This window comes from Callorhinchus milii, unplaced genomic scaffold (assembly GCF_018977255.1).
Source record: "Callorhinchus milii isolate IMCB2004 unplaced genomic scaffold, IMCB_Cmil_1.0 Scaffold6, whole genome shotgun sequence".
In the NCBI taxonomy this organism is placed as follows: Eukaryota; Metazoa; Chordata; class Chondrichthyes; order Chimaeriformes; family Callorhinchidae; genus Callorhinchus; species Callorhinchus milii.
Genome location: NW_024704747.1, coordinates 19,510,324 through 19,580,635, shown reverse-complemented (window position 1 = coordinate 19,580,635; position 70,312 = coordinate 19,510,324). Strand labels below are relative to the sequence as shown.

At 39.8% G+C, this 70,312-nt stretch overlaps 9 protein-coding genes and 1 pseudogene across 18 annotated transcripts; all 10 read left to right on the top strand.

The window, feature by feature from the left end:
• The first annotated feature begins 3,872 nt into the window (after positions 1 to 3,872).
• On the top strand, positions 3,873 to 5,553 carry LOC103182915 (gamma-crystallin S-1-like). Of its 2 annotated transcripts, none has more exons than XM_007900105.2 (3): positions 3,873 to 3,896; positions 3,991 to 4,233; positions 5,275 to 5,553. In XM_007900105.2, the coding sequence occupies exons 1-3, from the start codon at positions 3,888 to 3,890 to the stop codon at positions 5,551 to 5,553; spliced, it is 531 nt and encodes a 176-aa protein (XP_007898296.2). In that variant the 5' UTR covers positions 3,873 to 3,887. The 2 variants fall into 2 exon arrangements, with proteins under 2 accessions (XP_007898296.2, XP_042192113.1); XM_042336179.1 differs by having other exon boundaries at positions 3,888 to 3,896; positions 3,991 to 4,237; positions 5,282 to 5,553.
• Positions 5,554 to 13,260: 7,707 nt separating this feature from the next.
• LOC103182914 (gamma-crystallin S-1-like) lies at positions 13,261 to 15,508 on the top strand. The gene is made up of 3 exons (XM_007900104.1): positions 13,261 to 13,287; positions 13,358 to 13,600; positions 15,233 to 15,508. Exons 1-3 carry the CDS (start codon positions 13,261 to 13,263, stop codon positions 15,506 to 15,508), a joined length of 546 nt encoding a protein of 181 aa, XP_007898295.1.
• Positions 15,509 to 21,674: 6,166 nt separating this feature from the next.
• On the top strand, positions 21,675 to 22,984 carry LOC103182913 (gamma-crystallin S-1-like). The gene is made up of 3 exons (XM_007900103.2): positions 21,675 to 21,695; positions 21,773 to 22,015; positions 22,641 to 22,984. Exons 1-3 carry the CDS (start codon positions 21,687 to 21,689, stop codon positions 22,914 to 22,916), a joined length of 528 nt encoding a protein of 175 aa, XP_007898294.1. The 5' UTR covers positions 21,675 to 21,686; the 3' UTR covers positions 22,917 to 22,984.
• A 3,543-nt stretch (positions 22,985 to 26,527) lies between these two features.
• Positions 26,528 to 28,784, top strand: LOC103182912 (gamma-crystallin M2-like). Of its 2 annotated transcripts, none has more exons than XM_042336262.1 (3): positions 26,528 to 26,536; positions 26,628 to 26,870; positions 28,515 to 28,784. In XM_042336262.1, exons 1-3 carry the CDS (start codon positions 26,528 to 26,530, stop codon positions 28,782 to 28,784), a joined length of 522 nt encoding a protein of 173 aa, XP_042192196.1. The 2 variants fall into 2 exon arrangements, with proteins under 2 accessions (XP_042192196.1, XP_007898293.1); XM_007900102.1 differs by having other exon boundaries at positions 28,509 to 28,784.
• A 3,935-nt stretch (positions 28,785 to 32,719) lies between these two features.
• On the top strand, positions 32,720 to 33,849 carry LOC103182911 (gamma-crystallin M2-like). The gene is made up of 3 exons (XM_007900101.1): positions 32,720 to 32,738; positions 32,907 to 33,149; positions 33,563 to 33,849. Exons 1-3 carry the CDS (start codon positions 32,730 to 32,732, stop codon positions 33,836 to 33,838), a joined length of 528 nt encoding a protein of 175 aa, XP_007898292.1. The 5' UTR covers positions 32,720 to 32,729; the 3' UTR covers positions 33,839 to 33,849.
• Positions 33,850 to 40,185: 6,336 nt separating this feature from the next.
• On the top strand, positions 40,186 to 42,619 carry LOC103182954 (gamma-crystallin M2-like). The gene is made up of 3 exons (XM_042336234.1): positions 40,186 to 40,198; positions 40,766 to 41,082; positions 42,344 to 42,619. Exons 1-3 carry the CDS (start codon positions 40,186 to 40,188, stop codon positions 42,617 to 42,619), a joined length of 606 nt encoding a protein of 201 aa, XP_042192168.1.
• A 1,678-nt stretch (positions 42,620 to 44,297) lies between these two features.
• Positions 44,298 to 47,020, top strand: LOC103182953 (gamma-crystallin M2-like). 2 transcript variants are annotated; one of them, XM_042336198.1, is made up of 3 exons: positions 44,298 to 44,312; positions 45,928 to 46,174; positions 46,749 to 47,020. In XM_042336198.1, exons 1-3 carry the CDS (start codon positions 44,298 to 44,300, stop codon positions 47,018 to 47,020), a joined length of 534 nt encoding a protein of 177 aa, XP_042192132.1. The 2 variants fall into 2 exon arrangements, with proteins under 2 accessions (XP_042192132.1, XP_042192133.1); XM_042336199.1 differs by lacking the exon at positions 44,298 to 44,312 and adding an exon at positions 45,820 to 45,828.
• Positions 47,021 to 49,561: 2,541 nt separating this feature from the next.
• Positions 49,562 to 51,269, top strand: LOC103182952 (annotated as a pseudogene).
• Positions 51,270 to 53,736: 2,467 nt separating this feature from the next.
• LOC103182910 (gamma-crystallin M2-like) lies at positions 53,737 to 58,057 on the top strand. 7 transcript variants are annotated; one of them, XM_042336206.1, is made up of 4 exons: positions 53,737 to 53,789; positions 53,886 to 54,118; positions 54,225 to 54,239; positions 54,767 to 55,034. In XM_042336206.1, the coding sequence occupies exons 1-4, from the start codon at positions 53,781 to 53,783 to the stop codon at positions 55,032 to 55,034; spliced, it is 525 nt and encodes a 174-aa protein (XP_042192140.1). In that variant the 5' UTR covers positions 53,737 to 53,780. The 7 variants fall into 7 exon arrangements, with proteins under 7 accessions (XP_042192140.1, XP_007898291.1, XP_007898288.1 ...); XM_007900100.2 differs by lacking the exon at positions 54,225 to 54,239 and having other exon boundaries at positions 53,886 to 54,128; positions 54,759 to 55,034; XM_007900097.2 differs by lacking the exon at positions 54,225 to 54,239 and having other exon boundaries at positions 53,886 to 54,155; positions 54,759 to 55,034.
• A 1,219-nt stretch (positions 58,058 to 59,276) lies between these two features.
• Positions 59,277 to 63,365, top strand: LOC103182951 (gamma-crystallin S-1-like). Its single transcript, XM_007900152.1, has 3 exons — positions 59,277 to 59,313; positions 62,055 to 62,320; positions 63,040 to 63,365. The coding sequence occupies exons 1-3, from the start codon at positions 59,277 to 59,279 to the stop codon at positions 63,313 to 63,315; spliced, it is 579 nt and encodes a 192-aa protein (XP_007898343.1). The 3' UTR covers positions 63,316 to 63,365.
• The last annotated feature ends 6,947 nt before the right edge of the window (positions 63,366 to 70,312 follow it).

The window sequence follows — 70,312 nt, the reverse complement described above, 5'->3', positions numbered from 1 at the left end:
ATATATTTCTGAACCTAATAAAACTCCTTTGCTAGACTACTATCTTATAGGAGTCATTGATTTATTGGAATATTGCATTACATAACTTTTTATCATAAGTCACCTGATATAGTTGCGGTAAAATCATGTCTCCAATTTCATAGAAATTTTTGAAGAAACAACAGAATATTGTTCAAGGGAATAAAATAAATTTGGTGTTGATGATGGATTTTCAGAAGGGGTTTAATAAGCATTGTTAAAAACGTGAAAGCGGACACTATTGATGGAAACTTTGATAGAAAATTGACTAAAGGACAAAAAGCAGAGAGTGGGTGAGGTGGGTGTTGGGGAAGCTAAACAGTCATATCTTAGAAAAATCAGTGATTGACCATTCATCATTCATATAAATTGTCTGAACTCAGGTGTAGAGGGCATAATATCACAATTTGCAGATGACACAAAAATATGGAGTGTGGTAGATCGAAGGAGGGTGACATTTATTGCAGAGAAGTACAAGATGGTAAGATTTGGGGATAAAGAATAAGGAGAGGGGTGTACATTACACGTAAAATGTTAAAGTACTGAAAGAGTAGAGATATTCAGAGGTTAGTACCCATAAATCATTAAAGGTGATAGGAAAAGTTGACATAGGTATAAAATATGCTAATTGAATCCTTGGTTTTATGAACAGGAGCATAGAATATAAAAGCAAAGAGAAAATTGGAGTCACACTTACTCTCTCACTTTAGGATCTTTCCTGTGTTCAACAACAACAAAATTACATTTGTATAGCGCCATTCATATTGGAAGGATGTCCCAAGGCACTGGACAGTCAGGGTTTTGTCCCGAGCTGGGGATTGGGATCAGGGAGGGTGGAGGGCAGGCGGAGAAGGAGGGTAACCAAAGACACTGTCAAAGAGGAGGATTTTCAGACTTACATTGAGTTCATTAACGTAACCCAAAACTATTCTGTTCCTATTCATCCATTTTATTTTCTCTCCTTTGAGTGTACATGAAACATGCTCACAAGTTCGCATGATGAAAGTGCAACCCAAATAGTGTTTCCCCATCTGCAGAGATATCACAGTAAATGGGTTCCAGCAAGGACTTAAACAAAGATTTCAGGTTCCAAACACAGTGGTATTAGATGTGTAAGGAGAAGGTTAATATGATTCAGCTTTAAAGGTGAAAGAAGATTTATTTTTCTTGCACTTGATCGGGTCAAAACATCTTAAAGCACTTCAAAAGTCATTAATATTAAGCATAGTGACTATTTTTGTAGGCAAACTTTATTAGGAAGGGTTGTTGAGACCAGGATACTGCGCTAATTTATGAAAGAGCCTGATGCTGCGATGGGAGGAAGGTAAAATGGGTTTTCTGGATGAGATGAGATCAATGGGCCATCGTCATCCAAACCAATTTTGTATCAATACTGTGTAAACACATTTGCACCAGCAATGTCCCACAAATTACTATGAGAAATGTATTTGGGGATTCAAGTTGGGAGGAAAAAAAGGCATGAATAAGGCTATCAAAGGCAATTGATGTGAGAAAGGGGCAGAGGTGGGCAATATGGAGAAGGTAAAGAAAAACTGGGTCTGAGAGACCAAATGTAAGAAAGGGAGAGCTGAGGATCTCAAACATCAAGTTTGCATTCCGATTCAGTGAGTTTAAGAGAAAGCAAGAGATTAGATTCGATGAGACTGGCCCACAGCAGCAAGGTAAGACCTGACACAGAAAATATTGTGAATCCGAATTGGGAACAAATGGAGAAGCGAGTTATTAAGGCAATGAAGATTACGAAAAAGAGGCTTGTACTGAACTGTCACATTGTAAATAAAACTTTTTTTTACCAGAAACCAAACTATTGCTGTCTATTTTTGCTTCAGTTGAACCTACATTGCCTGAATGAACCTCGCATTGGTCTGTAATGATCTCATATGTTTCCAGTCATTACCACAAGTGAGATGTGGTAAGCAAGGGTTGTGGTCTGAGTCATCTCTCACACTTCATCTGTACGCAGTCAACAACATCCATGATCTCAATCTAGTCCTTTCACATTATGGTTACAGCAGGTGTTTGCTGACAGTTGGGACAAGGTGCAGTCATTTGATGTCAGGGTCTGGGCTGTAATATTTCTTGATGGGAGTTACTCACAAAGAATCAGAGTCACATAAACAAGGCAGTAGGAATGGTGGCAGACAGAAACTTTAACCATCTGCAGGCAGACTATGGTGCTAAAGTCAAAGGGGTGGGGTGGGGGTTAATGACATCTGAAATTAAAGATTGTTTTGGACGACAGTTGTTGGCTGTTCAATTTTTCACCTCCCAATGTTTGCAAAGGGTTTCACTGCTTAGTTTCTCCTCTCCTAGCCAAGGTTTTAGGTCTGAACAAATAAGTGAACAAACAAACAAACAAATACAAACAAAATACAAGCTTTTGAAACTGATGTTGAAATTGGAAATCTGGGCAAAGCTTTTCCTCCTTTTTTACACAAAATCCTTGGTAGACTTTTCTCTCAAGCATTGTCACCAGGAAATGTTAATATGTTTCAGATTTACTTTGATATTATTATTGTTATAATTATTGCATTTGATATCGCATGTTTTACCTCAGGAGGAGTTTCACAGGATTTACAGTATTGTAAAGTTTAGTGATTTTGTATTTCATGGATAAACGCAGCATTCAATTTGCACACAGCAATGTCCCGCAAACAGCCATGAAGAACTTACTAATAGTCACTTCCTCCCATCTGCTTATTGATATGGACAGAGTAGAGCAAAATAATAGTGCAAAATAATTCTTGCTAATAAAAATAATAATCCTTGCACTTGATATAGCGCTTTATCACGTCAGCTAGATGTCTCAATGCGCTTCACAAAATACACTGTAAAGTGAATCGACTGTATACTTTGTGGGTGAAACGCGGCAGCCATTTGCACACAGCAGTGTCCCACAAACAGTTGTAAATTGAGTGACCAAAGTATGATCATTAGCAGTATTTAAAAAATGTTTTTTTAAGAGATTATTACCCCCGGATAAGTGATCTACCGAATGACTAACAGCCAGGTTCCAACTTACTGCTTGGCAAACAGAGGAGTGTGGAGTAAGGAAACTAGCCTAAGGTTTTTGCCCTGCCAGGAATCGAACCCAGGTCCTCTCTCTGGCAAGGCGAGTGCTCTAAATTTAAAGGCCGCCAATAATGTTGCTGGCCCCTGTATTCATTGGACAATGAATGCAATTAAATTATTTTTAAAAGCGCATTGGTTATTGTATATTTCTCTTTGTTCAAGGCATTTCTCATACCTTACTTCTTTGACTATGCTTTCGGCCATTTCCCCCTCCCTTCCCCTAAAGCACCCTACCCGTACCCCATCCAGCATTGTCAAGTACACTATTGTGACGTGAAAGGCGTTGTGTAAAAGTAAGTTAAAATGAACTGTATCAAATCGATAAGACATCACATTGGTAGCAATAACTATCTGCAAAAATAAAAATGTCCTGAGTGTCATCTCGATTTATAGTCAATTTAAAAACAAATTAATTACAAAAATTACGTGAGTAACCAACACATTGACCAGAATCAGCATATTTGGAACCAATATGCTATGACACCAGCTGTCAGAAGTTCTGCGCACTTTGACATTTGTTTGTCCCATAACAATTGAAACAACATGAAAGCCAAATGAAAAGAGTCAGTGTCGCATCTGTAAACCTGAATGAGGGTCTTGTTTTCTCCATAATGCCTATAGAATGTTTTTAATCTCTTTTTGCTGATATACAGTCCTGCGTTCATTAGAATAACAAAAGTATTCCCTACAGAGGCCTTTCAGTTGAGCGTATAAATATCAAGCTGTATGAAGCAACGGTACATCCAGTCAGTTGCTTAACTAATTGTGAGATCAACATGGGAAAGGTAAGGCCAACATCTATTTTTAGATTGTTTTAATGATGTTTTACAAATTATCAACACAATTCAGACGAGATTAATTCATTTATTTTCTCTCTAGATCATCTTTTACGAGGACAGGAACTTCCAGGGACGGCACTATGAGTGCAGTACTGACTGTGCCGACCTGCAGTCTTACTTCAGCCGCTGTAATTCCATCCGTGTTGACAGCGACTATTGGGTGGCCTACGAGAAACCCAATTACATGGGATACCAGTACGTTCTGACCAGGGGAGAGTACCCTGACTACCAGCGCTGGATGGGCTACAATGACAGCATCAGGTCATGCCGTACCTACCCATATGTAAGTCACATACTTATCGTCACTTATAAAGTTTGCTCAAATGATTTACGATCTTTTCCCCCTAATGGTCAATGAATTTGACTTCCTCTTCTTTTTAATTAAATAACTGTCTGAGCCATTCTTTCGGTTTCATTTAAAATGATAATTATATTCTCTTTCTTTGTCCTATAAGGATATATAATATAACATTGGATAGAGCTTAGCTTAAATTTACAAGGATGTTCCCAGGGATGGGTCGAAAGTGTTATCGCAAAAATTGGGCAGTTTGGAGTTTCTCTCTCTGGAGGTGAGATGATTGAGAAGGGATCTGATTGAATTGTTTAGAATTACGAAAAGTTTCGATAAGGCAAAAATTGATGTATGTTTCCACTTATTGGTGAGTTCAAAATGAGAACCTATACACCTAAGATAGCTAATAGCAGATTTAAAAGGGAGTTTAGGAGGAACTTCTTTATACGAAGGGTGGTGAGAATGTGGAACTCATTGCCTGATGTTCTGATTCAAGCAAAAAGCATCAACGCATTTAAGAGGAAATTTGATGCACACATAAGGGAGAATAGCAGGGTATTGGTAGGGGCTTGTGTGGAGTATAATCACTGTCACAAACTAGTTGGGCCAAATGACCTATTTCCATGCTGTATCATTCTATGAAAGGATCCGGAGAAGTTCAGATATGACTGAAGCAAAGATGGAAAGAGAAGAATTCTAAGAATTCTTGAATAGATGGAAACAGTGAGAAAGGATAAGCCATTAACTACAACAAAAATAGAGCAACTTAAGAAGTCATGAGAGCCGTGAATGTATATTAAATAAATACACGTAAATAAGAGTCGTTGCATTGATGCACAGCTCATTGCCAGATCAGCTTTATATTAATTGGATATTTTCAATCAATGGTGAATAATGACACAGAAATCCTTTTCCTTGATATCTTCACAAGTAGATAGCTTTCTTTCCAATGCGCTACAGTTTCATTAAAAAGATGTGTATTGCAAATATATTTACAGCTGTGTTACATGCATAATTGATTCTATATTGCAGTACAGAGGTGGCTCCTACAAAATGAGGGTGTACGAGAGACCTGAGTTTGGAGGACAGATGATGGAATTCATGGATGACTGCCCATCCGTCTATGACCGTTTCCACTACCGTGACATCCACTCCTGCAACGTGATGGACGGCTACTGGACCATGTATGATCAGCCCAACTACAGAGGCCGCCAGTACTTCATGAGACCCGGAGAGTACAGGCGATTCAGCGACTGGGGCGCTTCCAGCTCAACTATTGGATCTTTCAGACGCATGAGGGATTCCTTCTAAATTGTTCTTGAGAACGTGATTCTGTCATTCTGGTCACATTTACAAATGCTAATAAAATTTGTTTTACTTGATTACTGTCTGAATCAGTTCCATTATTTTTGTGTGAATCCTGCAGTGGTAATTCTATGTAGACAGCTTGGCTCTAACACAATTTATATTCATAATACATAGGGCTAAAACCTCCATTCAGTGTTTCACCAGCACCTTCGATAATGTATGACTATAATAGAAAATCTGTTTGATGATCAACATCTCCAAAGACTCATAATACTGATCGGAATTTTTGCCCAAGACTGACTAATTTAATTAGATAAATATGGTAAGATGTAAATGAAAATGTTCTTTCATTTTATTTCATTTTATTTATCAGTAGAACAGGTAGACATTATGACTGGTATAAACGACCCTAATGTCTATATTGGTCCTGGAAGTAAGTGCTTGTCGCTGTCATTGGTCCATCTGGTGATATCTTCTATTGCAGAATGTATCAATTTCAACATCCTCAAGCTCACCTACAAATCACTTCAGGCCCTAGCACTTCCCTCACCTACAAACTCCCATTTGCTAAGCTGGCTCAAATTTGCTGCGTATTCCTTGACCTCTCCGCTCAACCATCAACAGCCGTGGTTACAGCCACTGCGTTCTGAAGCTGTGGATCTCCGTGTCTCAACACTTGCATTTGGTACCCGTTATTTATCCTGTTGACAACAACAGCTTTATTTATATTGTACCCTTCATGCAGGGTGCCAAAATGTCTCAAAGCATTTCACAGAATTTGATGTAGCAACTATACATATTTCTAGGCAAATTTCATATGGTGATCATGAGCTCCCCCACTACCCTCCCCAATCGCAGCCCCCAGCTCAGTTCCGAAACTCTGTCTGTCTAATGTCTTGGGACGTCCTCCCGACTTGAAAGGCACTATACAAATGTAATTTTGTTGTTGTTGTTGACATCAGATTAGTAAATATTGACAGAGATGCTACATGAAATGCAGTTAAAACTGAACAGAAGCAGGTGGCCTGGCTATTTGTGTTTGTGCGTTTTGTTGTGTCCTCTACATAGCTGTGATATAATTTGTACAATGAGATGCCCCAAAAAAGGATTACCTCCTAGCTTAATGTTTAATGCTTCTATATGTAAAACTTAGCATTTAATTTCCTTTTTCCTATGGTCTGAACTGTTTGCACTCCCAACTTTAAAGACCCATAAGTTCCTCTCCCATAGGAATCCTGAGTTTCCAGACATTCATGCCTCTCTACATTTGCTTTCAAATTTACAGACAAATCTGCCAAAAACTAATTATAGATATAATTCTAAACAAAGCATGAGATAACTGGTACATTTTAGCTTATTTTATTATGGTTCGCATATAATTTGTTTTCACACTTGTTAATCACAGTTCATATTTCATGAGCACAAAGCAAAGAAGGTGTGCAACGGTCTCTGAATTATAATAATCAACACCTTTCACAAAGAAGTGGACAATAATCCAGATGAATAAATATTGGGTATTCCAACTGTGATAGAATTCACAGCATTGGTTCTTCCAAAGAGTCACTACAAAACACAGTTTTTTACACCTTACGTTACATCCCATGAAGTGCTTTGAGACGTCCTCCCAATGTGAAAGTTGCTCTACCAAATGCAAAGATTATTCTAGGTTTACCTCTATGAGCAGTCTAATGATTCTTGTGTTGTCAGGGCCAGGTATGAGAAAAGAGAGAACTGGGATTGGCTGTGTCCATTGGGACCATTGTAGAATTTTAACTTTGTTACCTTTGGGGATCAATGAACATCTAATCAAAGGTTTCCTCCTGGCGACAGAGGGTGGAATGCTTGTTAACTTGCATGGCATATCTGTCAGATTTATTGTGTTTGTCATGTATAAGACTTGACAGTGAGTCTTGCTAGGTTGAGTCCTGTAGCTCAGTGGTTAGAGCACTGGCCTTGCAAGCGAGAGACCTAGGTTCGATTCCTGGCAGGGCAAAATGTTGGACAAGTTTCCTTACTCCACACGCCTCTGTTTACTTAGCAGTAAGTAGGAACCCAGTTATTAGTCGATTTGTGGATTGCTTTTCTGGGGTTAATAATTCCTTCAAAAAAAATTGGTCACTTCAATCCATGACAATCTGTTTGAGGGACACTGCTGTGCGCAATTGGCTGCCGCATTTCGTCCACAAAATATAGTCAATTCACTTTACAGTATATTCTGTGAAGTGCTTTGACATGTCTCAAAGACGTGATTAGGTGCTATATCAAATGAAAGGATTATTATTATGTTATTATTTGACTGTGGGGGGTAGAGGGTAGAGGGAGAAATGTGGCATCATAGTTGAACACAAGTCTATACCAGCAGAGGTCTCTACACAGCGATCAGAGATTCAGGTAGCTCAACTGGCTGAAGGCTCTGGGTTTTAATCCTGGTGGTTGTAGTCCTTCACACCATGAAGGTTAAATTAATAAAAATGAGGACCATAACTAACAGTATACTTTTTGGGGTGGGAGGTGAGCATTGTCTGGCTTGGAGTGGTTGAACCTGAGATACCCAGGTATTATATAGAATTACATAAAATTACATAGAATATACAACACAGAAACAGGCAATTCAGCCCAATTGGTCTATGTCTTCTTTTATGTCCACATGAGCCTCTTCCTGCCCTTCCTCACTTAAGCATATCAGCACAACCTTCTATTCCTTTCTCCCTCATGTACTTATCTAGCTTCTCCTTAAATGCATCTATGCTATTTGCCTCAACTACTCCTTGTGGTAGCAAGTTCGACATTCCCACCACTCTCTGGGTAAAGATGTTTCTTCTGACTTCCCTATTTGATTTGGTGACTATTTATATTTATGGTGCCTGGTTTTGGTCTCCCCCACAAGTGGAAATATCTTCTCTATGTCTACCCTATCAAACCCTTTCATAATTTTAAAGACCTCTATTAGGTCACCCCTCACCCTTCTCTTTTCAAGAGAAAAGAGTCCAAGCTTGTTCAGCCTTTTCCTGATAGGTATAACCTCTCAGTTCCTTGTCGGTAGGTCCAGAATTGAAACAAACAAATCACTGGTGGTTGCTCATGCAGTCTGGGTCCTTAATAATATAATAATAATAATCCTTGCATTTGATGTAGCACCTTATCACCTCGTTGAGACGTCTCAAAGCCCTTCAAATAATTTTTTGTAAAGTGGATTGACTATGTATTTTGTGGGCGAAATGCGGCAGCCAATTGAGCACAGCAGTGTCCCACAAACAGTCATGAATCGAGCAACCCAATCNTTTTTTTTGGAGGGATTATTACCTCTGCAAAGCGATCCGCCAATCAACCAGCTGGGTTCCAGCTGCAAGGTAAACAGAGGCGTGTGGTGTAAGGAAACTTGCCCAAGGTTTCGCACTGCCTGGGAATTGAACAATTACGGGGCATTAATGATTAAATTAATGAGATTTAATGTGATACTTTATCTGCAGAATTACTATTACTTTAACATAGCCACCGGGAGCAGGAACACTGGTTGCCCCCTCCCAAACCCAGACATTGAACCAAAGTGCAACATTAACCAAGATCAGCCAAGATTTGAACCTGCCACCTTCTGGTCTATATGGGGTATTGCTGAACCTGGACCTTTACCCACTAAGCTACCGTGCTAGCATAAATCCCAATGGAAAGTTCAATTGGACAGATCTGGAATAATAATCCAACAATTTTTTATTTTCGTTCTTTATCATCTTAGCAGATGTTAAAGTTGAAACACTTTTCCCGTGTTGTATTTGTTTTAGTGGAAATGAATGTCCCTCAACCCTGCTGTTTAAAATAGTTTTGCGTTTATTACATCTAGGTTCGACTGCAGCAACTCCCTGCTTGTCGGCCTTCCCAACTCTTCCGTCCACGAGCTGCAGATCATCCACAACTCTACAGCTTGGGTCCTCTCCCCCACCAGGCTCCATGACCCTGTCACCCCCACCCTCTCCCAGCTTCACTGGCTCCTCATCCCCAGAGGATAGAGTTCAAAATCCTTGTCCTTGCCTTCAAGGCCCTCCACGGCCTTGCTCCTTCCTATCTCTGTGACCTGTTAAAGTTAAAAAAAAATTTAGCCACCCTCCTATCCAGACCCTCCCTGCCCTCCAATCCTCCTGATCCCAAACTCCTGCTCGAGTCCAAATCCCTGACTGTCCAGCATCTTGGGGCATCCTCCCGATGTGAGAGGCACTATACAAACGTAATTTGTTGATATTTGTTGTTATCTTGAACGAATGCAAAATAAAATAACATTGCAAAAATAGTATTCAAATAGCCGCAGCTATTATTTCTGATTGGGAATAGCAGGCTGCCGTTATTAGCCCTGAAAATCTCAGTTGATTTCACAATAATGAGTCCACAGGAGCAAAACTAAGCCGAATCAAATGTTGCTGGTCACAGCTGGAATGGTTGCCAAATTGTTCGCTCATTAAGTATATCCTTTGTAAATCAGTATAGAAACACAATGATGCATTGCTGACAAAGGCAGATCATTTCACTGGTCAAATAAATTATTTGGCTGTAAAAAGGCAAGGCATTTCTAATTGAGCTTGTGATCAGCTCCAACTCTAACCAATACCAAATGTAAATGACAGAACTAAGTTTTCAAAGTGTTATGGGAAATCCACACTTTACAGTGAATCCTATGAAGCGCTTTGAGATTTCCTCCTGACGTGAAAGAACTGTACCGAATGCAAGGATGATATATGATCATAACATACATGTGAACAGTTTTGCAGATTTGCCCAAATCACTGGACTTTTAGCTATTTGACGGTGGACTGACATTCCTTTCAATTCAGTATGAAAATACAGTGTAAGTTCAGCAATTTTCAGTTAGCAATATTTGGGATAAAATTCCACCTGAATCTAGATTTGTCTGCGGGTTCAGGTGGACATTACAGATTCTCATGACACTATTCAAAAAGAGAAGGGAGTTTTTCCCAGTGTACTGGCCAACAATTCCGCTAAAGAGATTCACTTCATGGCTATTTGAGGGAAATTGCTGCGTACAACTTGGCTGTGCGTTCTTTTACAAAATTCAGTCACTAACCTCGCTGTACAGTAAATTCCATGAAGAATTTTGAGATGTCCTCCAATATGAAAGGCACTTCTATTGTACTAAGAACGATGTCCTATGATACTTAAGCTGCATTCACAAATGTACCTTTGCAGGAGACCAAGGCAATTGAAGCCACGAAAGGCAAAAGCAAGTGGCAGGCCAATGATGGTACTGAGTGAATAATGTACATCTCTGCATGCAGTAGTTTGTCCCCCCAGCTAAAGAGAAGAAATATGAACAGATACTTTTTCATTGATTGTTGAGCTAGGTTATTCTATTTAATGCCTAAATTTGTCTACCAACACAGTCACTACACTCTGCTCTAAATCCTGTGAATCGCTTTGAGACACTTTGACGATATAATAAGGTGCTATGACAAATGCATGTATCATCATTATAATAACTAATATGAGGTGTGGTGAATCTCCTTTAAGATTTTTCATGTTTTTATTTGAAATGCGGCTCTTGTGGTAAATGAAACAGGAAAGATTAAAAGCTACAATAATTATTACCATTGTTTTTCTAAGTTTGTAAAGGAAACAGAAACACTTAAAGAGGCTACCGGTAAGCAAAACAACCACAACAACTTGCATTAAATAGCACCCAGTTAAATAACAACAACGTACATTATATAGCACCCAATAACACTTGCATTAAATATGCAGAGTAACATCTCGGCGTGCTTGCAACTCACATTGAACCAGAACAAGGACACATGCAACTCAAGACTGAACCAGCCTCAATTTCCACAGGAAAGAAACAAAGCTTGTCATCCGCTCAATGGCCCACCTCTAACTTTCTTCTCAATAGAAAGACCTCTCTAAGCTGGTATAAACACAGAAGTTGCTGGGAACACACAGCAGGTTAGGCAGCATTCATAGAGAAAGGAAAATGAGTTAACATTTCAGGTCAATGACTTTTCGTCAAAACATTTCAGGTCATTGACCTGAGACTTTGGCTAATTTTTCTCTCTCCATGGATGCTGTTCCCAGGGACTTCTGTGTTTATACCAGGTTTCCAGCATCTGCATTACTTTGCCTTTTGACCTTTCTAAGCGGTTCCTTCTGAATACTGAAATTAACACTATCTTTATTCAACATTATCAGACCTGATTATTCTCTACTTGACTGAAGTGGACTTGATGGCTAAAGCTCTCACTGACTTCTCTAAAGCAATTCACAAGATTGCAGGAGGTTTCGATGAAGGAAGCTCTTTGTCCTATTTGACATAATTCTTGTAAGATATCAATGCTATCCCATGACAACATTGTTCTCTTCTTAAATGAATCCAATATGCACTTCAAGGTCACTCCGTGTTATAAAAATGTGAACCTTGAATTTCCAGGATTAGATCTAAAACCACAAGCCATCAAAACTCCTAGCTCCCATCACTTGAGGATCCCAGGAAAACTGGTTATGAAACTCCAGCTGTATCCATTGGAGATGATGTCACAACTGAAAAGGCTTTTGATTTGGGTTTATTGCCTTGGTGAAATTAGATATGCACTTGGTGGTGAAATCAATAATAATAATAATCCTTGCATTTGATATAGCGCTTTATCACGTCATTGAGACGTCTCATAGCTCTTTGCATGATATACCGTGAAGTGGATTGATTGTGTTTTGTGAGTGAAAAACAGTAGTCAGTTTTGAGCACAACAATGGCCCGCAGACATCCATGGAGTGAGTGACTGATTTTATTTGGGCCAGAACACCAAGAGAACCTCCCTGCTCTTTTCAAATAGTGCCACGGGATCTTTAATGTTCACCTGAACAGGCAGATGGTTTCATTCAAAGGACAGCACCTCCAACAATGAAACACACCCCAGCACTGCATTGGAGTGTCAGTTTAGACTATGTGTTTCCAAGTCCCAGTGTGGGGCTTAAACCCACAACCTTTTAACCCAGAGGCGAGAGTGCTACCACTGTGCCAATGAGAGGGGAATGAAAGATAGAGCATTGCTGTATTTTGTGTAATCTTGGAACCAAGCTGCAATTGTCTCTTCTCTACAGTCTTACATTCCCATCATTTAAACCACCATTAAAATAGTACATTTTCTAGTTTAGCTTTACGTGATTAGCAGTCAACACACTGACAGCTCCTGAGCAGTGTTTCATTGCAAACTGACTATATTTTTGTTCAGTTTTAATTTGGGGGATTTATTATTGCATATCTAGAATTTGACAGGCACTTCAGAATATTTGATATTTTCTGTACATCTCGATGCATCTTATAAATACACATTGTGCAAAATATGATCCACAAAGGCTTTTTTAAAACATAGTAAATGATTGACATCTACTAAAAGCATTCCCGATAAAAATTACAATCACAATGCTGTATCCGAACAAAATATAAGAAATATTTAACTGAACGGTGTTGAGTACTAAATTTTTATTCGTGCATTCAACCTCACAAGCATTTAAACATAATTCCATATGACAAAGAGCAGGACTTGTTTAATACCGAACTATTATTTTGGGAACAAAGGAAGTAAAGCCTAGATTTCGCTGATATGCAAATATGGGTCATTAAAATAACAAAGCTTCAGATTACTGCGCACAATCTGGTTTGATATATAAACTGACACTACTCTGATGTTGTGTTCATCAAAGCAGTTGAAAATTAAAAATGGGAAAGGTAAGTGAAGCAACTACTGTGAATTTCAGAAGGAATTTCATTTGTGCACACCAGCCTTCTTATCCAATTCTTGCTCTCTCTGTCGCAGATCATCTTTTTCGAGGACAAGAACTTCCAGGGTCAGTGCTACGAGTGCAGCACTGACTGCTCAGACCTTCACACTTTCTTTGCCCGCTGCAATTCCATCCGGGTGGAAGGTGGCAGCTGGGTGCTTTACGAGAAAACAAATTTTACAGGATACCAGTACATTCTGACCAGGGGCGAATATCCCGACTTTCAGCACTGGAACGGCTATAATGACAGCATCAAGTCATGTCGTCAGATTCGTCACGTAAGTAACAGTATAATAATAATAATCCTTGCATTTGATACAGTGCCTTATCATGTTGTTAAGACGTCTCAAAGCACTTATATTGTAAGCAACATAATGTGAAGTGGATTGACTGTGTATTTTGTGGGAGCAACCTGCAATGTGTTGCGCTGTTGAAATGCCTTAAATGACTAAAAGCACTGTGAGTGACACTGTTGGTTTTACAAGAAGGCACACCCTGCAAATTTAAACGTTCTGTTTAAACTCAGCAAAGTAATTAGTGGCCGACCTGTAAATATTGCTTGCAGCTTCCCTTCAATTTCTGTTACTGAATGTAATTAACACCGGGGTGAAAAATGTGACATTCCATAGGAAGTTTTATGTGAAAATTGCATTGAATCTGTCATGGAAAGTCACATTTTCCACCACATACTGTATTATACACATATTATAGACTATATTATAGACACTGACAGTTTTAGGGAATATTTTCAAGATTCAACTCTGAACACTGGCACTCGCTGATAGTAATGAAGTGTTTCATCTTTGCTTAGTTTATGCTATCCATTGAGGTTATCTTCTTATCAAGCCAGGGGTCTATTATTCTCCTGTCTTCTAATTCCTAGTGCTGCTTGTCATTGTGTTAAACTGTCCCTCTACTATTTTCTAATCAATTATTCAAAGCTTATTTTTTCAAATTTTTAAACTCTGAATAATAATTTAAGGAGGTTATGTAGAAACACTGATTTCTGCTGTTCATGGGTTACCTGACATCCAATGGAAATCAAACAGCTTCCTTGCGACGCTAAATCTGTCAACTTCCCTTAACATTCTTTGCAAGCCAATGAATAATTTCTACTTGTTACGACTTGTATAAATCCAAAAAAGCATAGAAAGTCACTTTCTTCATCCATATATCAAAATCTAATGCAATTTCTTCTGCAACAACATATTTTTGTAGCACCTTTCATATAAAACAAACATCTCAAAGGCATTCCTACATTCTTTTGACTCAATAAACTTAATAATTTAATAAGAAATAATGATATAATAGTAATAATCCTTGCATTTGATAATAGCACCTTATCAGGTCATTAAGACGTCTTGAATATATTGTAAAGTGGATTGACTGTATTTTGTGGGCGACACACAGCAGCCAATTGCATACAGCAATGTTCCATAAATATCGTGGATTGAGTGACCAATTTTTGAGGCATTATTATCCCCTGAAAGCAATCCACCAATCAACGAACAAATGGGTTCCTGCTTACTACCAGGTAAACAGAAGCATCTGGGGTAAGGAAACTTGCCTAAGGTTTCGCCCTGCCTGGGAATCGAACCTGGGTGCTCATGCTTGCGAGGCGTGTGTGCTAACCACTACGCTACGGGACTTTGAATGATTATTATTATTAATAAGAAATGCTGCTTAATGGTATTTGCTGACACCAAGGCTAAAACACTCAATGCTATTAGTGCTCTGAGCAGCAAGTAAGAGATTCTGAACTCTTCTCTGCGACAGGAGTGCAAACACAGCATAATTGCTTTAAGCATATTGCATCTCAATTGATTTCTCCTGAAGTTGGTAACACAGTTTCCCAGTTACGTTATTGTTAAATTACTAACCATCAGCCTTCCCATTTCTCAATGTCTTAGGCCACTGGCGGTAAATACAAAATTAGAGTCTACGAAAGAACTGACTTCAGTGGACAGATGATGGAATTCTCTGATGACTGCCCATCAATCCACGATCGCTTCCCCTCCCATGAGATCCACTCCTGCCAAGTGCTGGAAGGTGCCTGGATCTTCTTTGAGCATGCCAACTACAGAGGAAGACAGTACCTGCTTGAGAAAGGAGAATACAAGCGATACAGTGACTGGGGTGCAAGCTTCCCAACTGTTGGCTCTTGCCGTCGTGTTACAGAATTCTAAGGGGTTACAATGTGTGACTTTTTTCCGTAGCATTTTGTTTTCAAATTGAAATAAAGTTTGAAGAAGCAGCACTTCAGACTCTTTGTCTGTTCTGTTAGCAGGAAGAACATTAAGGCACTGGAAAGGGTGCAGAGGAAATTCACAAGAATAATACCAGGAATGGGGATCTTTAACTATGAGGACAGGCTGGAGAAGTTAGGACTTTTCCCATTAGAGCAGAGAAGGTTACGCGGGGACCTGATAGAGGTCTCCAAGATCATGAAAGGTTTCGACAGGCTAGATAAGGAAAAGCTGTTTCCGCTGGTAGGTGTGTCTGTGACCCGTGGTCACAGTCTTAAGATATCTACCAAAAGAAGCAGAGGGGAGGTTAGAAGACTTTTTTTCACTCAGCGAGTTGTTCAAATTTGGAATGATCTGCCTGAAAGGGTAGTGAAGTCCGATTCGATAACTGCTTTTACGAGAGAACTGGATAGGTATCTGGGGAAGACGGGTTTGCAGGGTTATGGGGAGAAAGCTGGTGATTGGGGTTAGTGAAAGTGACTTGCTCTGTCAAAGAGCCGGCACAGACTCGATGGGCCGAATGGCCTCCTTCTGTGCCGTAACATTCCATGAATCTATGAATCTATAAACATCTTAATTTGGGGTTTCGGAGTGACACACTTGGCAAGAAACACGAGTGAACTTTTCCTGCTTTGCCTCGGTATAAAATCGAAAGACATAAACTGGACAGAAGTGTTAAGTCTTTTTAAAGCATGTCTGTTTGAACAAAAAAGGAATAAACAAAAGCATCGCTAAATAATTTTGATAAAATCCACACTACAGAACAAGGCATTTCAACTAATGAAGTGAAACAAATCCAATCTGTGGATGCATTGCTGAGCAAATTATTATTAATTGTAATATTTAATAATAATAATCCTTACACTTGATAGTGCCTTATAACATCGTCGAAACGTCTCAAAGCTCTTCACAGGATTAACCGTAAAGTGTTGTTTGTTAAGTGTAAAGTGCATATGTATTTCTCTTCAACCGTGCCTTCACCTCCCCTCTCGACTCTCTACCCACTCCTCGCTCCCTCGCTTCCCTCCCCTCCCCTCACGCTGACCATTTCCTCCCTGCTCGGGTCCCGACCCAACTGTCCAGCACCTTGGGACGTCCTCCCGACGTAAAAGGTGCTCTATAAATGCAATCTTGTTGTTGTTGTTGTAGATGAACTTGGTAGCCAATTTCGCCCACAGCAATGTCCCCACACCCAGCCATGAAACGAATAACCAAATTATAAGTGAGATTTTAAAGTTGCCCAATAAGTGAAAAAAAACTGCATGAAAGATTTTTCAAACATATATATAAAGATATTGTATATATTTCTGGACATTGTCTTGCCACCAAATTGTGAGATGAACTGAGAGCCGATTAATTCTCTCCTTGGGTTTCCTTAAAGTACCTTGCTCTATAATATCATCGAATGATATAAATTTACTGTGCAAAGGGAGCCCATTGGCCTATTGGGTCTGCATCCGCCTACCTTATCCCTATACCCTTTCAGGTGTCTGTCTTTGATAATAGAAAACAATTTCCAATTTATATAACAACTTTCACGTCACAAGGACATCTCAAAGAGCTTAAAATGCTTCATATAACTGTCCTCTACCATCTTTAAACCCGCAATGGACTCTTTCTCTACCATTTTTCTTCTCAGGGTGTTTCACATCCTAACAACTCTCTGAGCGAAAGAAATGCTCCAAAGCTTTTCTGAAGAAATGATTTACAGAAAAAAGATACTGCTGTAAAAAAATCATTGTCAAAGATTGTATCACCATCCTCTTTATTCTGGTATTCAGCCCTTAAGATGTACTCGAAACATTTAAAAAACAAAGATGTAAATTAACTGGAGCACGGTTACCTATCTGCAAACAAACTTTTGAAGCAGTTGTTCTATTACTGAATGGCTGGAAACGCTTTTTAGAAGAAGATGTAGTTTTAGCTTTCATAGCCAAGGGCTGTTAATTCAAGCTGTGACTGAATAGAAAACAACCAAGATCCCTGTTTGAAAAGCCCTGGAATTTCAATAATTCTTTTATCTTCAAAGATCAGGGCATGAGGTCTGTGAAGCATGAGCTGGAATCACAAAATTCTGCGACCTACATTCAGACGGCTTTTATAATGCTGTAAATTGTTCTTAATATAACTTGCACATGTCCTAATGTAAATCTGTGCTTCTATCAATTTCAAAGATGTCCTACGAGGTTCTGCATCCTTTGAATGTCCGTTATTATGCACATATTCGGGAAAATAATAATACATTTGATTTTGTCCCTTTCACAATGGGAGGACATCTTAAAGCGCTTCACAGGATACAATGTAAAGTGTAGTGACTGTATATTTGTTGGCGAATGCAGGAGTCAATTTGCACACAACAACGTCCCACAAATAGCCATGAAGTGAATGACCAATTTTATTGGGAGATTGTCGACCAGGAAACAGGGAGAAACTCACTATTCTTTTTCACCGAGTGTGATGGAACCTTTAATGTTCACCTGAACAGGCAGATTAATTTGTTTCCTAATAGACATGGTAAATGACAAATGCATTATGAAACATCACATTTTGCATTCTTAAGTTGAAACAAGGCTGGTTTAAAGATAACAACAACAACAACAATTACAAAATTACATTTACATAGCACCTTTCACTTCGGGAGGACGTCCCAAAGCTCTGGACAGACAGAGTAAATCCATTCCCACCTTCCTCTTTCCCCTATTCTCCCAACCCCTATTGAGCTATTTTTAGTTTTACTGTAAAGTGCAATGACTGTATTTAACAACAACAATAAAATTACATTTGTAAAGCGCCTTTCATGTCGGGAGGACATCCCAAGGTGGTGGACAGACAGAGTTACGGACCTGAGCTGGGGATCGGGGTCGGGGAAAGTGGGCTGCAGGGGGGTAAGCAGGGAGATCGAAAGCACGGTTGAAAAGGAGGGTTTTGAGATGGGTCTTGAAGCTGGCAAGGGAGGGGGCGAGACGGAGGGACTACAGATGGAGTTCCAGAGGGTGGGGGCAGAGTAGCGGAAGGCCCACGCACCAATAGTGGGGCTGGAGCCCGCTGAGCGGAAGGAGCGAACAGGATGGTAGGGGGTTAGGAGGTCACAGAGGTAGGTGGGAGCAAGACCGTGGAGGGCTTTGTAGGTGAGGACCAGGATCTTGAACTGTATCCTCTGTGTGATGGGAAGCCAGTGGAGTTGGGCAAGGATGGGGGTGATAGGGTCGCGGAGTCTAGTGCGGAAGAAGACACAGGCTGCAGTTCTGGATGATCTGCAGCCTGTGGAGGGAGGAGTTGGGGAGGCCGACAAGCAGTGAGTTTGCATAGTCGAGCCTTGATGTAATGAAGGTGTGTATGAGGGTTTTGGTGGCCTGTGGTGTGAGACAGTGGCAGAGCAGCGCGACGTTGAGGAGGTGGGGGAAGGCAGAGCGGGCCATGGCGTAGATGTGGGGTAAAAAGGATAGTTGAGGGTCAAACAAGACCCCAAGATTCCGGATTGGCTTATCAAGGTGGAGTGTGCAACCATGGATGGTGATGCTGTCAGCGCCTGAGGTGAGGAGGCGCTGACAAGAGCCAATCAAGAGAACCTCAGTCTTGTTGACGTTCAATTGAAGAAAGTTAGCTCTCATCCAGCACTTGATGTCTGACAGACATTCTGTCTGGACAGCAGTGGTCCTGGAGTCAGTTGTGGAGGCAGAGAGGAACAGTTCGGTGTCAACCGCATACATGTGGAAGTCTGTGGATGATGTCACCAATAGGGAGCACATAGATATTGAAGAGGAGGGCACCAAGGACAGAGCCCTGAGAAACACCACACGAGATGGTGCGGGGGATAGAGGAGAAGCCGTTTGTGAAGATGAAGTGCAGGCGGTGTGAGAGGTACGATCTGAACCAGTCAAGGACAGAGCCGTGGAGGTTGAGGTGAGAGGAGAGGCGGTGGATGAACAGGCGAACATGGCAGCCAACTTGGACACAGCAACGTCCCACAAGCAGCCATGAAATGAATGAACAATTTTACCCGGGGGATTGTTGGCTGGGACACAGGGAGAAATTCCCTTCTCCTTTTGAATGTGTTGCACTAGGAGCAGAGTATAGGCAGTGGCGGCCGGAACAGCTGGCCCAGCTGTGCGTACAAGACTATTTAAATATTAACATGAAACTTGAGGCAGCTTCCAGTAAAGCTCAGCACTAACAGGGAGCTACCCTGGGGGTGTAATCAGTATCAATGAGCTTCAGTGACCAATTGAAACGATAAAAACTCACAAGGCACAGACAGCAATATTCTGCCTTCAGAACTGTTTCCATTAGTGTGAGAAATGTATTGCACTGATGTGTTGCCAGCTGGTGACTGGAATATAAACAGGAATCAGTCACGCTGGAATATAAATGCCTGCTGAGTAATTAACAATGAAACGCTGTAGGCTTTAATCATGTTTAGAGGCCAATTACTGGAGGTAAAGTGAGTGCAGAAATGAAAAGGTGCCTTAATTGCATCCTGGGGCCTGAATTCGCGCGGTCTTAGCTTTACTACTGTAAAATTTAGGATTGTGCAGCACTTTGGAAAGTGCTTTCCTACTGATAATTAAGAACATTCCAAATGAAGAGATGAACTAGTGAGCTGGAAGAGCAAGCTCAGCTTCAGACAGGCAGAACTGTTTGGGAGCTGTGTATAAAGGAATATGTATTTGCCCTGAAACTCAGAAGCCTCAGCCTCTGCAGCAGGAGATTAAATAGAAACTCCCCAGTGCTTCTCAAGAAGTATACTAGTGCTCTGCAATGTTATGCAATGTGTTAAACTCTAGCAGTTAATCCCATTGCACATTCTGATGTCCTCAAGCCTTGGCTATTGCCAACCTGCACCTAAATGCTCCAGGATTAATATTATTATCTTTGCATTTGATATGGAGTCAGGAGGACATCTCACATGATGTACAGTACAACAGTAACATGTAGTGACTACGTATTTTCAAGGCGATTAATGAAGCAGGCTGATCTTTTTTGAGGAGAGTGTGTACACCATAAGATCGCAAAATTAATTTCAAGATTAGCTTTTCCTTCTGGACCACCCATCCTACCCGTCCCCCTTGACAGCATTAAACTGTTTTTTAAATGGTCTCAACCACTGTTCCCAGCAACCTGTTCCAATGGTTGATTATCCTCTGAGTAGAGAAAAACTGATCCAGAGGCGAGAGCTGTAACAACATAGAATCTTACTCGTGTTGTTACATTGGTTTTATGGTAAATAATCCAAAAATAAAAGCAAGGAAGCGGCGTAGGACAGATTGAGGGCAAATGACATGGAAAATAACTCGGAAGTTTGCAGCACAAGGGAAGGCTATTTGACCCTGCATGTCTCACTTTAAAAGGGGAATTAAGTAAGGGTAAGGAGGACTGAGAGATATTAAAAGAACAGTGAGAAACAAACATCAGCACTGGGTTGAATGATCTCAAACTGTGTTGCAAGTGTTTTATTGTTCTATAACTGTTCTCATCTCTAACAAAATGATTTTAGTACTTGCTTAAAACAAACTAAGCTGTTTTCATATATTGTAAATAACCCAGAAACACAGTGCCACATGTTATTAATAATAATAACGATAATAATAGTCCTTACATTTTATATACAACAAATTACATTTGAATAGCGCCTTTCAGGTCGGGAGGATGTCCCAAAGCGCTTCACAGAGTGGAGTGACTGTGTATTCAGTGGGGTATCGTAACAGCCAATTTGCATTAGGCAATGTTTCACAAACAGCCACAAAATGAACTTTAATGATACAAGGTGAGGTGTTAATGTAATATTTATGCATATTCAAGAAGGACACATCAATGCGACTATGAGAAACCTGAATAAATTTCATCATTCACACTCTACATTTGTAGACGTGTCTGTTTCCTTATCAAGGATCTCATATGTCCCTATGAACAAAGGTGGTCAAATTCCAGTCTTGAAAAGGAATGAACTTAGAGCTTTTACAACAAAAGATAGACTGTGTCATGAACAATTTTGCTTACACATAGGGTCCAAGGTCACTTCACTAACAATGTATTTTACTACTTTGCTCTTTTGGAGAGACATATAAATAACCAGACCCCATTGACTCTCATCACAAGCAACCGACTCGCTTGGACTACCATGGGACGGGTAAGAAACATATTCAGAAAACCATTCTGCTATTTTAATGATAGTATATAAATGTTATATGAAGTCTATCTCTACAGATCATCTTTTACGAGGACAGGAACTTCCAGGGACGGCACTATGAGTGCAGCACTGACTGTGAGGACCTGCAGTCTTACTTCAGCCGTTGTAACTCCATCCGCGTTGAGAGTGACTATTGGGTTCTGTACGAGAGACCCAATTACATGGGATACCAGTACGTTCTGAACAGGGGAGAGTATCCTGAGTATCAGCGCTGGTTGGGCTACAATGACAACATCAGATCATGCCGTGGATACAGCTATGTAAGTTACTTGTTGACGAATAATTTCACATTTTATAGGATCAAAGGGTGCTGCTAAAATAATAGCAAATTCAGCTTTTAAGAAAGTGGAAGCAATTATGTAGTTGCACTGAGCCTGTACCAATCCAAATCTAATTACACACTAATTTGTTGCAACTGGTATAGTTCCACAGTCCCATTACAGAACATCCTTTGCTCAAAATATTCTTCGGTAAATGCAAACATTAATATTTTATAGCTTTTCTTTTAAAAAATCCAATAATACACTATAATTCTCACTGAATAAACTGTGGAAAACTGCACTGATTTTATCATTATCTACACAGTTTACGAAAGACTTGTGAGCCTGCAAATTATTGGATCTTCCTCATGAGTCCATTAAAATTGCATCGCACTCTTTCCATCTGTATCTTTAAATATTTGGACCAAGTGATTAGGGACCATTGAGAATGAAACATGCTCTCAAAAGCATAACTTAGTGAAATCATTTGCAAGCTTGTGGCCCGGTTTACATCTGAGAAGGAAAGTAGTTGACTGTGTTATTGAAGTTCATTCTTTGCAGGCTGTCTTTCATGTGCTTCAAATGGGGCGTGTCATTCAAAAATGTCATTCTTCATACATTCTAGATGCCCAGCAGATCCTACAGAATGAGGGTGTACGAGAGATCTGACTTTGGAGGACAGATGATGGAATTTACGGATGACTGCTCATCCGTCTACGACTGTTTCCATTACCGTGACATCCACTCCTGCAACGTGATGGACGGCTACTGGATCTTCTATGAATATCCCAACTACATGGGAAGACAGTACTTCCTGAGACCCAATGAATACCGAGGATTCAGCGACTGGGGTGCGAGTTATCCTGCAATTGGCTCCTTCCGTCGCATTATGGATTACTGAATACTTCCGTGCATAACTTAATTTGCTCAAGTGAAACTTACATAAATGAATGAGATTTAAAAAACGAATAGTTTGACTGGTGGTGTCTTTTCAAATTAATCTTGTATCCATTTTATTATAAACATTGGGGCTTAAAGGATAATCACAGCGCACAGCATAACATTAAGAATGATGCTTTCCCTGAAAGCCTTTTCATTGAACAATTTCAGGCTGAAGTTAATGTAAGTAATCCCACTTTAAAGAGCAGGGTCTTTAAATAGTGGGTCAAATAAATGCACTAAACAGTAACTCACAGAGAATGGGCAGCAGATTGCTCATTAAATTACAGTTCTCAACTTTTCCACAAACAGTTGCAGAGTGGTTTATATCCAGTCATATGCATCATTTTTCTGAAGCTTATTTAAATCCACAAATGAAGCTTGGGCTAGATATTATATATACCTATATTGTATAGGTTTACCTATTTAGACTCTTTGTGGGCTGCTGCTGTGTGCAATTGGCTGTTGCGTTTCGCCCATTATATACAATCAATTCAATATATTCTGTGAAGCGCTTTGAGACATCTCAATGATGTAATAAGGTGCCATATCAAATGCAAAGATTAATATTATTATATGTATGTATTATATCCCGTGTAGTTGGTCTTGAGTTAATGAAGGTTTTGCCTACCAAATTCACAATCATTACACTCACAGTAAATCCTATGAAGGGATTTGGGATGTCCTCCTGACGTGAAAGGCACTATTCCAAATGTAAGAATTAGTTTTTATTGTTTTACTCAGACAGCAGTTCTGATGAGGTCCAGTGTTAGCAAGTTGAGTGAGCAGTATAGATTCTTGGTGCTGATAACTTGGGTATCTGAGAGAACAAACAGCCTTTGCTGGATCTCTTCAATTTCAAAGAATGACGGGCAATAATTCCAGTAACTGGAAGTACGTCCCAATGATCAGCAGGAACTTCATCCTCTATTTCTGGAGCTGAGTTTCTAGTCTTAACGGGAATGGCAAGAGGATTTGTTCGAAATCCAGTTAATCAGAATCATCTCCTCCAACCTTCACTGCGAGGAGATGCTGGATTTCCTTGAATCCAAAATCAAGGGAATCCGCTCCGCGGTCACTGCCCCTCCAACTTCCACCCACCCCCCCCCCCACCCCTTCTCTCCCACACTCCGACTCCTACCCATCCTCCCCTATACACCTTCGAACCCGTTTCCCCACCCTCTGTCACCAATCTCATTCGGTCCTTGAAACTCACCACACACTCCCTGGACCCCATCCCCACTCCACTCCTTACCTCCCAGTTCCACCTCCTTGCCCCACTTCTCACCGACACCATTAACCTGTCCTTCTCCTCTGGCTCTGTTCCCATTCCCCTCAAAACTGCCACCATCACTCCCATACTGAAAAAACCCTCCCTTGATGTGTCGCAGCTATCAAGCCACTGACCCATCTCCAACCTACCCTTCCTGTCCAAGGTTCTGGAAAGAGTCGTCGCCTCCCAGCTGCGCTCTTTCCTCTCCACCCATTCACTTTTTGAACCCCTCCAGTCGGGTTTCCGTGCTGCCCATAGCACAGAAACCGCTCTGGTCAAGGTTACTAATGACATCTTGACCATCTGCGACCAGGGCTCCCTCTGCCTCCTCATCCTCCTCGACCTATCGGCCGCATTCGATACGGTCGACCACTCTATCCTCCTCCACCGCTTGTCCTCCCACCTCAACCTTCAAGGCCCTGTCCTTGAGTGGTTTAGGTCATACCTCTCCCACCGTCTTCATTTTGTCTCCGCTACGGCTTTTCCTCCAGCCCCCGCACTGTCTCGTGCGGCATCCTTCAGGGCTGTGTCCTCGGTCCCCTCCTCTTCACCCTCTATATGCTGGGCAGGGCAGGGCAAGGAAGACAAAGGAGAAAATGGGATAGAGGAGGTGTTAATGATGCAAAAAAAGGGGTGGGGAGTTGCAACAAAACTGGGGAATAGAGGTGTTAATAATGCAAAAATTATTCACTTTATAAATATGCTTCAAAATGCTCAATTCAATAAATAAATATTGGTCACTCAATCCTGGACTGTTTCTTAGGAAACTACTGTGCATAATTGTCTGCTGCGTTTCGCCCACAAAGTATAGTCAATTCACTTTACAATACATTCTGTGAAGCAGTTTGAGATATAATTATGTGCTATATCAAATGCAAGGATTATTAATTAATTTTTTTACCTGATGAGTAAACACAGATACAACAAAAGGAAATAGAGCTAACCTCAGAAAGCTGAATAATTTAGCCAAACATGCAACAAAACTTCCACACAGAATCATATTTGAATTAAAGATGGGGTGGATGTCCTTCGTCTGGCTGTAAATGTCTCTTGTTCTACCTGCAGAGTGATAACCCACTTGCTAGGAAAAAAGGCTCACTAAGCACAGCCCCAGATTGACCTACATAGTTGACAATGTTAATATTGTCCATGCTATTCAGCAGACCTGATAGGATTTGCAGAAGAAACAGCACAAATTATAGCAAAGCATCAGGGCAAAGGAGAAATATTATACAAATAAGAAATCTTCAAACATGAGAAGATTTTGATCTTCAATCCTGCTCATTCCATTATCTCTGCAAAACCTCTCTCATGAACTAAACTCATCTATTCAATCAAGCACATAAATCATAATAGATTTCTATTCCAATATCCCCATTTGTCTGTCCTGGTTTCTGTCCTGCACAGACATCGTGCCTGGCTGAGTTGATAACCATATGGTCAGAAGGTTGTGGGGACTCTGAGCTTGCTAACATACCAATGCCATCCTGGGGGAATCACAGCAATGTCAGGAATGCCATTCTTTGGATGAGATGTTAAACTGAGATTCCATTTACCTGTTCAGGTGGACATTAAATGGCACTCGGTGAAAAGAGAAAGAAGTTTCTTCTGGTGTCCTAACCCACAATTTTTCAGATAAAAAATGATCATTCACCTCCTTGGCTGTTTGGGGGGTATTGCTGTGTTCAAATTTACTGTGATATTTGCCTACAAATGCACTTCTCAGAAGTTTTACAAAACCCTTTGAGATATTCTCAACATTAGAGGCTCTACATTAAATACATGGATTATTATCATCTCCTTCCAACCGTGCGTATTTTTGCACAAAAAATACAGTCAAATCCATTTTACAGTCTATCATGTGAAGTGCTTTGAGAGGCTCAATGACATGATAAGGTGCTATATCAAATGCAACAATTATTAGTAGTATTATTAACTATAACCTCAACAGAAATATAAATCTTTGTTGCACAAGAATACACATAAAAGATAACTTATTTTAACAAGCACATTTTTTCTTTAAAAACTACTCTGCAGGTTTAGCAGCTGCAAACCCAGCTTTGCCTTTATAACAAGGAAACATAAGTATTACACAAAAATGTCTAGATTCCAGTTTTTAAGGGAAATTAACTTCGTTTATTAGAACAAAAGACAGAGTGTGTCATGAAGAATTTTGCTTACATAGGGTCTACGCTGATTACAATGACAATGTATTTTACTACTTCGCTCTTTCAGAGATGAGTATAAATAGACAAGTTCAATCGACCCTTGTCACTGTCACCAAGTTGATTCAGAGCAAAATGGGAAAGGTAAAACATAGTTTTTTTAAAATAGTTTTTGAACTATTTCTTTATATTCCTGTGCAAAAAATGTTATGTGCATTTATCGCTTTCTCTCCAGATCATCTTTTACGAGGACAGGAACTTCCAGGGACGGCACTATGAGTGCAGCTCTGACTGTGCCGACCTGCAGTCTTACTTCAGCCGCTGTAACTCCATTCGCATTGACAGCGACTTCTGGGTTCTGTACGAGAGACCCAATTACATGGGATACCAGTACGTTCTGAACAGGGGAGAGTATCCTGAGTACCAGCGCTGGATGGGCTACAATGACACCATCAGATCATGTCAGACATACCCATATGTAAGTTGGAATTTGTGGATAATGGTTAGATTTTTATTTTGTTCTTCACCCTTTGTCTCCTCTTCAGCTTCAGCCTTCCAGAGGTGGGTCAACTTTTAGGAACATGGTAGTTTTCTGATAGGAGCAAAGAATAAAACACAATAAAATCATACTGGTGGAATTTGACATGGGCTGCTAACGTTAACAAGGACAATGCTTGCATTTGATATACAAGGATTAGAATTATTATTATCATTAATAATTTTAGTGATCTGAGCAAGTTAAAGCCCAATATGATCATTTATTTTTGCTACATCTTCATTTTGGGAAGTCCAGTTGCCATTCCACAATGTGGTGAAAGCAAAGATGAGCTTTGGTGCCTTAAAAGGGCAACTTCAACAACAACAACTTGCATTTATATAGCATCCTTCACATGGAGTAGAGTCCCAGAGCTAAATTCCTTCAGATATCTGCTGAAAGTTGTGAGGATGATTAGTGTGGGCAGGGTGTCTAGCACAGCAAGCAGGACTAGAGGGAATATCAAGCTTTGTTTTGCAGGACCAGATGAAAATTAAAAATCTAGAAATTAAAGAGAATATGCTAAACCTTCACATTGAACGTTGGCTTAAGACACCTATTTTTCAGCATGTTTCAAACTGATAGCTTGCTATTACAGGACCAGATGAAAAATGAAACCTTAAGCGGGTCTATCGATTTAAGATTCCCCTAATTTCCCCAAAGAGTAGTGGAGAAGTAAAAGAGACTGGCTAGCTGGTTGGGAATAAGAGCAGTTAGTTTTGCATTGATTATCTTCTTCAAAAGACAAATGGATAAGTATCTACGTGGAGATAATATTGGAAGGTGCTGGGTCAGGATCAGACTGGGATGCACAGGTATTCTTCAGGATATAATGATGGGCAGAATATTATTCTTTGTTCCATACATTCTTATTTACTTAACCCTGGAATTCTTGATTTATTCCAGTCACAAGAAGGACCTCAATATAATAATAATAATAATAATAATAATAATAATAATAATAATAATAATAATAATAATAATAATAATAATAATAATAATAATAATAATAATAATAATAATAATCCTTGCATTTGATATAGCGCTTTTCACGTCGGGAGGACGTCCCAAAGCGCTTCACAGAACACACTGTAAAGTGAATTGACTGTATATTTGTGGGCGAACGCGGCAGCCAATTGCGCACAGCAATGTCCCACAAACAGTCGTAGATTGAAAATGACCAATTTAATTATTGTTTTTTTTTTGGAGGGATTATTATTAGGCGTGTGGAGTAAGGAAACTTGCCCAAGGTTTCGCCCTGCCTGGAATTGAACTCAGGTCTCTCACTTGCAAAGCGAGTGCTCTAACCACTGAGCTACAGGACTCAATAACCTATCTGTAAATTCAATTGCACATAGCATGGTGTAAGAGTGGGGGAGTGGAACTAGTTGGTAGATCTTTCAAAGAGCCGGCACAGGCATGATGGGCCGAATGGCCTCCTTCTGTGATATAAGATCCTAATGATGGATTTCCGTGAAGATCAGATACCCGGCTGACAAAATAAAAAAAAGTTCACACTTAAGAATAATGATGAGATCATTTTATACACTTCTGAATTTTTTACTTCAAAAACAATTTTAGAACAAGAGCAGCTCATATAAAATGAGGGTGTACGAGAGACCTGACTTTGGAGGACAGATGATGGAATTCATGGATGACTGCCCATCCGTCTACGATTGTTTCCACTACCATGACATCCACTCCTGCCAAGTGATGGACGGCTACTGGATCTTCTACGAACATCCTCACTACATGGGAAGGCAGTACTTCCTGAGACCAAATGAATACAAACGGTTTGGTGACTGGGGTGCTGGTTATCCAACTATTGGCTCCTTCCGTCGCGTTAGAGATTTCTAAACCTTTTTGTTTAAAAGTTTAATTCACCCGAGCAATTCTATCGATGGATTTTAAACCAAATCAATGTAGTTTTTGTTTGAATTTTAAGTCGTGACATTTTTCCGCTCTGTCAACAGTATTTATAGATCTTCATTTCTGTAACTGAAGAACAACCACGTAAATCTGAGAACAATGTTTCAATAAATTAATCATTAAATTCATTGAATTATTACTCTGTCTGGTTAATTGATAGAAAGAAGAACTTTGAAGAGCAATCTTCTCCTTAACGTTTATCAAATAACACACTTAGACACATCACATCTTTCTGAACACTGTGGTAGAATACTTTCCATTCAGCTCCTGTTAATCTTGCATGCCAACGCCTAATGGGTAGGATGGTCCTAGCTGGACAAGCAGCGGGAAGCTTGCCAGATAGTGCTCTTAACTTGAATTCCAGTAGTAACCCCAAAACACAGTATGGGGTCCCCAAGCCTTAGCTCTCGTCCACCGACATGTGATTATAGAATTAGGTAAACAGGATGTGTCCCTCGATGAGAGAGTGCCATTCCATTTCAGACACAGGAAACTTATATGGGTAGGTGACATACATATGTGAAAGCCTTTATCCGGGTTGGATGATCTTTAGCATGGTGTTGCATTTTGTGTGCACTAATCTACCTGTCAGATGTAGAAAGTAAATGAGAAGTAAACAAAAGACTCTAAGCTTTCACATTGAACATTGGCTTAAGATTCATATTTTCAGGCAATGGGTGGAGAAGATCTTTTTCTGAATATAGCTGGCATTTCAGTCATCTTCCATTCCATTGTCCAGATGAAAGTTGAAATGCTCACTGTTTTGCTATCAATACTAACTGCAGCAGAAGAACTCCTCCAAGCATACAGTTGTCAGAGCCTTCAATGTTCATGTGGGATGGCAGCTTTTCCTCCAAAATCTCAGCACAGAAACACATCAAGAATTTATAATTGACAACAACAACACAACAACATAACACAATTGAGTCTGGCAATTTTTTTTGTCTACGCTTTTAGATATGTGAATTTATGGATATGACATGCAAATTGAACTTTTCAGTTAATAGAACCTGTTCACAAGTGTAATTGCCTTCCAAGCCAACACGTTTGGCTTTTCTACTATAACCTGTGTCCACACTTGTGGCAACATAAAGGCTGTAAATAAACACTGGGGTAAAGCTGCTCAAAGTGTATGAAAAGCACTGAGTAAATTAACGGTTATTTAGTACTAAGCAGTTATTATGTTTTTTTTGCTGATTTTCATTTTTTTGCACCTAAAATGGACTTTGGAATTTTTCGGACACATTAACATATAAAACGATCCAATCAAATTTAGAAGCTTTTTCATGTTTTTTTTGCAGAGCATATAAACTCATATTATTCACACCCAACACTTCTAAACTTTAAAAAGAATGTTTAAACAAGGGTTAAGGGGCAAGTCCATTTATTCCTGATCATTTGATTATTCTCTACAATGCAACAGTTTTAACATTGTGATGTTATGTTGTGCTAGACATATAATATTCCAATAAATCAATGAATCGCATGATATAATAGTCAATTGAAGGAGTTTTATGAGGTTCAAAATATATCAGCTTGATTTGATTTTCAACATGGGTTTAGAAATTCCTCATACGTCTGAAAGATCCAATATTTTACAATGAAATTGAAACAATGAAAGGAATAGCCAATAGCTTTATTCATGTTTAGTGTTATTTCATGAAGGCAAATAAAATTCTTCAAGACCAATTTAGCAGAAATCTCTCATATGTCTGAAAGATCCAACAGTTGAGCTGGAAGTGCCCCAGTCGTTGAATCGTCTCTACTCTCTGGGTCTCATGAAGTACTGGCGGCCTCTGTAGTTGGGCTGCTCATACATGGTCCAGTAGCCGTCCATCACGTTACAGGAGTGGATGCAGCATCCAATTGCGCACAATAGTTTCCCAAACAGTCGTGGATTGAGTGACCAAATTATTATTTTTTTTAAATGTATTTTTGTTTTGAAGGGATTATTACCCCCGGAAAAGCGATCCGCCGATAACAATCGGGTTCCTACTTATTGCTCGGTAAACAAAGGCATGTGGAGCAAGGAAACTTGCCCAACATTTTGCCCTACCGGGAATCAAACCCAGGTCCTGTAGCTCAGTGGTTAGTGCGCTCGCCTTGCAAGCGAGACACCTGGGTTCAATTCCAGGCAGGGAGAAACCTTGGGCAAGTTTCCTTACTCCACACACCCAATAATAATCCCTCCTAAAAAACGAAACAATAATAAATTGATCATTTTCAATCCACGACTGTTTGTAGGACACTGTTGTGCGCAATTGACTGCCGCATTTCTCCCACAAATATACAGTCAATTCACTCTACGGTATATTCTGTGAAGCATTTTGAGATGTCTAAAAGACGTGAAAAGCGCTATATCAAATGCAAGGATTATTATTATTTTTATTATTATTATTGAAAGGCGAGTGTTCTAACCACTAAGCTACAGGACTCCACTGTTAGCAATGATAAGTAGCAATGACCATGGGGAAGGAAGGGAGTTTGTTAACTAAAAGCATGGCAGTAAAGATGTGCTTCGTAGGATGGTTCATGAATTATCAGATCTATGGCAGAAGCGCTTGGGAAATAAAAGAACCTGCCTTTCCCATTCTGATGGTGTTTTGGAGGAAATAAGGTCAGATGTGACAGAACTTGTCCTTTTCATATGCTCACTGGAACCTGCAATGTAGTGAAAAGTCTTTGGTGTGTAATGACAAGCAGTATTCAATTTCAACCATTCTTTAAAACCAATGTGAGTAACAATGTTCAAATTGTCATCCATTCTTGGTGCTGTTTGTTCTTGTTTCAAGTATTTTGGCACAAAAGGACTGCTTACTGCATACATTGCATAATAATCCCTCCAAAAAACAATAATAAATTGGTCATTTTCAATCTACGACTGTTTGTGGGACATTGCTGTGCGCAATTGGCTGCCCCGTTCGCCTACAAATATACAGTCAATTCACTTTACAGTGTGTTCTGTGAAGCGCTTTGGGACGTCCTCCTGACGTGAAAAGCGCTATATCAACTGCAAGGATTATTATTATTATTGGACCCTTCATGCCCCGTGACACATATTTACATGTCGTATGGAATTCATATCAGAAGCCTCCTTTTAGTTTGTCAGTGAGCTGAAATCAAGCTATAACAAATATAACAATATAAATGTATAATTTAAGGCTCGTCATAAAACATACCTCGCATTGAGACAATTTTTTCCTTTAACCCCACCTCCCCCCCCCACTCCAATCCCAGTTCACATCCCCAGCTCTGGTGCCCATCCAGCATTGTCAAGCACTTTACAATTACTACAAAGAAGGTTTATGAGTGGGGCATATTGCTATCATTGTTAATACTAATAATAGTGATAGTACTGGCGTCTGATTGAGCACCTTTCAAGTTGGGAGGGCATCTCAAAACAGGATTTATTGTAAAGTGCAGTGAATGTGTCATTTGTAGGTGAACACAGCAGCTAACGTGTGCACATCAATGTCCACAATATCTTGTAAGTTATTGGCAGGAGCAAATGAAAGAGCATCATAATGGAAACTTTGAATTACAATACATTGTGAGAGTAAGAATCCCCCACTAATCTGACATAGAATTCACTCTCTCTGTCACCCCTCAGAGCTTTGGCTGAGTTGGCAGTTGCTCAGTGTGGAGGATTCCAGAAATCTCTTTGTGGTTGATGTAAGAGTACAAAGGAAAGTAAAAGGAACAATAGGACTTTCACAAACACTTTACTCTGCAAAAAGTGAAGTGCATGCTGGAAGCTATTTCATGCAATTGTTTCACCAATAATGATTTTCCTTGCATTGCAGTTTCCAACACGTGTATAAAAATACCACAACTTCATTAGCTCACTTGAGTTTCTTCGCACACTGCTTGAAAATGGGAAAGGTAGGTTTGAATTATTGGAAGCACACTCAGTCTCAATGGCAGCATTCTGAAGATTATACTTGTTTTACTAGTTTTATAAACACTTTTTCCGCAGGTTACTTTATTTTAATAATGTCTTATTACCAACACAATTCAGACTTGATAAATCATGGTATCATTCATTTTCAGATCATCTTTTACGAGGACAGGAACTTCCAGGGACAGCGCTATGAGTGCAGCGCTGACTGTGAAGACCTTCAACCTTACTTTGGCCGCTGTAACTCCATCCGCGTCGACAGTGACTACTGGGTTCTGTATGAGAAACCCAATTACATGGGATACCAGTATGTTCTGACCAGAGGAGAGTATCCTGACTACCAGCGCTGGATGGGCTTCAATGACAACATCAGATCATGCCGTACCTACTCATATGTAAGTTTCCAGGTTGGGTTCCCAGTCAATCGGAAATCCTCAGAATAAAACTAGCCATATTGCTGAGTATTTAAACTATTATTATTTAGGTTTAGATCCAAACAATTTTACCAGCAATCGGAGCTAAGAAATGTTTTGTTTCTGCACACTTGTCCGAAATGCCTTCTATGAAGGACAGATCTGCAATTCTACTCTCAAACAGGAATATTTTGATGTCCAAGAAGATATTTGTAGACTGAAACTCTGACCACCTTCCAGTACTCCAAGGAATCAACTGTTTTTAGCTTTTTTTTAATCATATGATAATCCTTGCAGTCGGTCTAGCTCGTCACAGTATTTACTGCAAAGTATAGTGACTGCGTTTTGTAGCAAATTAATAATTCAGCATCACATTTGATATTTCCATTTTACAGTCCCATGGTGATTCCTACAGAATGAGGGTGTACGAGAGACCTGACTTTGGAGGACAAATGATGGAATTCATGGATGACTGCCCATCCGTCTATGACCGTTTCCGCTACCGTGACATCCACTCCTGCAACGTGATGGACGGCTACTGGACCATGTATGAGCAGCCCAACTACAGAGGCCGCCAGTACTTCATGAGACCCGGAGAGTACAGGCGATTCAACGACTGGGGTGCAATGTGCCCATCTATCGGTTCCTTCCGCCGTGTGATGGATCGCTAAAGTGTCAGAAGCCTAAAGCTCTCAGACCTGAACAATATGCTAATAAAATACTTTTTAAATCATTAGCTTGACAGAGTTCATTTCAACGTTCTTTTTACAGTTAATTCATGTATTGACAGGAAAACCAAATCTTTAGATGGGAAGCTCTAGGGGAAGAATTTCCACCTGGGTCAGACCTACACTACTGTCTTAGCATTTCAAGGCATAGAGAATTTAGTAAATTCTTAAATTCAGTTCTACGAGATCACAAGATCACAAGATCGCATTACAAGATAGCCCTTCAGCCTCTCTGATCTCATCCCTTCAGAACACCCACTCTCCTGTCCCCCCAGCAATATACTTTTTAAATGAGTCCATTGTCCTGGCCTCTACCACCTTTTCTGGCAACCTGTTCCATTCACTGATTACCCTTTGTGTAGAGAAAAAGATCTTTGAAGGACTTTCAGAAAACCAGCTTCAAAATTCAGACTGAATTGAAATGCTGCTGTGCTGTGAAATACTGAGTAAGTTGAGCAGTAGGGCAGATTACCTAATGTTTAAAAACAAAATAGCATTCCTTCAGAATCTTTGCATGAGGCATCTTTAGGAAGCTTAGTGTTTCGTGAAGATGATCTGCTTCCAAGACTCTGCCAATGACAATAGAAATGATAATCACTAGGACATAGAATGATTTTCCTCTCCCAACAATATAATGCAGCAGCACTACTTTGTCGTGTCAGCCGAGGCTATAAGAGTTCAAAGTCCCGATGTTGGGATTGAACCCACAACCGTCTATCTCAGAGGTACCAATGAGCCAGGCTGACACACATTTCCAGGAATGGAGATCAGACTTCTTGAAAGTTCTGTGTATTAACTTTTAAGCCAGTCTGGAACCTTGGGGCCATGTTTGACCCTCGACTATCCTTTCTACCCCACATCTGTGCCATGACCCGCTCTGCCTTCCCCCACCTCCTCAACATAGCCCGGCTCCGCCATTGTCTCACTCTATCTGTCCAAGGCCTTGGGACGTCCTCCCGACGTAAAAGGCGCTTCACAAATGTAATTTTGTTGTTGTTGCTGTTGTTAATTCAGATATTATTCTTCTCTGACTGGGTTACATCCCAAAGTTTGTTGTAGCCAACCAATTCTGGGCGGTGATGCCATATGCTTCCACAACCATGGAGGCTTCTCTTGGCAGCTAGTACTGATGCTCGTGCCAGCATTTGCAGGCTACTTATCATACACATGCAGTAGAGGTTATTTTGTCACAGAAACATTTGTTGTTGAAATGAGTCCACACACACACACACACACACACATGCACACACAAAAACTCTCCAAACTTGCGACTCGCACATTGCTGGCAAGTTGCTGAATTCCCTCACAACTTACTTTTGAATTTCTCAGTATGGACAATGGAACTCCATTTTATTGTGGCTTTACAACAACCAGAATTCCAGACTCTTTCAGCAGAAGCAACAAAAGGTGCAGCATGAATTGTTGTTACCAGAGCCCTTTCTGATGTGAAGGGCGCTATACAAGTATAATTTGTTGTTGTTGTTGTTGTTGTCGGTGAATTCTAAAGCGAGGTGTGAGGGATGTCATTCAAAATCTCACTACGATCCAAAACAGATTGTGATGGACAGGCCAGTTTAACCTGCTTAGCTTTCTGAGACCGTTTGGTCTAGAAATTTAAGACTTGCGGAAAATTCTTCGACTGCGTTTTCATTTTGGATACTGTTTTTTCGAGAAAAAAAAGGAAACTGGCTTCGAAATTAAGACTGAATTTAAAAAATTCTGCGCAATTTTTAAATTTCAAAGCAAGATATGTTTTACAGGCTAAGACGAAATGGGACTACTTATACCTTCATTATTATTAGCTGTCCAGAGCTGTATGTGGCATAACAAATATATTGGTTACTACATTCGCTCACAGTCACTGAACTTCACAGTATTTTTTGTGAAGGGCTTTGAGGCATCCTCCTGAGGTGAAAGGCACTACATATAATGTAATGGTTATTTTTATTACTTTAATTATTATTGTTGTAAAAGGTACAGTGGAAGTAAAAAGGACAATGGCACTTTTCGAATAGCTACTTGTTATTCCTGCAACACATGAAATGTTTTTTGGGAACTATTTAGTTTACTTGTTTAACTGATAAAGATTATACGAATAATAACTAATAAAGTTTGTACAATGGGGTCAAAAACGATACAGGTTGTATAATTGATGGAATTTCGAATTTCACGCTCATGTGACAAATTTCCACCTTTACCAGAGGTCTGCCACATTGCTGATCGCTGTGTCTGAGGATGTAGTTGAGGAATCCAGAAGTTGTATTGTAATAAATAATTTGAACTGTGTACGTTTGTACATATGATTGTGAAAGATACAAAGGAGAGGAAAGGACAAAGTGACTTTTTGAATGCATATCTGTTACACTTGCAACGCTTGCTTGGTCTATTTTGTGCACTCGTTTAACTAATAAAGGTTGTACAATGTGTATAAAAAGCCACAGGTTCTGTCAATCTCAGATTCTTCATTCTCTCAGACAAGAGGACATGATCTTAGGCAATAGGGTTTCTATCACATCAAATATTTAGAGCTTCACCAATACTATCGAAAATAATTTAGTATTTTGTTAATTTATTAAACTTGTGCCACTGAGATCATCTTTTACCAGTACAGGAACTTCCAGGGTTGGCACTATGAGTGCATCACTGACTGTGAAGACCTGCAGTCTTACTTCAGCCACTGTAACTCCATCCACATTCGCAGCGACTACGGGATTTTGTACAAGAGACCCAATTATATGGGATATCAGTACATTCTGAACATGAGAGAGTATCCTGACTGTCAGCGCTGGATGGGCTACAATGACAACATCAGATTGTGCCACGGATACAACTCTGTAAGTCCACTAAATAGTATAATATTTGCACATTCCTGATTGAAGCAAGATAAATAAAATAATTGTATTTGATATAACATTTTGCAAAAATAGAGGAAGAACACTTTACAGTGAATCCTATGAATTGCTTTGAGACATGTTTTCAACTTTAAAGACGCTATATAAAATGCAGGAATTATTATTATGTGTTAGCTTGACTCAGTGGTAAGGGGTATTGCACGGTTGGAGATGCCGTCCTTCAGATAAGACATAAAACTTAACGATCCCATGGCACTATTCGAAAAGTATTTTCTCCTGGTGTCTTGCCAACAATTTCATGGCTGCTTATGGGACACTCATGTGCACAATTGTGCTGCCACATTTGCCTACATAATCACTGCATTTCACAGGAATTCCTTTGAGATGACCTTCTGATGTGATAAGGCACTGTATCAAATGCACAAATTAAAAATGCAAGGATTATATTCTTATGATTATTCACATTGATAGGAAGTCTCAAAGTGCCACACTGGAGTTACTATACAGTGTAGTGACTGTGCATTTTGTAGGTGAATTGAATACATAGAGGAGATAATGTGATAGTACAATTCAGAGCAAACCTAACATGTTTTGCCCATAAAATACACAGTTAATCCACTTTACAACATATTCTTTGAAGCACTTTGAAATATCTTAATTATGTGATAAGGTGCTATGTCAAATGCAAGGATTCTTCTTCTTCTTATTATTATTATATTATTATTATACAGGCGATTTTTACTATATTTAATTTCACAATTGATGAGTCTCTACCACTGGAGTAACATTGCCTTACTCCAGTATAGCACTATATGTAACAATGCGAAGCATTATTTTGGCGGTTCTGATACATTTTTGGATCAGGATAATGGGAGCTTCTCTCTGCGGTGTAACCTGTGGTATACCAGTGTGGAAAAACTCAATGGTGGCACATTGCAAAAAATAGGGATGACTGATATTCTGTTGGCTCAGTGAAAGCTTTTCATAAGGTAGATATCTCACAAGCACATTGTCCCTGGAGATCACAGTAATCCATAGTAGGCAAGTCATCTGTTTAGATTCAGTTAGAATTGTCTCTCTACATTATATATGAGCTGCAAGCATCATCAAAAAGTACCAACAGCTTAAAGGCTTAGGGCCAGTTGACTTGCACAAAGGACCCAACCGAGGTAACATGAAGGTTGCCAGTCAACTGGAGGCTTTATGTGAAACATGAATTCACTGGATGTTCACTGAACTACATCATTAACTTTTAAAATGGAAAAGCGAGGCATTAATATTTTTACTGGTTACATTGAAATAACAGCTTTTAAGTTATAACATTTTTCCCCCAATCTCAGCTGTTACAAGGATTTGGGACTTTCAAGTTCAGCAACAAGAACAACTTGCATTTATATAGTGCCCCTCACACAGGGGAGTGTTCCAGAGCGCTTTAGCGAACTGCTGGTTCCCCTGACACATGATCTTACCTCAGTCCCTGCAACTTCATCTTGCTGGCTGTTATATGAGAGACTTGATTACAGTAAAACTCACATAAGTCATATCAGTCAGGACCGGAAGATTTAATATGACTTATGTGAAGTATGAGTTACAGGCAAACTTGCACAAATTGTGTAAAATAATCAATAAACTACATTGTGTTGGCGTACTTCAATGCAACCGATAAACGGATCAAGACTTTGTTTCACGTGCTTGTTTCAAATGGAATACTGCGCATGTGTATTTCAATTCGGCCAGTAAATGCGGCAGCGATGTTATGAGTTCGGGAATGATTTGCTTTATAAAATACAACTAGTGCAAATAATTTTTCTGGTAGACGTGAAAGACGCTATACAAATGTAATTGTTGTTGTTGCTGTTGTTGATTTTAGGTGGAAATTGGCAAATACCTAGATTAAGGGACCTCAGAGTGTGTGCTGGGGGACTGCTAGAGTTTAACCCTCTATGAACTTTGTCAACATCATTGAATTACCTGACACAATTTAAAAACGAATTTGCAACATAACACTCAGGGGGAATTTCCAGTTATAACATTTCTTGTAATGGCTGAAGAAACGTTTGCTGCATTTCTTAAGAACGTGTGCATTGATAGCGATATCTCACATCATGTGAAGCACTTTGATGTATTTCAGTGACATGTGAGACACTTTTTCAAATGCAAAGATTCCTGTAAAATATCCCAAAGCTGATCACAAGTAATGACTGTCAGTTACAGCAGCTATTTGCATCATGAAAGTTACACAAACAACCATGAGATGAGTGTGAATATTAGTTTATGTGCTGCAGTGGCCAGAGAGATGGGTGAAATTAGGGAATGTTGACTGATGGAAATGTCAGGATACATACGCAAGCTTTTTGCAGGATTACTTTTGGAGAACAGGTTGTATTAACAAGATATTAATGGGTAGAATTCAATGTACATGGCTTGTGGAAGGGACAACCTGAATAAACAGCAGAGCCTTTTTATTCATGAATAGCAATGGGAGAGCATTCAACCCATCGAGTCTGTTCCATCATCTTATTTTATCTTGGCACATCTTCCAATCCCATTTCCGTGCCTTTTCCCCATATCCCTTAATATAATAATAACCTTTACATTTGCTATAGCGCCCTTCGCATCAGAAGGATGTCTCAAAGCACTTCACAGGAAACACCTTGTGTGCCTGTGGGAAAACATGGTAGCCAAGCACAGCTAAGTCCCACGGATAGCCATAAAGTGAATCATCAGTTTTAATTGATTGTTGTTGGCCACAACATGAAGAGAAACATTCTTCTCTTTTCAAATAGTGCTATGAGATCTCAAGTGTCTGAACAGACAAACGGAAGATCTCATTCGAAGGACAGCACCTCTAATAAAGCAGCACACCACAGCACTGTAATGGAGTGTCAGCTACATGGTATGAGTTCCAAGTCCTGATGTGGGACTTAAAGCCACAATCTCTGATTCAGAGGCATGAGTGCTTCTAACTGAGCCAGATTACTTCCCATGGAGTCCTGAAGCATATTGTTTTGAGCACCCGCCTTGCAAGCGAGAGGACCCGGGCTTGTTTCCCGGGCAGAGTGAAACCTTTGGTAAGTTTCCTTTCTTCACATGCCTCTGTTTATCTAGATTAAGTAGGAATCCAGTTGTGAGTCGATTGGTCGATCCCTTTCCGAGGGTAATAAGCTCTCCAAAAAAATAATAATAATTTGGTCACTCAATCCACGACTGTTTGTGCAATTAGCTGCCGTGTTTCGCCCACAAAATATGCAGCCAGTTCACGTTACAGTATATTCTGTGAAGTGCTTTGAGTCATATCAATGACATGATAAGGCGCTATATCAAATGCAATGACTATTATTATTCCCATGACCTATCTATTTTCCAAAACTACTTCTAAAGCCTTCTGGGTAGCATGGAAGAGAAAAGAATACATGAGGAAGATTGTCATACATTTAGATGGTGTTTAAAGGTAAGTGTTTAAATATAAGCTTTTTCCACATCAGGTTTAGATGGCTTTGACACACAATATTTTCCAACAAATGAAAAATACACTAATAGACAACAAGCATTTCTTTCCATTATTTGTTTCCAAACATTCAGGACAGAAGAAATCTTTATTTGCTTCTGTACAAATGTGGAAGAGCCAACGATAGGAAATAAATAATGGATTTTTCTATCAATTTTGTGTGACAATGCTGTGCATTCAGTTTACTGTCGCTGTGAGGCATTTGCTGCTGAGCTATAGGATGCTTCTACATTGGAAGGATCATGCTGTTTGTTGGTAAAACCTCTGGGAGGTGCTGTTGTCTTTTGTCAAAAGTGTAAATTGCATTTAAGTTTTGTTCCACAGGTAATTGTTCCATTTGTGTGCCACCAATGTTGAGCCTGTCAAGTCATTAAAATAACAAAAGTTGTCACTACTCTGCAAGTTTCCGTGGAAATATATAGAGCCAACAGTCTGCAAATCATGACAGGTTCCACGAGACACAACCTTTAGATCCACTTCAAACATGGGAACAGTAAGCTTCAATTTTAGATATTTTGGGGCTAAAATTCCTCAATTCCCTCAATGGTGCTTCTTTTGCTCTATTTAAAATCTCTCTCTTTCAGATTGCCTTTTACGAGGAGAGAAATTTCCTGGGACGTCACTATGAGTGTAGCTTCGACTGCCCAAATCTCCACTCGTACTTTCGCCATTGTAACTCCATCCGCGTCCAAAGCGGCTGCTGGGTGCTGTATGAGAGACCCAATTACATGGGATATCAGTATGTTCTGACCAAGGGAGAGTATCCTGACTACCATCACTGGATGGGCTCAAATAGTTTCATCGGTTCATGTCGCATGCATGGAGGTGTAAGTTCTCATTAGTACATGCTGCTCTGTCACTTTTACTGACACTTCACTGTGGATAGTTGCATCGTCAACTAAATTTAGAAATGTAATACTTAAATGCATCAAAATGAATTAGTTCTGAATCGTACGTAGGGATGACTGTTAATCACAAGGATTTTTCTGCTTAAGTTATCTCCCTGAGTTAGTGCAGCAGCGTGGAGTAAACATTTTTCAAAGCGAACGAAATAAGTTACTTGCTTAAATATAGTTGATTGTTTCTCACTGGTCTCTTGTTTTGCTTATGCTAGTAGCTTGTTTCTGTATAAATCTTCAGTCTACTTCTGTTCCGCGCCTACATGCTCCCACTTCGGCAACATCATCCGCAAATATTGGGTTCCTTTCCACATGTATGCGGATGTCACCCAATTCAACTTCTCCATATTTACCCTTGATTCTAGATCCACTGATGTTCTGACTGCCTGCTTGTCCAGCATCAAATCTTGGACGAGCTTCAACCTTGTTCATCTGAATAGAGACAAAATGGAAGCTATCCTCCTCGGTCCCACTAACTTTTTCATGCTAAGTTGTGTTGCCCACCAGAAAGCTCGCAGGACGGCTGAAACCCGTGTTTGTTGGATGTCAAATAACCAAGTAGTGACTATCCTTCTTGGGGGGGCGGGGGAGGTAAGTGGGCTTTCCTTGGAGGCAAACCCCTTCCATGGTGACATGTTTGACAACGGATTGTCAGAATCGAGCCCACTCTCGGTAATGGTCTCAGTGATCCAGTTCCTGTGTCAGCTGGATCCGCAGTAATCCAGGACACTGCCCAGCCAACCTGGCTCATCAGCTTGCAAGGGCAGATCAGATTGAGGGCAGGAACTCTTCCCATTCAGTACTCATTAACCTGCAAGCCAAAGCCCTCCGTGTAGGATGGTTCTAGTTGGATAAGCAGCGGGAAAGCTTCCCAGGCAGTGCTCTTAATGGCAAGCCTTGTGGGATGTGTTGCTCCAGGGAAAGTGCGCGTTCCAGTCAACAACATCTTTGGAATTTCCATGTATAGTTTGGATGCCTGGAACTCTCAGTTGGGTTTGGATACTCTAAAGCACGGTGATGAGTCAAACATTCGGCGTACCAAAAAAATCTCATCGTTACCCGGCATCGTCTCTGTAAAATGCCCCAAAACTTCACTCTAGGTGAAGGGTACTATATAAAAGCAAATTTTTGCCAAATTAACTGTATCCATGCATACTTATTCTGTGTTCATTTTCTGTGTTTATTACAGTTCCAAGGTGATTCCTATAGGATGAGAGTGTACGAGAGACCTAACTTCGGAGGACAGATGATGGAATTCATGGATAACTGCCCTTCCATGTATGATCAGTTCCACTACCGTAACATCCACTCCTGCAATGTGATGAATGGCTACTGGACCTTCTATGAACATCCTAACTACATGGGAAGACAGTACTTCCTGAGGCCTGGACAGTACAGGCGATTCAGCGATTGGGGAGCAAGCTGCCCCATTGTTGGCTCCATGAGGCGTATGAAGGACTTTTAAAATTCCAAATCGCTTTTTTCCTCATAACACCAACCTAATAAAAGCTTGAAACTTATCAATGCATTTTACACTCCTCACTTTTTTAATCCGTTGGTGTCCATGCAGTTTAGAAATGCCCTACAACATGGATTTTACTTGCTCCCACCTGCGATTATTCATAAAAAAACAGAAGGGTCGGCTTAAAATGCCTTGACCTTTCAGCCAGCAAAGGTGTTTGAATTCTGAAATAAGCACTTACGAATATGACATAAGCACATAAGAAATGCTGGATGAGAAAAAGACCATCTAGTTCACCTTACACCTTACACCTTCCTGGCGGTCGCATGCACATATGTCCCAAACTACCTATGTTCTATATCCCATAAGGTTATTTCCTAAAAGAAAACTATCTAATCTGTGTTTGAAGGAGTCAACATTTCCACCTTTGTGTAACATGTAAGTCATAAGATGCAATTAAAGCAATCTTCACAGTCATAACATGCTTCTGAATTCACAAGTAAACTTTACAAAAAACAGAAGTTCTAACAATTCTGTAACTCTTAATTTTTCAATGTGGTATGTACATCCTCCAGCGGCAAGGAGGGGGCAGAAGGGGTGAGCTTAATAGTATTCAGGAGCGGGATTTTAGCACCAAGAACCTGCGATGGTGGAGATCAGTCCACTAAGTACAGACCGGAACAAGAAACTGTATTTGGATCTTTCTAGTCAGAAGTTTTTAACTCTTTCTAATTCTTCAAATGTTATTGGGGCAAGTGAATTTTGTGGGTGAACTTTGCGGAATAAACCAATGATCCACAGCAGACGAATTGAAGGAGGTTTCACTGTTCACTGTTCGTCTTCCTTATGAACAGTTCAGTCTCCTCGCACTGAACATAATAATATAATAATAATCCTTGCATTTGATATAGCGCTTTTCACATCTTCTAGACATCTCAATGTGCCTCACAGAATATACTGCAAAGTGAATTGACTGTATATTTGTTGGCGGATTGCGGCAGCCAATTGTGCACAGCAGGGTCCCACAAACAGCCGTGGATTGAAGTGACCAATTTATTACTGTTTTTCTTGTTGAGGGATTATTATCAGGTGTGTGGAGTAAGGAAACTTGCCCAAGGTTTCGCTCTGCTGGGAATCGAACCCATGTCTCTCGCTTGCAAAGCGAGTGCTCTAACCACTGAGCTACAGAACTCCACAGATCTCACAGATCAAATGAATCCTGGCAAGCACGTCCTTTACCTTCTTTCACAATATATAAAAAACCCTGAAAATGGTAAAAATCACAACTCTGTATGAATAACACAGTTAGCTACTTGACCAATAGTTAACTAAGTAGCTACTTGACCGGTAGCTAACCAGTTGACAGAGTGATCGACCAGATAGTTCCAGATTCACTCTGCTCCTGGTCTTTATTGAGTGCACTGAGCTCCATCAAAGCAGATTCTAGGTCTTAAAATTCCACTCATGAATAATATTAAGCTCACCTCCTCCTCCCACCTTGCATTCTCTGAGATTTCAGCCTACATTTCAAACAGTATTTATTTCTATTCAGTTCTCCTGTGCCTCCTGTGTGCAAATCACTTCACTGCAAATCCTATTTGGAGACAAGTTCGAACAAATACAAATACATTCACACGATACACAATGTACTCAAGCTTTTTGTGAAGCAAATGCTATTAGTATGGCTACCAGATCTGCCGAAGTTGCTAACATTAAAGTATAGCCCAGATGCTTTCAATGACAACAGATTTGAAATACCTTTTTACAAGTTACTGAGGAAGCAGGTAGAATCAATATCACTTCTAGTTGATTCAAAACAAAGTATAATGCAATTTATTGTTAGGAAATGTGAAACCGGTGTCAGCCTGGCTTGGAAGGGAGTACTCTTGCCTCTGAGTCAGATCTGGGTTCAAGCTCCCACACTAGGAACTTTGAAGTCACAGTCTAGATTGACAGTTTAATCCAGTGCTGGGGGGAGATCAACATTGCCGGAGGCAAAGTCCTGTGGATGTTAAACCAAGGTTCCCATCTACCTGTTCAGGTGGACAGTATAGACACAATGGCACTATGGCACTATTCAAAAAGAGGAACGGATTTCTCCCAAGCTCCTGGTCAACAATCCCCCAGATAAAATTGGTCCTTTAATTTCATGGACATTGCTGTATGCCAAATTAGCTATTGTATTTGCGTACAAAATATACTGTCATTTTACAACAAATCTTGTGAAGCACTTTGAGATGTATGCAATCATAGATTCCATCTCCACCTGTTAAACCTTCTTAGGGAAAACTCTGCATTGATACTCTCTTGGACCTTCACTTGAACAAAGGTAATACAATCAGATACATTTGGTCACCAATGACCCAAAAGGATAAAAATGACAAACAATAGATGTGCTGGGACTGCATTGTTAGAGATTAATACAGGCACATGTTAAATATCTCATGGCACTATATGAAAAGAGAGGCAAGTCTCTCCCTTTGTCCTGCCTATCAGTCCTCCAGATAAAAAAATGTTTATTCACTTTGTGGCTGTTTGTGAGACACGCTGTGAGCAAATTGGCTGCTGCATTTGCCTACTGGTACAGTCACTGCACTGTAAAGAAACTGTGTGACGCACCTTGAGTTGTTCTTGGTGCTACATCAAATGCACAGATTCTCTGAAGGAATACAAAGTAGCTTAAGAAATGACAATAGACACTTTAAGTGGCAGACTACTATTGGAGTTGAAGAATGAAACACCTTGCGAAATGTCAGAACAAAATATGAGATAAAGACACTAAATTTGTCAAACAGACGTTGGATGTGGTCTAATAAGAATCAGATCTTGCCAAACACTTGGTGAGAGGGTCTGTAACATCTAGAGCAAATGTTGTTCTCTTGCACCCTTAAATCCACTTGTATCTGTGTGTGCAAGAGATTCAAATTTGATTATATTTTCAGCAGCTTGTATGATTTAGTTGCTCTCTTACACTGCAAACGGCTGTCACGGTGCCTGTTGCAAACATAGCAACAGAAACGACCAGCAGTTTAAAATCCTTTAGTCAGATTGTTTTAACAAAAGTTGCAGGAGAATGAAACAGAGCTTTTTATTTTGGTCATTAAAATAACAAAAGGTATCATTGCTGCAGTGGTTTCAATGATAGATATAAAAAGCCATCAATCAGAGTATCAGCCATCAGAGTATACTCACTGATGTACAAAATGGGCAAGGTAACCTTACTGTTAAACTTAGACAGTTTTACAGATGCGTCATATTCATTCATTTTGTGGCTTTCATTTTTTTTCTAAATAAGCACCTGTTTCTTTCAGATCATCTTTTATGAGGACAGGAACTTCCAGGGACGGCACTATGAGTGCAGCTCTGACTGTGCCGACCTGCAGTCTTACTTCAGCCGTTGTAACTCCATCCGCGTTGACAGTGACTGCTGGGTTATCTATGAGAAACCCAGTTACAAGGGATACCAGTATGTTCTGACCAAGGGAGAGTATCCTGACTACCAGCGCTGGATGGGATATAATGACAGCATCAGATCATGCCGCGTGTACAGATATGTAAGTTCTCATACCAAATAGTCATTGCCTGCTTTCCTGTTAATGTTTAACACTTGTCCCAGTAGTGTTAGGTAGACTGAAGAGATATATGTTTGCGCGATTCTTTGTTGCTATTTATAACTATTGCCATAAACCAATTCCGAAATAGAAAACCTGATATATGGGGCTCAAGGAAACATTCAGTAAATCGACCTGGATGCCAGTTCAATTGACTGAATGATTGCTTGTACCCTCACATGCCAGGATCTTGTTGATGTTTGCTGCAAGTGCAGCTGTGCTATTAAAAGGCTTGTGTTTAGAAACAGCTCAGTTCAGACACTTTCATCTCTTCATTGCAGACAGACTGTGCGAAGGGTAACAGCATGGAATTTTGAATGAGCATTTTCTATCTCACCTCACATTGCTCCTGCTGTTTTTGGCCCCTAATGTCATGCATAAGAATCTACTCACAAATATGATTTTCAATTGTCAAGTGTTGAATGCATGAATTTATGATGTGTAAGAATGTATTTGTCTCAATTTTGCTCCTCACCCATTTCTCCTTACTGATTGATGTCCTGCCAAATTACAGCCCAGAGATAGCTCCCATAAGATGAGGGTGTACGAGAGACCTGACTTTGGAGGACAGATGATGGAATTCATGGATGACTGTCCATCCGTCTATGACCGTTTCCGCTACCGTGACATCCACTCCTGCAATGTGATGGATGGCTACTGGACCATGTATGATCAGCCCAACTACAGAGGCCGCCAGTACTTCATGAGACCCGGAGAGTACAGGCGATTCAGCGACTGGGGAGCAATTGTACCCAGTGTGGGCTCCTTCCGTCGTGTCATGGATAATCTCTAAGCAACTTCAGGCATCTTTCTCCTGTGAAGTCTATGGATCAAAAATGATTGCCAATAAACTGCTTTGAAAATATAAATCTGTGTTACTTTCTCTTTCTCTTACTAAATAATATAGAATCATAAAATGTACAGCGTGTAACAAGGCTATTTGGTCCATCAAGTCTCAGAACAAGCTGTCCCTTCCTATCCCCATACTCCTTTGAGCCTTCATCTGTCATGTATCTTTTTATTTCCCTCTTGAAACCCACAATGGACTCTGCTTCTATCACTTTACTTGGCAGTAAAGTTCCATGTCTCAATATAAACGTGAATCAGTAAAAGTGAAGGATTTGCAAAGAGATACGACAAACCTAATATGCATAAAAAAAGTATCAAAAGTATCAAAGTAAAAAAAGGTTAATTATTTGAACTCTTTTTGAGCTATTTAATATTTTATTGATTTACGTTTATATTGGGACATGGGACTGTCTGCTGGTTTTAAATAATAACAATCTTTGTATTTGATATTGTGCCTTTCTCATCAGGATAATGTCTGAAAGCAGGGCACAAGATATACTGTAAAATGTTGTGATTTCTTATGTTAAGCCAAATACGGCAGTCAATTTGCTCAATCAATCAATACTCTTTCAATTAATACTCTGCCATCTTTGAAGGAGATGAAAGTGTGTTATTCCACAGATAATCTGCACAAAGACGTCAACCCATATTTTACAAAATCTTCAATCTTCATTTCATTAAGAAAAATGGCAAAATCAGATAAGGTAGGGCTCTTCAGTATTGAAACACCATGTAAGAGGGGACCTTATAAAGGTGCGTAAAATTTGAAATGAAGTAGAAAAATTAAACCTAGAACAATAATTTAGGATGCACTAAACCAGTAGAACAAGGTTTAGAGTTGCAGAGGGCATTTTCAAGACAGATACCAGGATTTCTTTCTTTACCCAGGGTGATTAATGATATAACAAGTTGTAAGGAAGGGTGGGTGAAGCTGGACTCATATAATGTACTTTATTCTGTACATTGCTATGCAACAGATCCTCTTCACATTTATGCATATACAGTATATGGTTTCCATTGGTCTGGGATGGACTCTCTCCCAAAATAAATTACCCTGCTTGAGTTTAACTTCAGGTTGAACAAAAGCCAAAGCTTAAGGAACAACAACAACAACAACAAGATTGCATTTATAGAGCGCCTTTCATGTCGGGAGGACATCCCAAGGCACTGGACTCCATAGTGTGCATTGAGGTAAGGCTGGAGTTTAATTTATTAAATCCTTTTCTCACCACCACCACTGGGAAGGTTCTCACTGCTTGCCCAACTAAGCTCTCCCCAAGCCTAAAATTATCATTGAGTCAACAACTGGATCAGATTGCCAGGAAAGGTGGTTGAGGCCAGGGCATAGAACTCATGTAAAAAGCATCTTGATGCTGTGATGAGAAGACAATAGGGTGGGTATTCTGAAAGGATGTGCTCAGATGAGCTGACGGGCCTTCTCCATCCGAACCAATCTTGCTTGTGTCCTTCTGAAAACGGCAAGAGGAACGATCAATGTAGATGCAGAAGCAGATTATTAACCCAATTGATGACCCAATTCCAAACTCATTAATAAGACAACTCACTTATAAGGACCAAAAAAAAGGTCAGTATAACTTTCATCATGCGTTCCTGCAATATAAGATTAAGCAGGTTGAAGTGTGACTGGTTCTACTCTTTCCCTCACACTGGATTCTCTTGATCAATACAAAATTTATAAAGAAATAATTATGATCTTCCCACACCGTAACAACCTCAAGTATTGTCAACATCTTTCTGTTTGTTCAGAGTTGGAACAATTCTACGTTGACGACAATTTTCAGATTCTCGCTCATGTTCTGCAACAGCTCAATCTCATCCTCAAGAAAACAACAACTTGCATTTATATAGCGCTTTTTATGTTGGGACAATGTCTAGGGCTTGAAGGGATATGCAGATAAGGCATGGCGGTGGGATTGAATGAACCTTGGTCCGAGAGCCAATGCAGACCCGATGGGTGGAATGACTTCCTCCAGTGGGGTAAATTTCTAGGATTCTAGGATTCTGTCACTGTGTGTATTTTGTAGCGAAATGTCGCCACCAATTTGCACACATCAATGTCCCACAAACAGTGATGAGGTGAATGACCAATTTTATCAGAGGGGATTTTTTGATCATAGTTGAAACTACAGGTTTACGGGCTCAGTCACTCCAATGTAAAACTTGAGTCATCTAAAATGACTTTATGATATTTTATACTGGTAACTATTTGGATTTACTGTTGTGTCATTTTGCGTACTAAAAAACACTGGGTACATTACAAACAAGAAAGATACAGAAAGAACCAGCAGATTGAAAACCTTTAGTCAGATGATCTCTACAAAGCTCATAGCAAAAGCACTAGAGCTATTTGTTGGGTCATTAAAATAACAAACGTTATCACCACTGTAGAGGTTTTAGGGATATATAAAAAGCACCAATCTCAAACTCATGGTGTATTTAGTGAAGCCATCTCCTTAGTATCAGAATGGGAAAGGTAACCTGACATTTAATTTGCTTAGTCTCTTTTGTAATTATTTTTCAATTTGGCTTTATTTTTAACTTGGTAAAATAACTTTTATTTTCAGATCATCTTTTACGAGGACAGGAACTTCCAGGGTCGACGCTATGAGTGCAGTGCTGACTGTGCCGACCTGCAGTCTTACTTCAGCCGCTGTAACTCCATCCGCGTTGACAGTGGCTGTTGGGTCATCTATGAGAAACCCAGTTACATGGGATACCAGTACGTTCTAACCAGGGGAGAGTATCCTGACTACCAGCGCTGGATGGGCTTCAATGACAGCATTGGATCATGCCGCACACACAGATACGTGAGTTTTCAAACCTAACGATGTGCACTGTTGCTGTTTTTTAACGCTATTCAGTACATTTCTGATTTTTTAGACATTTTTCGTAATAAACAGTTGCTTTAAAGTCATGCAGTTTCGGGGATAACTTTAAAGTTATTATTATTACCATTATTAGGTCGAAAGCTTAAATTACTACGTACTTTAGTGCTTTTAGCGAACATGTCTACTGGAAAATTTTACAATCCAGAAATGGTTTGAGATGATAAATATTGAAAGATTGTTTCCACTGGGTGCTTAACTGGAAAAATATATAGACATAGATTATTACGGGTTATTACTGGATTATTATTGGAAGAGTTAAGAGGGAGGTTAAAAGGAATATTTTCACGCAGTGTTAAGAAAACCAGGAACGTTTCGTTAGAGGTATTTGTTGAAAGTAAGGCAATAACAGTTAAAAGGGAATTGGATAAATGTTTGAAGAATAAGAATATCTAAGGAAATGTGGAATGAGCAGGGAATTGGGGTTGGAGCATACAGCTCAGGTAAAGCAGCTTGATGCTCAATGGGCCGAATGGCCTCTTTCTGTGCTGTAATTTCAATGATTTGTATATGCAATGTGAATATTCCTCTTGCTGTCACTTTTTTTTTCTACTTTTCCTAGCAGTGCAGTACTGTTTTTAAAAGTTTTCGCTTTTAGAAGCAGACAACAGGTTCAGAAAAATCGGGCCACCACTTCTCGAGTAAACAACAACAACAAATTACATGTGTATGGCGCCAACTGCACTGGTCCTCGAAAGAGCAACCCTCCCACATTTTTCCAGAGGTCCGGGCTGCTAACGTCATGCACGAAAATAAGAATGGGAAAATATACTCAGATGGAAAATAAATATCTGTTTGAACACTCTGCCCAGCACTAAGCGTCGTCAATCATTTATCATCTCTTGTTTAACTCATTTATATACCTCGGACAAAGCCATTTCTTCTCACTAATATGTTGCCAAATTATAGTCCAAAGGTGATAACTACAGGATGAGGATTTACGAGAGGCCTGACTTTGAAGGGCAGATAATGGAATTCATGGATGCCCATCTGTCCCTGACCATTTCCCTTACCGTGATATTCTCTCTTGCCATGTGATGGATGGTTACTGGATCTTCTACGAACAGTCCAATTACGAAGGCCGACAGTATTTCATGAGACCTGGGGAATTCAAGCAATTTAGCATGTGGGGTGCAAGTGCCCCCCAATGTTGGCTCCTTCCGTTTTCTTATATTTCTGTAAACCGTCACATTCCAGCAGTCAATCCCACCCTCAGAAAACTGTTTCGAATAAAATGCTTTTTAAGTATGACCTTTCTTTTCTTTCAATGCACCAGCAGGTTCCTGAACCTGGAACAAAATAAAACTTCAGATGTTCACTGACTGTGCTTAAATCTGTTCTCGTTTAATCTCTGATGGGTCATTTTCATTTGCATCACCACCCTTAAGTGGATCCAAGCCAGATTGAGAGTTCCACTTACGTATCCCACTTTCACATGGGCATTTCCCTGTGTTGCTCTGTGTCTGGAATGGAATGCATGCTCTATCCCTGGAGGGACGCACCCTGCTCACCTAATCCAGAAAGTACTATGACATTTGCAAAGCCTTGTTCCAGAATATTGAGATCATGAGGTCACAGAGTGACCAAAGTTATCTCAGTCAAACAAAAATATTGCAGATCACCAAACAGGGCATGAAATATAAATGCTAAGAAGATTTGCTTAGCTCCAGAATTATGCTGTGCACATCAGCATGATATAATAGCACTTTCCTTATGAAGGAATTCCCTCAGACCTCATTGCAAGTTGGCTCCCAATGTCTGTACTTTACCTAGAAAAAAGTTAGTAGCTTGTCGGTTTTCTTTACAGCTATGATCAAATTCAAATCAAATCTTTTCTCCACTGTTTCAATGTTTCCATGATGAAAGAACATCAATTTAATGGTTAGAGCTCACCTCACAAGAGAGAGACCTGGGTTTGATTTCCAGCAGGGTGAAACATTGGGCAAGTTTCGTTACTCCGCACGCCTCTGTTTATCTAGCAGTAAGTAGAAACCTGATTGTTAGTCAATTGGTGGATCTCTTCTTTGGAGGGTAAAAATTGATTTAAAAAAATTAAAATTTGGTCACTCAATCCACGACTGTTTGTGGGACACTGCTGTGCGCAATTGGCTGTCACGTTTCGCCCACAAAGTATACAGTCAATTCACTTTACATCATATTCTGTGAAGCGCTTTAAGACGTCTCGAAGATGTGATGATGTGCTATATCAAGTGCAAGGATTATATAACAAAGGGGGAGATTAGGACAATGTTTTCACATTGAGGGTTGTTAGGATATAGAATGTTCTGTCTGGTGTCATGTTTGAGGCACAATCCATCAAAACTTTCAAGAGCAAAATAAATACCTAATATCTAAATAACTAAAAATGAATAATTGAAAGGAGGACATAGCAGGTAAATGTGACTGAGTGGATTGAAGCCAGCTTTCTGGAAATTCTTTGAAGAACCACAGAAAACCCACCTTAAAGTTAAGACTGAATTCAACGAGTTGCCGATTTCTGGATGCTCTGAAACATTACATAAATAGAGCAAACCTCAAGTAGAAATTCCCCTCTATCTTTCTAGACACTAATGAATAGAATAAATTATTGGCCTCACAGTTGCATGTTTTGTTGCATTCCTCACCCAATTTTACTCAACGGACAAAATCTCAAACAGGATTTTCGCAGTTAAAACCCTCACAAACAGGGAAGGTTGCAGAATTGCAATGTGCATTCTGGACCTGGAATCTCTCTGCCCCTGCCTACTCATCCCATTATCAAAGCCCGTCTCTGGATGTACTTCTTTAACCGCACTTTCACTAATCTTCTCCTCAGCCGTCCATCTCTCTCTTCAGTTTCCCCTCCCAGCTTGGGTGCCAAGCCAGCTGTGTAAAATGCTTTGAGACATTCTTCCAGAGTGAAAATATGCTTTATAAATGAAAATTGCATTGTATTGAGCTTGCCCGACTGAGGAGCCAGACATTGATTCCTAAGGCATGGTCGTTAGGCCCCAATTCACTGAGTGATTCAGTCACTGAATGTGTCTTGGATCATATTGTGCATTTCTAAACCCATGGTAGTACGAAGGTTTTTTTTTGCTTCCAGTTTGTGAATAAATCTAATCGAAACAAAATGGTTTTATTTATGGTGGATATATTTTCAAACAATACATGTATGTGGAGGTGGAGGAATTAAGAGTGGAAGTGGGGAAGAGGAAAGAGCGAGGGGAAAACGGGAGATGCGGGAGGGAGGTGTAAAGGTAAGCTCTTCAATAAGATGGAACTTTCACATTACTATTAGCAGTTAGAGGTAAACAGTGACAGAACAGTACTCGACAATTAGTAAACAATACAATACAAATTTACATTTTTATATTGCCTTTCATGTCGGGAAAACATTCCAAGGTGCTGAACAATCCAAGGTTTACACCTGAGTTGAGGGTGGTTTACTGTGAAGTAGAGTGATGATGCAATTTGTAGGCAGTTGCAGGAGCGTTTGAAAGTTAATAATTGTCACTTAAACACAGAATGTCAAAGTATTCCTGTCTAAAATCTGTTCTGTAATTTGATGACTATCGTTATTTGCTGTAAATGTGCACTTTGATCTGATTCTTTAAAAAGCTTTCACCACAAAAGCTTAACAATGCACAGTGGTTAGTTAGGGAATTTCAACAGAGAGTAATCGCATGAGCGATGTGCTGACACAAAACTTATCTCATTGTAATAACAATGTATTTTGCTGCAGTGCACTCTGCTGTATATGTATTAAAACACAGTAATGGCTATCAGGGAACACAGTTCCAGAGATCCAAGCTGAAAATGGGAAAGGTAGGTCTCTCTTTGTAATACTGGAAAAACCTCACGACTGTTAGGATCAATATATAATTACTGCTACTGTTTAAATTGTTAATGTTATATTTCCAGATCATCTTTTACGAGGACAAGAACTTCCAGGGACAGCACTATGAGTGCAGTGCCGACTGTGAGGACCTGCAGTCCCACTTCAGCCGCTGTAACTCTATCCGCGTTGACAGTGACTTCTGGGTTCTGTATGAGAAACCCAATTACATGGGATACCAGTATGTTCTGACCAGGGGAGAGTATCCTGACTACCAGCGCTGGATGGGCTACAATGACAGCATCAGATCATGCCGTACATACAACTACGTAAATACAAAATGCTGCTTGGATAATGTGGAAGTGCACCAGTGCTTAAGCTCTTTTTTTATCTTAAAATCAGTAAGGGTTTGGGAAGAAAAGCACTATTCAACCTGTTCAGCTTAAAAACCTAAATTTGATTGAATTTGCTTCATTTGCGTTGGCTTTACCCTGGCTTCATTGAACCAATGTTAAATACAACTGTAGAAAGCTCACTGAGGATTAAAGATTCTTAAGATTACAGGCGCCACAATAATCCTATTTATCTTAAATAATTCCTGTGGAAATAAGTGCAAAAAAATTACATTTGAATATGCCTATAATTTTCTGCTCCTCTTGCTGTGTTTTCTCTTCCATTATTCCACGTGAAGTGGTGCAATGTAACCCTTATCTATCCAAAGGCTCATGAATCCTGTGATCTATTTCTGAGCAACTGTCGATCACTGTTAGACATTTGACAGGAAAACCCATAATGTTGATTGAAAATGTGACCCCGAATGTTGTATAGTGATGAATAACCAGCACTGTACAAAGTAAAAAGGGTCTCCTAATTGCAGCATATTTTAATATAACTGAGGGCTCTTCAGTTTTCTAGCAAAATATTAATATCTTTCCAATAAATATTTCTCCACACTGTAGTCCAGCAGCAGCTCTTACAAGATGAGGCTGTACGAGAGACCTGACTTTGGAGGACAGATGATGGAATTCATGGATGACTGCCCATCCGTCTATGACCGTTTCCACCACCGTGACATCCACTCCTGCAACGTGATGGATGGCTACTGGACCATGTATGATCAGCCCAACTACAGAGGCCGCCAGTACTTCATGAGACCCGGAGAGTACAGGCGATTCAGCGACTGGGGTGCAACCTGCCCATCTATCGGCTCTTTCCGGCATGTTCGAGAATTCTAAGCAGCCTCAGAAACTTGTGAGCGACATCAACATTCACAAATAAAAATATAACTTCATTTTATTCAGTCTTATGTCTTCCCTGCAAAATTTCTGTGCAGTAGATTCTTTGTGCACAAAATATTTATTGTTGACACACATGCAGTTTTAATACTTATTTCAAAATACATTTGAATTCTGTTAAGCACGGATATTGTCAGCTAGGTTTACCCCTGGATCAACGTTTCTCTGAAGAGTAGGTAAAGTATCCATGGTGCCATGCATACCATTTAAGCAAGTATTCAAATTTGAAATTGCTCTAAAATAATATAATATAGTAATAATTATTCTTGCATTTGCGAAGTGCCTCACCACAACATCAAAACATCTAAAAGCACTTCACGGAATTTTACTGTAGAGTTTAGTGACTATGTATTTGCAGGCAAACACAGCAGCTAATTTGGGTATGATAATATCCCACAAACGGCTATGGAGTGAGCAAGTGACCAATTTTATCCGGGGGATTGTTGGTCTAAACACTGGGAGAAACTTCCTTATCTTTTTGAATAGTGTTGTGGGATCTTTAAAGTCCACCTGAACAGACGGGACCTTGGTTTAATGTTTCATCCAAAGGACATCAACTCTGACAATGCAGCGCTCTAACTGGAGTATTGGAGTATCAGCGTTACTACAAAACAACTTTTTATAAGGTGCAGTGCTGGTTTACATATAGCACGGGCATATGGTGCCCCTGTGCTCTATGGGAGGTGGCTTCCAGTAACTTACTAGCCATCTTCCTGAGTCAGAAAATGACCACCTTCCTGGTCATCCGGTCATCTCTTACGTAACTTACTGTGCAGTGTGAACATGAGCGTTATGTGCAGGAAGCATCGCTGATATCATTTCCTCTGCGTTCAACATGTGTGCTATATACACAAAATCCCACTGATGTCACTTTGGGGTGTAAAAGTTCATTCAATCCGCATTGAATCTTTTACAATATTTACTTTACTTTGCTGAATAGTTAAATGGGAGCAGGTAAAGTGCAAGAGCCCAGTGATCTCACAAGATCAAGGCCACATCAGTAGCATTGATAGTCTTACTCCAGTACTGGTGTTCTTGCTCTTTAATACACATTCACATACAATCCTCCTTTGGCTCAAGCTACAAAATGTATCTTCCCATATAGCAGTATAGAGGACAGTCCTATTGAATAATACTGTCAGCAATAAAGATCACAGTATCCTTTTAAGTGCTAGGTGCCTGGTGAAGTAAAGATTAATATTTGAACAACTATAATGATGCTTCTTTATACAGTTGGGTTAAGGTTTTCATTCAATCTAAATTGCATTGTTAAATTACTTAAAATAAAACAGAACGGATTATTAATGAGAACGTGATTTACAAGGTAATAGATCAGGAATCCAAAGACTATTTATATCTGAATGGTGGAAAAAATAAGCCCAAGGAGATAAGCTTCAATCGGATTCACCCTTGAATTCAATGAGAAAGTGATTTTACAAGGCAATAGATCAGAAATCCGAAGACTATTTATATCTGAATAGGGATAAAAATAGCCCCAAGGAGACAAGTTTAAATCAGCCTTAATGGTATTTTATTGTTGCACAACGCTTGAAATGCTAATTTAATTACATTAAAGGTGACACATAGGTATAAATTACAGTGCTTATTTTAAAAGCACTGTTAATATTGTCATATTTAGTAGCTCTTCTTGGCCAAGGGTCTAGAAATGTACTGTGGACTTACTGCAAGGTAATGTGTCTATTTGTAAATGAAAAGAGGGGAAAATGAAAGCACAAAGAATGTTTTTGAGTACAGAAGGGTGGATGTGAGTTCTGTTTATTTAAATGAATACTAAACTGAGTAAATTAAAGCTATTTCATTGTTTAAAATGTAATCTACTGGAAGCGTTATGAGGGAACAATTATTTTGAGGTTATACGTGTAATAATAACCCTTGCACTTCATATAGCACGTAAAATCGATTTACTGTAGTTGTTGTAATTGCAACAACTTGCACACCTGACATAGCACTGCTCTCCCCAGCACTGCACTGGGCTGTCAGCTGAAACTATTGAATCTCAATTCCCGATAGGGGGCTTGAACCCACACTTTCTGACCCAAAGGCTAAAGTGCAACCAACTAAGACAGTATAACAATTTGTATTAAAGTCTCAAACTTCCATTTTTCAATAAACACCACTGAAGATTTTTATCAAACATTCAACACATAAAAGTAGACTTGGCTCTTGATTCAATTCCATGTTACTGACCGGGGTCCACACAAAAGACATACATCTGAGACAAATAGTTTTGCAGGTGGACAGATGATGGACTTTGATTCTGATCACTCATCTGTCCACAATTATCTGTTCCGCCCCACACGTTGCTCGGATCTTCTACATTCAGCATGTTTTCCAATGCAAGAATTCTTTTGAAACCAGCCTACAATCAACATGCTTTAATGCCTATCTCAATAGAGTAACCCTTTCCTGCACCATTGGTGATATGTTCACTTGCAGCACACACCATCCTTGCAACCATTTGGGTGAGAGCACCAGTGTAAATTACAAACAATGCAAATGCAGAGGGAGTCAACTTATGTTATTAGGACATACCCACATAGAACTTCCCTACAGCAGGAGCAAAGGCTTTGCTTCTGTACAGTCGATACACTAACACATATTAAACACAATGGCTAGCATGACAGCTCCATAATATCCACTGTGTTAAAATGGGGTCCAATGTCAAGGGAGAAAGGATTGCTTCTGAGAAAAAACTTTCACATCAGATATTATTTGCTTACAAAATACACAGTCACTGCAATTTATAGTAAATCCTGTGAAGCGCTTTGAGATGTCCTCTTGACGTAAAAGGTGTTATATCAAATGCAAGGTTTATTATTCCCAGCAGAAGTGAAGAGTGAGAGAGAGAGAGAGAGAGAGAGAGAGAGACAGTCTCTGAAACTGCAATTGATATAAATACATGGGAGATTCCATCTCAGAGGAGAATTAATCATATCATTTAACGTTATATTCGAGCAGTTCAGAGGTTCGAATTTGCCCACCTACTGACATCTGAACAAATCCAGATTGAAATGGATTCCTCCCCAAATGCATCCGTTCGCACTTTGAACCCCACCTGCTGCTTTGTTCAACAAAGTATGGCTTTGTTCAACAAAGTATGGCGTTTGTTTTGTAACATGATGTCGTTCACAAAAGACAATGGGACGTGAGGAAATTGAGTTCTGAGACTCAGTTTAGTATCTGTGTCTGTTACTCACATATCAAAAATTTTATTTGAAATTCAAATCGAAAACTGAATTAATTGTGTTCACCTTCATGCATCAGAACCCTTTCGGAATCCAGAGCCCAGAAGGTTTCAGCAAAACCTGTTTCGCGTTTTCTTAACCTTAAGAAAGTGTGCACTGACACAGTAAACCCTCTAAAACACCAATGCATGCCATGCTACTTTGCACATCGGAGAAAAGCATGCTCCCTCTTCAAAGTAAACGCCAGCAGCTGTGGCTTGACCAGACAAGAGAATGTCAGCCCTTACATTGTACTGGCAGAAGAACAATAGACCTGCTCGTGTCTGGCCTGACATGTACTGGAAGACGCATGGTACTGTACGGCCAGGAATGTTAAATCAATTCATTATGATGGATCAATGGAACAGACGTATTTCTGCAAGGAATGTGGAGGCCTTTGATCAGTCGAGCACCTCTAACTCTATTTTTCATGCAAAGCATAACCTGTACAAAACTGCTTTGGGATTGACTTAAACTGAAATTCCTGTTCACTTTCAAAAGCATGTACTTCACTAGAAAAGTTGTCAATTTTCTTCAGTCATCCTTTGTGATAGCAATAGCATTTTTTATACTGGGCTCAAATCATATTGTACAAACTGTTTTGTTCTAAAAATGTTTTTCTTCATAGAATTTCTTGATTGAGGCATGAATGAGAGGGACATGTTAAACATAGGGCCTGACATTCCAGAGTTCACTGTTTTTAGCAAAAACGTGTAGACGTGTAAAATCAAAGCAAGAGACAGTACTAATAAATTGCTGGTCCTTAGCACTAATGAATGAATTTTTGAATGTTTATTATTACCTTTCAGGAAACTCATTTAAAACCTTGAATGAAAAGTGAGGAAAAAAGGCCATTTCAGCTTGTTAAGTCATTGTCACATGCTGATGAGGAGGAAATTATTTCACAGTTGCAGAAGGTACATTGAAAAGTAGATTAATGGGAAATGGGGAAAAGGTTAATAAGGAAAAGGAAGGTAAATGGGTCTGAATGGATTGCTGTGGAAAAGAACCAGCATAGTCATGATAGGTGAATGACCTATGTCTGTACTGTAAATTTGTATGGTTCTGGGTTAGATCTTGTGTTAGTGAGTTTAACCAAAGTGAATGGTATAGAAATGTGTTCTGCTGAAGAGCTTGGGTGTATTGGCTATTTTGGCAGGTTTATCATAGTGGAGAGGAAATATTTCTGCAGTGTAATGAGGATAAAAGCTTGTAGACAGGCAGCAGATGTATCATAATAGAATGAGCTGCCCTGGCCATAGTAGAGGAACAGTGCATGAGAAGCCGTTTCACTAATACTAACTTGGAGGCTATGACTGAACAGTGCTAGTTAATCCATAAAGACCTACATCGACAGTCCAGCAGTTAGGATTACACACCAATGACATTGATGGGCACCATTGGCAGTGATGGGTACGAATACTCTCAATCACTGTGTCTGCAGATCAACAAATAAGACACTCAGGAGTTAGGCAAATTGCTGTCCCTCACTATATTAAAGGAGTAATAGAAACATTCAGTAAGCTTTGAGAGGATCTTTAACAAGAAAGGCACAACATTGGGACAAGTTGCTGATTTTGTTGTTATCCACCTCTCCGGTCACTAGTAACACACACAACACACACCAATTAGTCCAGGCTGAGAGGCAGATGCCAATGGGCTTCATTTGTTTCAGCGATCTGCACAATTGGGTACTATTACTAATTATATGGCTATATTTTCAAGCAGAAATTGTTGTTCAGCATCTGTCTTTGCCTAACTTTGGTATGGACAATTCTTCTAGACTGATTTGATGTTTTTAAACGTATTGTAACATACATTAAAATAAACATCAATTTATTATGCTGTGTAGTGCTAGTAGTGAACATCTTTAACTCTCTTTGTCAATGCCTTTGACCCTTGTGTTGTCAACCCAACCTTGTCAGCTGAAAGAGCAGGTCTGGGGATGACGACAGGATTAACATGGAAAAATTACTGTAAAACAAGAACAGCAAATTTCAAAATTTTCAGCCTCTATGCACCAAAGCTTTGGAACGCTTTCCAATTAAATTCTGCCGTGCCCCCTCCTTAGATCACGACTAAAGACCTTCCTCTTCAACCACGCTTACGGTCATCTCCTCCATCCCCCCGGTTTATCATTAGGCTCCGCCACTATTAAGCGCTCCAAGACACTACCATGTGAAAGGTGCTATATAAATGCAAGTTGTTGTTGTAACTGCTGCATTTTGGCAACAATATATGAAAACGATTATAAGGCCTTTCAGGACTTTCAGCCAAAACCCAGTATTTACAAACAATGACATTCCTGAAATTTGCTGCTCTTGTTTTACTGTAATAGTTTGCAAGGAAGTGTGTGAAAGCAGCCTTTGCGATCAATCATACACTAAACAAATGTCATATTTAGCAATAGGTGAAGGGAAATGGGGAACCGATCTGTTCTCGAGCACTTTTAAACCGTTCCTACCTTCAGTTTCTGTCCTGAGCAGTTCCTTCTGGTAAGGATTTTCAGCAAAACCATTTTGTAGAAGTGTTCAATGAATGGTTCAGTGACTGAAGATTTACCGCATATAAAAATGTACAGGAAATGCTGCCAGTGATTAGATTTATCTTTCATCTGTTAACTTTAATGACTTCACGCTTTTTATTTTTAGATATAAAAGTGACGAAAGGTCATTCATTGTGCAGTTGTGCAACATGTCAGCAATTGATGAATGGCCCAGTTGCAGTCAATCATCTGAAGTGGTAAATAGCAATATCAGTCCATCATAATCAGCCCAAATAGTAACTTTCTAATAATCCTTGCTTTTGTTATAACACCTTTCGCAGCAGGAGGATGTCTCAACGTATTTCACTGCATTTGTTGTAAAGTGTAGAAACGGAGTATTTTGTGGGTGGACGCAGCAGTCAATTTGCACACAGTAATGTTCCACAAACAGTAATGAAGTGAATGCCCAATTGTTGGCCAGGACACCAGGAAAAACTCCCTTCTCTTTTTGAGTCGTACTATGGGATCTTTAACGTCCACCTGACTAGGCAGATGGGACCTCGGCTGAACATTTCATTGGAAAGAAGGCACCTCCAGCAATGGATCATGCCCCCAACACAATATTGGTTTGTTATCCTAGACTGTGAGCTCAAAATCGAGAGTTCAAAGTTCACAATCCTTCACATATTACTGTAAACTACAAAAAGATATAATTACTGTGACTTCATGCTTATCCAATATAAAAATAAATTTTCATTCTTAAAACAAAAAAGGATCAGCATTCAAAACCTCCTCAATGTTTTACTTTGTTTAATGTGTGCAACGAAAATCAACAGCTTCAAACAAAATTATTTTCCATTTATTCGTGAGCTTGATATTTTAAATGAAAGTAGAAAACGGTGTTGCCTTTGTAGCCTCTCATGGTGACTGTCTGTGGGTGGATGTCTAAATCCACTGAACAAACACTGGTACTTGGTCTGTACTTCATGCATCAATAAGTCAAGTGTTTGCCAGCAAAGAGTGCAAGACATGTCACGGAGGAATCTGCTGAATTGGAAAAAGTTTTCGAATTCTTTGATAAAATAACAAACTTTTGGTGTATAAAAGGCTGCCTCTTCTAACTGTGGCACACGGCTGCAACTTAGGGATTGTCATCAAAATGGCTAAGGTAAGAATCATTCCTTTTCTGTGAAGTGTTTCACTATTCAATCCGGTTGTGCTTCAATTTAGCTAACAGCTTTATAATCCTGCAGGTCATCTTCTACGAGGACAAGAACTTCCAGGGTCGACGCTATGAGTGCAGCACTGACTGTGCCGACCTGCAGTCATACTTCAGCCGCTGTAACTCCATCCGCCTCGACAGTGCCTGTTGGGTTCTGTACGAGAAACCCAATTACATGGGATACCAGTATGTGCTGACCAGGGGAGAGTATCCTGAGTACCAGCGCTGGATGGGCTTTAATGATAGCATCAGATCATGCCGGGTGTACAACTATGTAAGTGAACTGATATAATTATTCACATGTGTCCTTATTTTACCAGCCAATACTTTAAGTTCACATTTTATTATTGCCCATAAAGTTTGCACTTTGTTGTGTAAACCAAAGCTAACTTAATCAATATACACAAAACGTATCCTTAAAATGTATTTTGAGCATTACTATAGGGAAATAATTCCCCTTTGATTCACAGAGTTGCAATACCAAGCCCTGTAAACCAGGAACCTCTCAGGTTCAATGCAAAGTATGTTCTGAGTTAGGTCCCAGCTCTCCCTTGGCTGTGGAATGGAAAATTCATCCAAATATTCACATTGTTATCCAGTGATCACTGCTGGCAAATGGTGGATGAGAACAGGGTTGGATTTGGCTGTGACGACATTCGAAAAGTCGAAAAGGCCATGACATTCACGATCTTAGCTCACATTGACTCTAACCTGAATAGCCACTTGACTGGGTATCAGAGAACCAATGGCCCTGATGGAACCAAAACCCAGTGTCAGTTAGTAGGTTTGGGGTGGATGGGAGAAGGCTAGGGAAAATGGAATTCTTTAATGATGTGGTTTAAGAGTTAGGTAGTTAAGTTGAATAGGCAACAAAAAAACAGTACATCCATCCTCTGTGACCTTCAGAGAACAATGCTGTGGCCTCGAGTGCCAGTGGGGAGGATAATGTATCATATTTTATATTAAGTGAAAACACTTTGCTTCATTTCACAGACTAGCGGGGCATCGTACAAAATAAAGGTTTACGAGAGAGCTGAATTGGGAGGGTCCATGATGGAGTTTCTGGATGACTGCCCATCTGTGTACGAACGATTCCGCCACCACGACATCCACTCCTGCCATGTAATGGATGGCTACTGGACCTTCTACGAACATCCCAACTACAAAGGCAAACAGTACTTCCTTAGACCTGGGGAATACAAGCGATTCAGTGATTGGGGAGCAAGCGGAGCCACAGTTGGTGCTTTCCGTCGTATCACAGACTTCTAAACTTCTTAAACCTCATGGATATCCATTAAAAAGCAAATAGCAGAAAATAAAAGTAGATTTCAGACATCATTTCGCTTTAAGTATTTTCTTGTTGATTTTGTTTGTGCTTCTTCACACAAAGTGTTGTGAAAATGGGCCAAGTGGCCTTCCTCTGCATGTAAGTAAATTTCAATTGGTTCCACTGGAATGCTCTGCCCCAGAAAGCTGTAGAGGGGGAATTAATAGAAATGTTTAAAAGAGACATATACAGGGTGATAGATGTATTCAAGGGTATAGGAAAAGGTTGGACATTGGGTTGAAAAGATCTGCCAAAAACAGGCTAGGTGGGCTGAATGGCTTCCTCCTGTTATTGTTTCTTGATGTTCCTCTGCTATGAACTGGATGTGATTGAGAATTGGAGGGGAAAGGAGAGCCCTGTCAGAGGATGGAGATGTTTTCATTCCAACTAAAGCAAAACTCTTCCCCCTCCCTCCCTCCCACCCCGAAAAATAGTAGCAGGAAGCAGAACTGAAATATTCATTATTTTGATTCTTCCGCAAATCTGTGCTCATACTTTATTACTATATCAGCTAATTTGTCCTCCAGTAGTACCATGTCCCATGTCTATTATTCAGTGCCACCCGCCCCCCTTCAGAAAAGCAAGAAGACTTCAAAGCTTTCTCCAATCTGCTTCTTTTTTGTATAAATTTATGAAGACAGTGAAGGTTTATCTCACACCAGAGGATTAAATTGTTTTTTCGTATTACAGTTCGTGCAAGATTATCCTTGTAACCTTGTGATGTAATCTGGTTGTCGATCCCGAAATAACACCAGAAAAAGAAAGCATTAATGATCTCAAAGTCTGCTTGTAGTCGTAAGTGCATCTCGTACGCACAGCAAATTGGAAAGCATTTTTCAATTCTCAAGTCATTGTCAAATGCGCAGCTAGTTTATATATATATATGTGTATTTTTGTTAAATATACACAAGTACAAACCAGGGTAAATCTGGAAACTATTAGCAGCTGAAAGCTTGTTTTGACAGTGTGGCATTTCAGCAATCCATGGGAAAAGGGAAATGCTGCTTTATGTAAAGGACGTCAGAAATCTAAAAATATATATATTTTTAAAGGAGATTTTCCAAGGCATTATGTTTGCTGAGTGGCAGGAAGCCACAGCTGGTTTGGGAATATATATACATAACGCAATTCAATCACGAAGGACATAAACAGGAATTAACAACAACAACAACAACAAGATTTCGTTTCGGGAGGACGTCCCAAGGTGTTGGACAGTTGGGTCAGGACCCGAGCAGGGGGGAAATGGTCAGGGTGAGGGGAGGGAAGGGAGGGAGCGAGGAGGGGGTAGAGAGTCGAGAAGGGAGCTGAAGGCACGGAGACTCTTGTATGAAGAGACCCTTCGGCCCATTTGATCCCAACATACATTCTTCCCATTATAAAATCAAGCTGGTTTGCAAAAGAACAGGGTGCAGGCTTCAACCACCCTTCCAGGTGGTAACAACAACGAGAATTCAAAGTGTAAAATTCATACACCTTTAGGGAAAATGAGTCTAAAATAGGTCACAATTATTAAACTCGGATATGATGATTTTCTCATAGGAAGCAGAAAAAGTAAAATATTTGGGGATAATTTCAAAATTGACTGCTGAAAGTTGTCAAAGCAATTCTGATGGCCCTCAAAACACTTATTCAAGCTGTATTGTTTCATGGTAGAATTCCATAGCATTAGATACACCAGATACAGCTACAGCATTTATTTTGCTGGTGTGATGAAGGGAGAACTCAGCTTTTGCAGCCAGTTACTCTCTTGGTGGCCAACTGGGGGAACGGGGATTAAAAAGCTAGGATCTGTGCACCATGAGAAACGTAATTTCACTTAGTTGTGCTGTGTACGTCTGTGAGCGGTCAACGCAGTTGGTGAAATTGAAGGGCTCTTGCCAATGACTAAGCCGGCATCTCTCACAAGTACGAACGACAGCTTTGTGTGATATAACCAGGATGATTAACTAGGTGCATTGATCACTAACAATTTAAGCACTGCAAACTGCACAGTGTGTACTTCAAAATCATATAAAAAACGCACACACGCACAAACCTAGGAGTATTTTCAAGGCTGCAGCCTCATTTTGGGCTCAAACACATGATAAAGGCCACAAGCTTTTGCTGTTGGAGTTGGGTTCCAGATTGCAATCCAAAACAATTACACTGTTGCCAGCGCTCTCGAAAACTAATAGCTCAATTTGAAACTATAAAGAGTGGGGCTTGGCAGTGGCAAAATAACACATGTGGGTTGCACGAAGTGTGCGATTCACACCTTGCACTAGTGAAGTGCAATCTGAATCCCCGAAACCTCATTGTTAATTCAGCAGTTCTTGAGGACCCTACTAATATCACATCCCATAGATCTAGATGGTGCTGAATTATTTTTCACAAGACAAAAACATTATGGAGAATGGGGAAATAATAAGAGAGAGTGATTTAGCAAGGAAACTCCCTTCTCTTTTTCGAATAGGTCTTTACCATCCACCTGAAGAGGCACAGACCTCGATTTAACCCTATTTCAGCCACAGTCAGCCACAGTACCACACTGCCCTCTGTGTACAGAGCACGAGAACCGCAACACAATTTGAACAAATACAATTCATATTTAGGTTCAGCAGTCAAATACTGATTGAGGATTACAGCACAGTATTGTACTATTATATATATTCAACCCTGGAGCCAGTGGAACCACTTGCAGTTCATTAATTCAGAAGGAATTGCTTGTTCTTATTACTTGAACTGAAATGTTTCTACATAATAGACATGTTTATTCCCAATTTTGCTCTTAACATTCCCAAAGCAAATGATGAATGCCAGGATAATCCTAAAGGACAAGCATCGTTGACCAAGAGACTGTTCTTCATAACTGAGGTTAGAGAGTGACTGATAGCAGACTCTTCAACCTCCAGGGTCATTGCAGCCCATCTCATTTCTTGTCCCCTTGCATAAACTCAGTCAATACACACCACCCTACGTAATACAGGAGTCTCCACAGTTCTGGGAGGTAAAGGCAACCATCCAGAGCATCAGTATTGAAAGCAAAACTAGCACTCGATAACACTAACTGACCTTTCACTGGATAATGTGTTGGAGAGTTTGTGAACTATTATCACAACTTGCATTTCTATGGTGCCCTTCACACTGGATAGCATTCTGAAGAACTGTCGAATAGCTTCTTCTGCTCTTTATTATTATGTTTCTGGTGTTGAAGAAGCCATGACATTATTCACTAAAAGAAGGGAATTTCTCCAAGTGCCCTGGCCAATAATCCTCCAGATTAATTGATCGCCCATTTCATTTTTAATTAAGAATATTCTCCATTATGTGTTTTGCTTTTAAGTAATTATTTATAACAGTAAAAAGTAATAATCCTTTCATTTGGCCCTACAACGTCAAAATGTTTGAAAGTGTTTTGTGGATAAATGCTATAGAGTGGAGTGACTGTGCATTTTGTGGGAGAGTTCAGCAGCCAACGTTCACCCAGCAATGTCCCACAAACAGCCATGGGTGAATGACCAATGTTTTATCGGGAGGATTGCTGGCCAAGACACTGTGGAGAAACCGCCGCTCTTTTCGAATAGCCCCATGGGGTCTTTCAAGTTCATCTGAACAGGAGCAGACCATGGTTTAAACCTATTTCAGCCACGTCAGAGGTACCAGCTCGTCAGGATGATCAGAAGGTTTATTCTCTTAATGAGAATTGCATTAAGAGATGAAGCTGTTTTTTCTCTGTGCTCACTCGGAACAACTTTATGGTTAAAAGCAACGACCGCTTTGAATTGAGGTTGGGTGGATTTAACAAGCCTGCAGCTGTTTGGGCAGAACTTAATTAATGTTCTCCCTCGGAAGCTTAATTGACCACAAAGTGAATGAAAAATTCAGTTAATATCTATCTGCCCTGCAAGGATATGATCCTGTGGAAGAAATATCCTCTGTAGCTTGGGCTGCATTTTTCAACTCTCTGATGTTTTGAACACCTATTCCGAGTAAATGTTTTCAATCTCTAAATGGGCATCCTGAATGTAATGCATTTTTAAACTAGTGGCAACTGCTTCCCCTCAGTCCCAGTGCTGTGGAAAATTGTGGACAAAACAACAACCATTCCCTTTGTAACAACACTCCCATCAACAAATGCACTGAATGGAAAGCTTCTATGTAATACATCTTCTGCTCTATCACATATGCATGATTAAAGGAGAGTGCATAATATCAAACTGATATAATATTATAAGAGAAGATAATAAAGAGGTGAATGAAGGGGTCTTATAGAAAGCCCCTTAAAGAAGCATAAAATGCAGCATCAACATTTTGGCAGCCCAAATCCAATGGGCATATGATGAATGGCAGGTAGAAGTTGGAATCTGTGTGAATTGTGTGCTTTATTTGATGCCTAGATTCACTGAGCTCTTTCTCCTGGTGTCCTGACCAACAATCTTCCAAATAAAATTGGTCGTTAACTCATGGCTGTTTGTGGGGCATTGCTGTGCTCAAATTGACTGCCACATTCGCCCACAAAATACACACAGTTACATCACTTTACAGTATATCCTGCAAAGTTCTTTAAGACGTCTCAATGACGTGATAAGGCCCTATAGCAAATGCAAGGATCCTTATTATTATATTCTTATACCAAGTCTTTACCACTTTGATGAAATAATATGTTACATTTTATTTAGTTTGTCCTCATTAAATCAATGAATCTGCTCAGTAACTGGATTTTCACCAGTTATTTTTTCTGGTATTGTATTAAATACCTGTCCAACTGTTTCTTCAATTGGTATGAATTGGACACAGTGGATTCCTTCCCTTCCAAAGGTTCACCTCATTGCTGGGAAAGTGGACCACAAGGCATTAAATAGGCAAAAAGTACAAAAATCACTCAACCTGCGAAGCAAATCCAGTATATGACAAATATGGCAATGAAGGGTCACATTTCTCCAGTAGTTTAGTGTTATTTTAAATGGGACATCTGTGCAAGATTTAAGTTTACTGCGTCACACAAATAATCTTCATTGAGTTTGCAAAGTCTTCTTAATATGTTTCCTTTCCTTTTATTACCCTTTGCCTCCCCCACCCCATCTTGACCTTTGAATGTTACCATTTCAGAAAAGCGCATGTCAATTTCATGTACAGTTTAAATGCAGGAATGTTGCCGAAAGGAAATCAAAAACAGCTGTGGTTGACATCAGTATCTCCAGCCTGTTCGTCAAAGCAAAAATTAGCTGCCCTTATTTCCACTGGAAAGAAAGAAATGAGCTTTCTGTGCCAATTTACATTTTTAGACTAGTTTTCCATGCTCCTGGTTCTTTAGAAATTATTGGTGTCTAGGTGCATCTGTTATGAACATAGTTTGATGGGATGTACTGCAACAATATTAAAATAACATTGTGTTTGAGGAATTGTATCCACCTCGGCAAGGGTTGGGGCAAGGGGAGAGAACAACATTGCGGACAGATATTTGACATGTTTTATTAGGGTATTGGAACTTCATTGAAGATTTATAGTTGAAAATGAGCATTGCTTGAGCTCATTATACAATACATTGTGGTTCAAGAATGATTTTGTAGTCTGTATCACAGCGGAGCATAAATTGCAGCATATTTCAATCATCCTCTAGCTGAATGAATGAACAGAGCAGGCTAGAAAGGAAAGCAATTTGTGATAAGTAATCCTCGCCACTTTCCAGGGAGGTTAATAGATGGTGGAGTATAAAATATAGGGAGACCGCAATCTTCCTAATTCTCAACATCATTCCCCTATTAAGCACATCCATGACACATAGTGCAGCACAATTACTTTTTCCATGACAAAAATGCATTAAGTGAAAGATTTCCCTTTGCAAGAAATTGGCAGCTTTTGAGGGTGAATGCTCCAGTTTTTGGAATGCACAATAAATCTACTAGTTATGAAGTCCCATCTCCAGCACAAGATTCTCTCATTGTTAACTGTTCAAGTGCTGCTGATCAGAAAACTCAATTAATTGGTGCTCATTTCTTTATACCAACAAAGTTTGGGCTTCTTCAACATTCCAAATTGCTTTTGCTCTTATTATAATCAGGAACCAATGTTCACTTGAGCTCATAGTCCAGGCTGACACTCCAGTGCAGTGCTGGGAGTGCATTGTATCATTGGAGGTGCTTTCCTTTGGATCAGACATTAAACCAAAGTCCCAGTTTCTCTGTGTAGGTGGATGTTAAAGGTAGTATTCAAACAGAGAAGGGAATTTATCCTAGTGTCCGGACCAATAATCCTCCAGATAAAATTGGTTATTTACTTCATGGTAGTTTGTGGACATTGCTGTGCACAAATTAGCTGGTGCATTCACTAATAAAAGACAGTCACTATATTCAACAGTAAATCCTGTCAAGTCCTTTGTGAGGTTTTGACAATGTAATTATTTGTATGTGAGTTCTAGCAAGAAGACCAATGGCAAGATGGAAAGGGGAAGCAAAAGCAAGATATTATTGGAAGTGAGGCACATCTCTAAATAGGATTTGTTGGGATTATTGTAAAATAATCCCCTTTCAAAGGAGAAAGATGTTATACACGGCATTATTCAGCACTAGGGGGCATATCTGCTTCCTTTCAGTTTGCTTCAAGCACCAGTAGCCTGTCAATACTGTAGTTGTAAGATGCATTTCTCACATGAACTATTTGAGTAATTAAGTATCATTCAACAAATCTGGTTGTTTTATGTACTTCGAGTGAAAGCAACACGAACAAAAATGAAATGTGTCCTGTCTGGGAGAAATAATTTCCCTTTCTGAACCTATTTCCTATTAGTTTCATTAGGGAATTGAATATTTTCCCACCCTTTGCACCCAGTATCACACCGAATGCATTCAGGTGAACATAATGATGTTAATAGCCCTTTCAACATGGCCAATTCCAGCCTTTAAGTGGCTTCATGCGTTGCCTGTCTCTGTGTGCATAGACGGCTAAGTTGTTACTGAAGTT

Coding starts and splice junctions, on each gene's coding strand:
- LOC103182915 (XM_007900105.2), top strand. Junction 4,234..5,274: donor CATGCCGTACCTACCCATAT/GTAAGTCACATA, acceptor TCTATATTGCAG/TACAGAGGTGGCTCCTACAA.
- LOC103182914 (XM_007900104.1), top strand. CDS start 13,261: ATGGGAAAGGTAAGTGAAGCAACTACT. Junction 13,288..13,357: donor AGGTAAGTGAAGCAACTACT/GTGAATTTCAGA, acceptor TCTCTGTCGCAG/ATCATCTTTTTCGAGGACAA. Junction 13,601..15,232: donor CATGTCGTCAGATTCGTCAC/GTAAGTAACAGT, acceptor TCAATGTCTTAG/GCCACTGGCGGTAAATACAA.
- LOC103182913 (XM_007900103.2), top strand. Junction 22,016..22,640: donor CATGCCGTGGATACAGCTAT/GTAAGTTACTTG, acceptor CATACATTCTAG/ATGCCCAGCAGATCCTACAG.
- LOC103182912 (XM_007900102.1), top strand. Junction 26,871..28,508: donor CATGTCAGACATACCCATAT/GTAAGTTGGAAT, acceptor AAACAATTTTAG/AACAAGAGCAGCTCATATAA.
- LOC103182911 (XM_007900101.1), top strand. Junction 33,150..33,562: donor CATGCCGTACCTACTCATAT/GTAAGTTTCCAG, acceptor TCCATTTTACAG/TCCCATGGTGATTCCTACAG.
- LOC103182954 (XM_042336234.1), top strand. Junction 41,083..42,343: donor CATGTCGCATGCATGGAGGT/GTAAGTTCTCAT, acceptor TGTTTATTACAG/TTCCAAGGTGATTCCTATAG.
- LOC103182953 (XM_042336198.1), top strand. Junction 46,175..46,748: donor CCGCGTGTACAGATATGTAA/GTTCTCATACCA, acceptor TACAGCCCAGAG/ATAGCTCCCATAAGATGAGG.
- LOC103182910 (XM_042336202.1), top strand. Junction 54,170..54,763: donor GATAATGTGGAAGTGCACCA/GTGCTTAAGCTC, acceptor ACTGTAGTCCAG/CAGCAGCTCTTACAAGATGA.
- LOC103182951 (XM_007900152.1), top strand. CDS start 59,277: ATGGGAAATGGGGAAAAGGTTAATAAGGAAAAGGAAG. Junction 59,314..62,054: donor GGTTAATAAGGAAAAGGAAG/GTAAATGGGTCT, acceptor GCTTCAATTTAG/CTAACAGCTTTATAATCCTG. Junction 62,321..63,039: donor CATGCCGGGTGTACAACTAT/GTAAGTGAACTG, acceptor TTCATTTCACAG/ACTAGCGGGGCATCGTACAA.